This window comes from Ascaphus truei, chromosome 15 (assembly GCF_040206685.1).
Source record: "Ascaphus truei isolate aAscTru1 chromosome 15, aAscTru1.hap1, whole genome shotgun sequence".
Taxonomy (NCBI): Eukaryota; Metazoa; Chordata; class Amphibia; order Anura; family Ascaphidae; genus Ascaphus; species Ascaphus truei.
In genome coordinates, this window is record NC_134497.1 from 42,076,575 (window position 1) to 42,148,663 (window position 72,089).

Here is a 72,089-nt window from a genome sequence, read left to right on the forward strand (position 1 = left end):
ACTGATTATAGTGAAATTAAATAAGCCTTTTATTGCGCCTGTTTCCTTAACATCAGGAAAGCATCCAAACAAGGGGTAAACAAAGCTTCTATTCACTTGGGAGCATTTCTAGTGAAATACTATGCAGTTCACAACTCCCTTAGATAAGCATGTCTCCCAGCCCCAAATATATAGCATGAGATGAACAGATATAAAAAGTCTTGTATATGAAAGTCTTATCTGTTTGTAGTGGTTTGGAGGGGAAATCTTCTCTGTCCCTGGTTCAGCTCCCTTTTCCTCAGGGTGTGTCAGCATTCAGGTTTAGAAGTTTCCCCTGTGTGTTGAAAGCAGCTCTGCTGTTTTCTTCTGGCAGGGCTCAAGACTGTTTGTCTCCAAGTTCAGCTCAGGTGTGAGCTAAGGAGTCTCACTTCCTGTCTCAAAAGACAGGCTTTTCTAAGCCATCTAATCAGGCAGGTGGTGTTTGTTAATTGACTACCAGCAGTTAACCACCACACTGCTGGATAAGAGGTACATTACCTGAATAGGGATAACTCCCCTGTTACATACCTCCCCTGTTTGTGGGAAGCTCAGGCTTGCCACGGCCAAAGCCCATCCTTCCACTCTCATTCTAGATATCTCTGTGACTTGAATGAGAGTGGATGGAGGAAGAGAACTCTCAGTCATGCTGGGATTGCAGCCCTTTCTCCAGTTTATTCGTGTCTCCTCCTGAAGGTGTTTGAGATCAGCACTCCTCAGTCGCTCGAGGGGGACTTTTTCTAAGTATAGTCTTTTTGCTACGTGCGCGGTCATGAGATTTCCCTCATGTCGCGTGCTCGTCTTATTGTAGGCATACTGTACGGCAGCAGTTGCAGAGCGTTTAAAAACAGCCCTTTGAGTTTTCCGCTCTTGAAGCCGTCTTTCATCCCTTTTCCCACTCAATGGGGTTGCTAGTTCAGCCTCTTTGGGGTTAAGTTGCAATTCCACACCCACTTCCAGAGAATGTCCCATCTTTTCAGCTTCATCAGCTAAGGATTCTGCTGGTTTTGATTCAGCACGTGTACCTTCTTTTGTTGCCTGTTGGGTGGCTGAAGGTTTGCTAGTGCTTGTTTAGGTGGTTCAAATTTTGCAACCTTGTCTTTCAGATGAGTGGTATTCCCAGCTCTCACTGTACCCCTGTCTTCATGGGTTTTTGAGACTGTGGGATACTGACGCTTAGTCAGGGTCAATACTTGTCCTTGTAGGACTGTAATCTCATCCGCGAGAGATCCCTGTTTTTTGAGTGCGTCTTGCAAGTCTCTTCTCAGGGAATTTATCTGCATGCTTTGCTTTCTCTGAGCTTGCTTCCACATTTTTATTGCATTGTGAAGCACTATGAATTTCTTTGCTCGGGCCACAGTTACTTGTTTTAGTTCTGGACCTTCTTGTGCTCCCTTTTGTGCCGGGTCACCTGGGTTCTAAGCTTGGCCTCTAGCGATGCTTTGGTGATGCTCAGGGTAGCCTTCAGTTTCTCATGCTGCTTTGCAGGGACATACTGGGTCATCAGACGTTCCTGCAGCACTTGAATTTCTTTAACAGCCTGCAGATTTTCTTCCTGCAGAGTTCGCTGCTTCTCCTCTGCCTTCTCAAGGTGCGTATGCAGACCTTGCAGTTGGTTCTGCAGTCGGTGCTCTGCTTCAAACTTCTCACCTTCCAAAAGTCTATTTATTTCCTTAAGCTCGTGTAGCTTTTCATTCTTTTCCTTGACTTCGTCTGTCAACTGAAAATTTTCTTCTTTCAGTTTTAAGTTTTCTCTTTTTAATCTTGAATTTTCTCCTTTTTCAGTCTCTGTACTATTCAGGGCCTCTTTGCAGTCCTCCTTCCATTTACGCACATCTGCTTTGAGAATGACAGTCTCCTGGCGTGAGACTTCCTTCTCTAGGTTGAGGGTCTGAAGCTCCTTCTGAGAGACTTGGAGATCTGTATCAAGATTGACAATAGTTTCTTTAGATATGTCCAGCTCCTCAGTGAGACTGTGTAGTTCCTTTCTGGAAACTTCCAGATCTGTGCGGCAGCTGTTGGTCTCATGATGTGAGGCATCCAGTGCTCTGCGGAGTGTCTGAACCTCTTTCTGAGATACGTCCACCTCTGTCCGGACATTGTTGACCTCCTGTTGTGAGGCATTCAGCTCTACACGAAGAGTGTGAACCTCTTGCTTAAAGACTGTCATCTGCTTTAGTGTCTCCTCATACTTCCGCTTCAGCTTATTCATCATATTATCAGATTGGCTTTGCTTTTCATCCATGCCGGAAATAGTAGCGTTTGCAGTATCTAGCTCAGTCTTGAGATTGTCCAATTCTGTTCCAGATTCAGAGTACATTGCGAGCACCGTCTTCTGTAACTCAGCATTATCTTCTCTCTCAAGTTTCAATTGTTCTCGAAGTAGATCACAGTCACGCCTGGCAATTTTCAGGGCGTTTTCAGGGCTGGTCAAGGGATCGTCATTCACTGGTTCCTTCTCCGCTTCCCTGGGATGACTGGTTGAGGGTTCCTCACTGTTGGCACCGGACAGACACTTCTTTGGGGTACACAACTCCTGCCTTGGGCCATCTGGATATTTGGTTATCCGCGGGACGAATTCTCCATTTTCTCTAGGCTGCAGGACATCTCGGTCCCCCTTTTTCTCCACAGGATCTGCGGACGTGTCTGTTCCTTCCACGGTACATGAAGAACCGCTTTTCTATTTCTTTTTTTGCCTTTTTGTTTTGGATAACACCGTCCCTTCAGGGATACTGGGGTCTCCATCTTCATTTGAAATTTTAGCAGCGTCACTGGATCCACCCGGCTTTTCTATCAACTGTAATAGCTGACGGAAATATTCGGTGATCCACTGCTCCCGCTCTGTCTCCTGCTGATCATATTCGTCATCAAAGGGAGCGGTGTTTTCGGTTCGTGCCGAGTTCAGGCACCCCCACCATTCTTGGGGTGTTTTGTGGGTGTGACTCGGTTCGGGTTCCCCGTAAGAGATGTATTCCTCTTTATTGGACTGGAAGGGCCACTCTTCTGTGGGGTAGGGTTCATTACAGGAATGCTGCATCTTGTCCTCCATTTTTAGGCTATCAGGTGTAATTTTCTTCCTGACCTCAGGAGGCGCTATTGCAGCTGTTGCCACTGTATTTGCTACAAACCCCAATCGTGGTAGTCCTACAGGTGGGCATATTTTGCTTGTAGAGGTCATAGCTCTCACAGGCATCTCTGTAGACTTTTTCTTTCTTGGGTAAGTTTTACAATATCAGCAGTGCTGTGCATGCATTTTCTCTCATCAGGTATACAAAATGTGCAGTTGCTAGTTAAAAACGTCTATTTGCTTTACACCATTAACTTGCTAGGTGTAATCTCTCATTAGGTATGCTGAATGTGTAGTTGCTAGGTAAAAACTTCTGTTTGCTTTACACCATTTACTTGCTAGGTGCAATCTCTCTGCTTCAGCCAAATAATGTGATTTTCTGCTTGAGTTCAGTCTCAACTTTGGGTATTATGACATTCACTCTTCACACTTTGGGATACCTTTTACACAGTTCAGCAATTCCTTTTTTCTAGTAGGCAATTTTACCCTCTGCATTTGTTTACTGAAAATTCCCCTGCTTCAGCACAGTCTTGCATCAATTTTCCCATTTTTTTGCATATACTCCATTCACAACTGGTAGTCCTATGCGGTGTGGCAGCCTTTACTTGCAGAATCAGTACCGCTCATGGGTCACGATTTGTATTCACTGTTTCAGCTAAGCATTTGAAAACAAAAAACGCCTATCCCTTTAAGGGCTAACTCACTTCTTGAACCCTGACTATGGCTGGAAGGCAAACCCCCTATTTCAATGACCATATTACACTTTATTGTGATAGGCAAATAAGGTTTTACCTGCTTTAGCAGTCTCTCTCTCTCTCTCCTCTTGGGATTGGGGAAAAGAGTCCATCTGTGGTTTTGTAAGTTTCAGTGCAGTAGTGTGTATCACTTTAACTCTGATCTCTGCTGCATGAGATTTTTTTTTTTTTTTTTTTTTTTTTTTTTTTAAGTTGCTCAGACTGTTTGTAGGCAAAAAGCATAAAAAAATTTCACAGAAAAAATCTCCGGTCCTTTCTAACTTCAAAGACCACCTCTCGTCCCACTTCGGACACCATATGTAGGCGGACGCTCACACAGGTATGCAAGGGAGACGGATTATAGTGAAATTAAATAAGCCTTTTATTGCGCCTGTTTCCTTAACATCAGGAAACCATCCAAACACGGGGTAAACAAAGCTTCTATTCACTTGGGAGCATTTCTAGTGAAATACTATGCAGTTCACAACTCCCTTAGATAAACATGTCTCCCAGCCCCAAACATATAGCATGAGATGAACAGATATAAAAAGTCTTGTATATGAAAGTCTTATCTGTTTGTAGTGGTTTGCAGGGAAAATCTTCTCTGTCCCTGGTTCAGCTCCCTTTTCCTCAGGGTGCATCAGCATTCAGGTTTAGAAGTTTCTGCTGTGTGTTGAAAGCAGCTCTGCTGTTTTCTTCTGGCAGGGCTCAAGACTGTTTGTCTCCAAGTTCAGCTCAGGTGTGAGCTAAGGAGTCTCACTTCCTGTCTCAAAAGACAGTCTTTTCTAAGCTATCTAATCAGGCAGGTGGTGTTTGTTAATTGACTACCAGCAGTTAACCACCACACTGCTGGATTAGAGGTACATTACCTGAACAGGGATAACTCCCCTGTTACAATGAGGCTTAGATATAATAAAGTAGATTTATTCCTTAGATAGGTGAACACAACAAGATAGTACAATTAACAAACAAGAAGGTAACACTTACTTAGGGGTTGGAATGAAGAAGTATCAAATAACAATTCTCCAGCAATCAAGTATCAATCAAGATGTAACAAGAAGACAAAGACTGTAGGGTTGCCAACAATTTATATATCTTTTCAACCCTATTCTTATCATTGAGTGCAGACTATTGGAGAACAATTATCTGAACCCAATCTCTAACGTGTGAACATTGTTAACCCATGCCCCCCAGCTAGATGGCACATGCGTACTGGGACCCTGAGGGTCTGATTTCTGTAGCCCCACACCCAAATCAGGGGTGCCGGGCAGTCTGCCAGTTGGGGTATCTGGCAGGATATTCTTTGTTTGTAGGTGTGAGTTATACCACCTACAAACCACTCAAGTCCTATACTTCTCCGCCCTCATGTAAACAGTTAGAGAGGATGAGCCTTTGATCAAGGATCTGTTTCTTAGACATTAGGTCGCCCCCCTGACCATTTGCATTCCTCAGTGGGCAGGAATCTTCGCGGGCTTTTGTCCCCTCTTTGATACACAACATAGTTTTAAATATACAGACATTTTAAAATAACCGGTTCTGTTGGGTCCAGCGGGTCCAAACGACCCAGGCCTTCATGCCGGACGTGGGTCACCATAGTGGCCAAGTTTCAGCCTGCTGCGACCCACAGAACCGGATATATGCAAATACAAGTTAAACCGTTTATTTCTTTATTACATATTTCTCCGCTGTAAAATAAATCTCAGTTTTTCACTTCTTTCCCATTGAAATCAACGGGCCCTGCCGCCATAGACTTTCAATGGGGAAACTCCGCCATTGGCGCCTATGGGAGTCTGCCACAATAGACTTACAATGGGGCACCGCCGCCGTTGAAACCTATGGGACTTCTCCGCCATAGCCGGTCAATGGGAAATGCCGCCATTGATGTTTATGGGAAAAACTCACGGACCTTTATGGTGGTCCATACTCCGTCGGGTTGGTCGAAGAGGGTCGGGAATGGATCTGCAGTCATGCTGGAACAGTGACTGCAGGCACCCCAAACCCCGGCCCTCCAGAACCGGAGATATGGGCTTATGGTTTTCAGCTTTTTGGACTTAGCCGTTTTCTCGTGCTGCTTTTTCCGCCGCCATTGAAACATATGGCGTGACCCGTCCAACCTGCACAACCCTTTCTGGGGGTTCTGGATTCTTGGACCCGGGGATGGTCAAGTGAGGGGAGGCCTAGTAGCTAGAGGCAAAAATAATTTTATTCCTGGGTGCCCTAGAACCTTAGATTCCCACGCCACTTGTCGTTGAACTTGGCCTAATAGTGATCAAACTCTTTTTCAGACAAAGTATCCGCTTTGCGGTTTTGCGGTTTGGACCGCTGCCAACCTATTCCTGGAGATCGCCGTCGAGGAATCTCCATTGAAGTTAATGGGCCCATTGACTTACAATGGGAAACCGCCGCTCCTCCTCTCGGACGCCACGTGCTGGTCTTCGAGGGAAACAGGTCCAAAACTGCTAGATTCGCCATTGAAATGAATGGAGCTCTAATGGCAGCCTATGGGACTCTGCAAAATGGTGCCTGAAAAGGCGGGAAAATTAAACAAAGGGCTATAATCACTTTCTACCTATTAGCCCTTGTCCTCTCGGATGGATCCCAGTGTGTGACAGACACTTACATGGTGGAAATACATTACAACAGGGGAACATACATTTTCATGTTACAGCAAGGTAAAAACCACATTCCTGGACCGCAGTCCAGTTAACCCCTTGCCTCCTTGGTGAGGTCAGGGGGTGACCATATGGGGTGCAACCCCTTTAATACCGGGCCAACCCCCTCTCCCTCTACACCACACATCTCAGCACTTAACTATTGCTGCCATGCCGCTGCCACTATTTATATTTGCTCTGACCTCGCTTCTTTTCAAAATACGCATTTCTTTCTACCAGCCCCATGTCTCCAACTCTATTCATATATCTCCATCTCTCCTTCTTTCAACACTTCTCAGTTCACATGAACTCCTTTCTTACCTGCACACTCTGACACTACACAGCTATTCCCACTGCACTAAAACACACCCCTACAAATCCTCCTCACACATTCTCTTTCTTTCCATGCTTCTCCTCCTTGCTTCTGGGGATATCTCTCGCAATCCTGAACCCTGCCTTATTTCTATTTGCTCTCACACTCGCCTGCCAAATGCAACTTCTACTCCTTCTGGTGTCAACCACTCCAACCTCATACCCTTCCCCTGCCACCCTCCCTCCTCTCTCCCTTTCTCCTGTGCCCTTTGGAATGCTCGCTCCCTGTCTAACAAGTTCCTCTCTGTGCATGACTTTTTTCTCTCTCACTCCCTCCTTCTCTTTGCTATAACTGAGACCTGGCTCACTCAGTCCGACTCTGCTCTGGAAGCTGCCCTCTCCTATGGTGGCCTTTTTTTCACCCACACTCCGCACCCTTATGGCAGGGGTGGAGGCGTGGGGCTACTCCTCGCCTCTCTCTGCCATTACCATACCCTTCCTATTCCTCCCTCTTGCTTTTCCTTCCTTTGAGGCTCACACTGTCCAAATCTTCTCTCCTCTTTCTGTCCATGTGGTGGTAATCTATCACCATTTACCTCTACTCATCCCCCTTCTGCCTTTCTCTCTCACTTTGATTCCTGGGTCTCTTTCTGGTCTTCTCCTTGGGGACTTCAACTGCCAAATTGATGACCCCTCTCTCCCTTGGGCTTCCCGCTATCTCTCTCTAACTTCTTCTTTTGACCTTCTACAGTGGACTGCAGCCAGCACCAACAAGGATGGCTACTATCGAGACATGGTTTTCACAAAAATATTTTCTCTCTCCGATTTCTCCAATTCCCCTTTCCTTTCTCTGACCATCACCTCATCTCATTTTCTCTCTCTCTCGTTTCTCCCCTTCTCCATCTACCCTTCACTTCGGTAGAAACCACCGCTCTATTAACCTACCAGCCTTGGATTCCACTTTATGCTCCTCCCTCTCCTATCTCAGTTCTGCACCAGACCCTGACAACCTGGTCAGGAACTGCAACTCTGCCTTATCCTACTCTCTTGCTCTACATGCCCCGCTTTCTTTCTGCCATCCTCGTCCTTCTAACCCGACCCTTGCTAAATTCTCACATGCGCGTGCTACGCTCATCCACTCGTTCCTCTGAATGCCTGATACTCCAATAAATAAATTTTGTACCATTGGATCCTCTCCCTGCTCCAGTTTGACTGTGCTCTAAATTTTTTGCTTCTATCTGGATATCGTCAGCAGCAGCACGTCTACCCAGACCAAGGAGGCGATTGTGAGTAATACCACCATAACAATATGCCTTATTTGATTTCCCAATGAAACTGAGAGTAGGTGGTTATTCCACTTACCCCCAGTTTTCAGGGAGTACTATTCATCTGATTGCTACAGAGGCGACACACTTTATATAAACACGGCTAGTTCCGCAAGCCGGGAGATTTCCCGGCTTGCTAGCCAAATCCCCTCAGCGTGCCGCGCGTCACCGATGCGCGGTCACGCTTCATCGGGTGCCTGCGCCCTCTGCGCGCATGCCCAGGGCTCCCCGAGGGAGTCCTGGTGTGCCGCGATGTAGAGGACGGCGGTGGGGGGTTCCGGGGGACCCGGCGGACCCGGAGAGGGGAAGCCCCGATCGGGGGACCGCTCCTCCGAGGCTTCGGCGCGCGCACGGGACACCCCGGCGCGCCCGGTTACTGTCGCGGCCGAGACCGGGTAAATGTTTAAATAAACTCGGCCGCAACAGTATATGGATACACTCACTGGCTTATGATGAATATTGATGCACCTACCTATGGTTAAGGATTTATTACAATACTGTGATCAGCCTAGTACTTGAGCACTCTGGCTACACTTCTTACCTGCATTCTTCTATATATCTTTTGTATCACAATCTTAGTACAAAGATTATTTAATTATACGATTCAAGTTCATATATCTTTTTCTCCTTCTTTCTCCATTTTCTGTGAAGGTGAGAGTTCATTATATGGAGTATTAATACCATGCAACTCTCTAAAATAATGATTAAAGATTGAGTAAAGGTATTATTTTTCAGATATTTGTAATACTGTATCGTTTATCAACATGGTCCACTGATTATAATCATTTAATTATATAATTTGATACAGTACCGTTATGTTTTTGGGAAATTTTGCTTGGTTTATTGATTATCTTATGAAATATTTTTAGGGATATAATTTTTTTTAGTTACTTTTGTGTATGTATATAGTTTTTTTCAAACTGATTTTCATATTGTTGTTTTTTAATATTATCTTTGATATATAGTTGATATATAGTTCACTATCTGGTTAGATGTCTTTATATGACATCATACTATATATATGTAACCCATATATCCCCCCCCAATCGCAGATTCTACTGTGTGGGTGCAGGAACATCTATTGTCACTCGGTGTGGTGCATACCTGTTGGCTCACAGGAGGGCTGAGCTTCTGCCACGGGGAAACCTGGGGCAATTACACTAGGGATAATACTTACAATAACGAATGATGCAGCGCCTCCACCTGCGATGGCTCCCACCAGTGGGGGAGTGGTTCCTCGCAGGACAATCTCAATAAACACATACACAGTGATTATCTAACGAACACTTTACTAACATGGAATACCATACACATGCATAACATAACCTGTGTCCCTCTCTAGAGGAGACACCTACCGCGTCACGCAGGATGCTTCCCCAACACTAAGTGAGCCCACCCAGTGTCCAGAGAACCCCACCCAATGTCCCGCACTCTTGCAGAGAATCAATGGGTGACTGCGCAGTCACAGTTTAATCTAAGGGCCCGGTGGTGCACATATGATTTTATAATACCTGCCGAGCACTCCGATGCTCGGGTCAGCAATACTTCGCAAAGGATCAGTCGGGCGATGCCTCCTTCTGATCCTCCTTGCACGTGGACCGCTAGAGCGGTCCCACTCCAGAACAGTCTCTGTGGACCCCAACGTGGGTCCAACCGCTTCACGGATCAGCACTCTTTACTGTGTCCCTATCTTCCTAAGGGGCACGCGCTACACTATAGGCCGTCCCTATAGTGCAGCAACCTGTGGTGGCTTGGGAAACTCCTATGGGCCTAAGGGGGTCAAGGACCTGTCCCACTCCCCTAACTACCCACGTCCCTACAGCCTCACTAATGCTGACAGCCAACGTGCTGTCAACTAGGTGCCTGCCTGCCAGACCTCACAGCACTGACCGCTGTGACTCTGACAAGGCAGCACTCCAAACTAAGGGCAGCGTCCCAACCTTGGGCCTCCCTCAGCAATTATCCCACTACCTTGGGGGAATTGGAGCCTATCTGGGGTATGGGTACCTATAGGCCCGCAGGAGCTGTACTCGCTCCCCCCGCCCTGCCTTCCCTCACAGATTCCCTGCTCCAACTATAACTCCTGAATGACAGGGTCTCTCTCTCTAGAGTAGTCCCTGACAGCACTCTCTCTCTATCTCAGAGTCCTAAGCTACCTCAGTCCCAGGGGGTGCTGGCCTAGTACAGCGAGTCCAGAACTCCTGTACCCTACCTCCTTCCTTGGGCTGCTCCGGTCTCTCCCTCTCTGTCTCTCTCCCGTTTCTCTCTGACCCCTGTCTGCTGTAAGCCCGCCAAATGTATCTCTTTCTCCTGGGCTCCCTAAGCCCTATTGGCTCCCTGGTGTCACGTGGGGCGCGCAAAGGCTCTTGGGACATGTAGTCCCAGCTCAGAGCCTTCCCTGGTAGGCTAGGGGTTCGCGGGCTTTTCCCTACCTCTCCTGCGCCTGCGCAAGCTTTCCCGGACTCTCTGTACTTCCTCTCGGCTGCCCCTACTCTCGCGCGACCTTGCCCTGTCTCTGGGGCTCTCCCTGCGCCTACGCGTCCCTGCCCATGCGCAACACGGTATTCAATGGCGGCGCCCTGCCTTACCAGCCGCCGGGACCTTAGGGACGCGATCGCGGCCTTAGCAACGGCCCGATCGCGTCCCCGGCAACCGGCCGCAGGCAGGAGAAGCCACGCTGCTCCCTGCTCCAGCCCCCACCCTTGGAAGCAGCCGTCGGGTTGTTCGGCACCCGCGCTCAAGCTGCTCCAGGGGAGGGGGGTCTCCAGGAGCCACGGGAGCTCCAGGCTATATTCTCCCCCTGGTGGAACTCCAACGGCCTCGCTTGGATAACAGATGTAATCAATCGACATTACATAACGAAATTGCAGTACACAGAATACACAACACATGTCGACCTTACACTTCAGGTTACATTGCACTTCACACCCATAACCCGAAGCGTGCTGAGACCATTTGTGGGGTGCCCCTAACAGATCATGTGGGGGTACCTCACTTTTGCGTCCGTGAGCCTCCCCCAGAAAAATTCCTTGGAGAGCACACTCTAGAGTGACAGTTACTGGCTCTTTGCTACTTCCTCCCCCTGGTGGAAGGAGTAGCACAACGTCCTTTAAACAGGCCTTTACCCGGTCATCCGTGGTTTGGATGCGGTAGACCAGGAGGCCAGGACCTTTCCCGCGGTCCACTACCTGGTGGATGGAGCGTTCCTCTTTGGGCTCCAAGGAGAAATTTTTTACTACACAGTCCTTGTCCCTATGGACCGGTGAGGCTTCCACTGGGAAGCGAAAACTGAACAACGTCTCTGTCATCAAAGTCTCGGGAGCGTTGGATCCCAGTCCTGGGACCATTTGAGTTGGAGCGCACGAGCTCATACTCTGCTCAGGAGCTGTGACTCTGGCCCTTTTCACGGCCACCTCTATCGGAGCCTGTGGGGAGCAAGGGGGTTCACTACCACTCTGCTGGCTGGCGATGGGCTTCTCTTTGTCTGGAATGATCAGCGGAAGATACTGGTCCACTCTCACCACTGGACAGCTACCTTCTGATGAGGACACCTCCGCCAGGACGCGATGCAGAGGGGAGCCCTTCGCCCGGGCGACCAGACTTAAGGAGCCCTCGTGCTCCGCGGTCACCTGGAGGCTCACCCCCGACACCCCTGAGGCAGTCAACTCATCCACGTCGTCAATCGGTACTGGTCCCCATTCTAGGACCAACGGTACCATCGGAATAAGCCGGACAGGCCATTGTAGGGCACACGGGCCCACAGCGGGGTCCGCAACATCGGGATACACTTCCTCTAGGGCACACGGGCCCACAGCAGGCTCTGTATCCGCCGAGATAGTGTGTTTATGGGGTTCACTAGAGTGGTCCGCCGGCAGGCGCATCACCACGGGTGATTGGTCACTGGACTCACTAGAGGAAGATGGGGGTATAGACACCTTACCCTGTGATTCCTCTGTATCCTCGCTGGGGTGGTTCGCCGGTAGGCGCATCGCCACCGATGGGACTTCAACCTCGTCCCGCTCAGGAACCGGCCAAGTTTCTACAACTTCATGCTTCTCTATTTCCTCCACTAGCCTTCTGCAGGAAAGGGGGTCACCCCGCATCCAGGAGGACCGCAGCCTGACCACAACAGGATGGTCAGATATTGCTCCTCTCAGGAATTGGTCACAACAGTACACCTCCACATCGGTGGCCTTAATACAATCCCTTTTTTTCATCTCCTGTAAGACTATCGCAATCCGCATGAGGAACTCAGATAGCTCCTCTCCGTCTTTCTGACAAAGACCGTAGTAACGCTTCATTAATTGTCCCTTGTCCTCTTCTGGTTCTGCAGGCTGCGGCAACTCGGGGCGAAGGAATTGGTCCCCGGGTCCATTCACAACCTGGAAAATCACAATCGGAACACGGGCATTTAAAACAAGGCTTCCCTTCCACTTCTATCGATACACCTCCGGTTGGTAAAGCATGGGGGTGCAATTCAACGCCCTTATGGACTGCTGTGGGGTGGGGGGGGGCAAACGGGCTGCTGCTGCTGCTGCTGCTGGGGGGTGGGAGGGCAAACGGGCTGCTGCTGCTGCTGTGGAGTATGGGGGCAAATGGACTGCTGTGGGGTGGGGGGGGGGCAAATGGACTGCTGTGGGGTGGGGGGGCAAACGGGCTGCTGCTGGGGGGTGGGGGGGAAAACGGACTGCTGCTGCTGTGGGGTAGGTGGTGGGGGGGGGGGCAAATGGACTGCTGTGGGGTGGGGGGGAAAACAGGCTGTTGCTGTGGGGTGGGCAAATGGGCTGCTGCTGCTGTGGGGTGGGGGGACAAATGGACTGCTGTGGGGTGGGGGGGCAAACGGGCTGCTGCTGCTCTGCGGTGGCAAACGGACTGCTGTGGGGTGGGGGGACAAACCGGCTGCTGCTGCTGCTGCTGCTGCTGCTGGGGGTGAGGGGGACAAATGGGCTGCTGTAGGGTGGGGGGCAAACGGACCCATCGGGGGAACAAGAGGGGGGTGGGTTGTTTGTACTGTTTATTTTTTATACAGTTTTGCATTGCACTTTAAAATAAAATTTATATTCTGTTTAAGAACATTGTACTGTTTTGTTGTTCAATGTATATGTTCTTTTTATATAGAAACTTCAGGGACATAGGATGTGGCCACATGGCTGACACTGACAACAACACACACAAACAAGCAGAGTGACTGAATTGCACTCAATCTTCAGTACGCCACACACACTCACACACACATAAAAAACAGGACACAATATGTTTGTGATAAAGATGAGCATAGCTGCTTCTTGGTCTTTCTTGACAATGGCATTTTATATATATATATATATATATATATATATATATATATATATATATATATATATATATATATATATACACAATGAATATTAATGCCACAACTAGGCTAGCTGCCTGGCTCTTTGCCTCTTTGCCTCACTTTCTTTGTGCCTCGCTGGTTCCTCGTGGTCACTGCACAATGACATCTGTCAGGAATGCCTCCCGCCCCGCCTCCGCCCACAAGCCCCGCCTACTAGAGCACACGCTCTGTCTGATGAGCAAGAACATGAAAAGCAGCTGCTTAGAGGTGAGCATCAGCGCTGGAGAGCACTGTCACTCTCCACTATAAACACAGCCTAACAGTAATACTGCAGACAGCCTATTTACCGCAAAATGCAACTTGTCATATCGTTCAAAATTAAAACTAGTAACATTCTTGTTTTTTTCAGATTGAATCTTGCAAAGCTACGAATCAACAGAAAAGATACCAAAGATTTGGTAAGTGTGTTATATACAGGCATACCCCGCTTTAAGTACACTCACATTAAGTGCACTTGCGAGTACATATCGCCCAATAGGCAAACGGCAGCTCACGCATGCGCCTGTCATAACGTCCTGAACAGCAATACCGGCTCCCTACCTGTACTGAAGCTGTGCGCACGCGGGGAGACTATAGAGCCTGTTACAAATGCGTTATTTGCATCAGTTATGCATGTATATGACAATTGCAGTACAGTACATGCATCGATAAGTGGGAAAAGGTAGTGCTTCACTTTAAGTACATTTTCGCTATACATACATGCTGCGGTCCCATTGCGTACGTTAATGCGGGGTATGCCTGTACAGAAATCTTTAGTATAAGCAATGATTTATCAATGGTAATGGATATTAAAGGGTTCCTATAATGAGATCCATAGAACTATAGAAATTCTGTATAAGCAAAACCTTCATTAAGGACCCGTGGTGTCAGGGTTCCCAATAGATATATCCACTTGGCTTCAGATTTCAAGAAAGCATTAGCTAAATCCCCTTTCCTTATTCCAAGGGATATTTGATCAAGTCACTGGAAAGTTAGGCATGATGAGTTACCTCTATGTACTGATTGTATGTGTCTAGCAATGGGGGTATCATGATGGTTCTTGATGGTACTGACATGTTCGAGGAACTTCCTTCTGAACTGTCTAGATGGTTATCCAACATATTTAAACCCACATTTACATGTTGCTAGATAGATTATTCCTGCTGACTTCCAGTTTGTAAACTTCCTAATTTGGAAAGATTTAGAATTGTCCCAATTCTAATTTTTTTAGAGGAATTGATATAAGTGCATGCCTTGCAGGTGCCTGAAACACTTGCGCTACCCATGAGCGAGATAGGACCCCGGTACTGAGGTGGGGAAGAATAGAACCATGCACCCACAGCAGCGGAAGTGTGCCTGGCAGGTGGAATGTCAATGTAGCTGGGTCTGGGTTGGAGAGAGCTGGTTAGTCCAAATACTTGCCAAGGTCTTGGGATGGAGAGGTCAGAATAGTAAAAGTCTGTTAAGCCATGGTCTGGGGTTGGAGATGTCAGAATTGTAGAAGTCCATATAGCCATGGTCTGGGTTGGACAGGTACACATAGTCGAGGGTAAGCCAGGGTCGAAGTCCAGAGGGGGTTCCGTAGTCGAGCTGGGTCGGAACACGTAGAATCCAAAAACTGCAAGAGAGACTGAGACAGGAGCAACGCACAACAGACGCAGGAGCACAAGGCTACAACTAGTTATGCTCAGCAAAGATTAGAAGTGAGAGCAGGGTATATAACAGGAACAGGAACCAATAGTCAAGAAGGCGGAGCTGAGGCACGGAGTCTAGGATAGGCTGAAGGAGACAAGTGGGCATGATGAGATCTTGCCACCCAGCTGAGGAGTGGTGCATGGCATTACGTGAGCGCGCTGCACGCGTTAGAAGTGTGGTGCATCCGAGGGGGCGGAGCTAAGCTCCGTGGCCACATTAGAAGAACTGCGAGTGTGGGCGTGCTCTGTAAACAGAGCGGAGGGGGGGGGAGGGTGCGCACGCCCTGGTGCCAGAGCGGAGGTCCGTGCTGAGACAGGTAAGGAGGGAACACATCGCAAAGGACATGTTCCCCGATTCCTTACAGTAACCCCCCCCCCTTGAGGATCAAACTCAGGACGATTCCCATAAGGCTTGTGCAGGAACCTGGCGAGGAACTACCTCAACAAGCCGGGAGCGTGAATTTGATGAAGAGGTATCCATGAGCGTTCCTCCGGTCCAAAGTCTTTCCAGTGTACGAGAAATTGGACAACTCCTCCGGAGTATCTGGAATCGATTATGGATTGAATTTCGAATTCTTCTTGATCCAGTACGATGACAGGTGGAGGCTTCGGTGAGAAGTCAGGAAACTGAGAACTTTGAAAAACAGGTTTTAATAATGAGACGTGGAAGACTGCCGCTATTCTCATAGAATGAGGTAGTTGCAGGCGGTAAACCACGGGATTGACCTGTTCGAGAATGGTAAATGGACCCAGGAATCTTGGAGCCAGTTTCAGTGTAGGTGTCTTAAATCTTATGTTCTTGGATGAACGCCACACTTTGTCTCCTGGCCTAAACTTGGGTGCCTTACGGTGATGGCGATCCGTCTGTGTCTTTGTCTGAGTACTGCTTCCTGTAGAGTTTTTGGGATCTTTTTCCAAGAGTTTTGGGGTGAGTTTACTCTGGAATCTGCTGCTGGGACTCCAGAAAGATTGGAAGAAATAGGGAGACGAGCAGAATGGAACCCGGAAATTGTAAAAAAAAAAAAAAAAAGAGGCGATTCTTGGATGGACTCATTTTTGAGAGAGTTATGGGCGAATTCGGCCCATGGGAGCAGCTCCACCCATTTATCCTGTGCGTCAGATATAAAGCATCGCAGATATTGCTCTTATGACTGGTTTGTTCTTTTGGTTTGTCTGTTGGTTTGGGGATGATACCCAGAGGGAAAAAGAAGAGTGATATCTAAACTTTGAGGGAAGGCACGCCAAAATTTCGAGACGAACTGTGACCCCTGGACGGACACAATAGAGAGTGGAACTCCGTGAATACTAAATATTTCTTTGATATAAATGTCTGCTAAGGTGCAAAATTAGGAAGACCCTTGAGGGGAATGAAATGGACCTGTTTGGAAAACCTATCAACAGTAACGAGAATAATATTCATCCCACTAGAGACAGGAAGCTCGACAATAAAGTCCATTGAGAGGTGGGTCCACGGTTGTTCCAGTACGGGTGAGGGGTGAAGCAGACCAGACGGCTTATTGCGGGCAGACTTATTTCGAGCACAGATGGAACATGAGTTGATGAATTCTTTAATATCCTTAAACATATTAGGCCACCAAAAGGTGCATCTGATCAGACCGGAAGTTCTTTTTGTACCAGGGTGAACTGCAGACTTAGAGGAGTGACCCTACTCAAGGATTTTCTGCTGAAATTGAGGTGCAGCATACAAATAGCCCTCCGGCACCTCCATAACCTCGGGAATGAGCGTCTGAGTCTCCAGGATCTTGTGTAGTACATCGAAAGAGTTAGCCGAGATGACATATTTGGCAGGTAAGATGGTCTCAGGAATGTCTTCAGACTTGTCTTCACTGAAGAATTGACGGGATAAGGCGTCGGCCTTTTGATTCTTGGTACCAGGAATGTAGGAGAGGATATAGTTGAATCTGGAAAAAAATAATGCCCAGCGAGCCTGGCGGGAACCAAGGCGACGGACACCCTTGATTTATAAGAGATATTTATGGTCTGTGAAGATCAAAATCAGATTTTCAGTGCCCTCCAGGAGGTGTCTCCACTCTTGCAGAGCAAGCTTGATGGACAAGAGTTCTTTGTTGCCCACATCGTAGTTCTGCTCCGCGGGAATTTTTTTTGAGAAAAACCCACAGGGGTGTAGCTTATACTGGGGAGACGGTCTCTGTGAGAGTACGGCTCCTGCTCCAACATCCGAGGCATCTACTTCCAAAGTGAAAGGAAGTTTATGGTCTGGATGACGTCAAATGGGAGCAGAGACGAATGCTTTTTAAAGAGTTTCAAAGGCCTGGCATGCTTCAGGAGACCAGGAAGAAATGTCCACATCTTTCTTCATCAGGGCGGTGATGGGAGCCACAGTAGCTGAAAAATTACGGATACATTTATGATAATAATTGGCGAAGCCAAGGAACCGCTGAATCACCTTGAGAGAAGTGGGTTGGGGCCAATCTACCACTGCTTTGAGTTTATCCGGATCCATGGAGAAGCCCTTGTCAGATAAAATGTAGTCCAAGAAAGAAGTGGAGTTTGGTGGAAAATACATTTCTCCATCTTGGCATAGAGATGATTCTCGTGTAGACGGGAGAGAACTAGTTTGGTGTGCTGGATATGTACAGATAGAGATTTAGAAAAAATAAGAATATCATCGAGGTAGACAATTACAAAAATGTTGAGGACATCCCGAAAAATATAATTCACGAATTCTTGAAAGACAGCTGGGGCATTACAGAGCCCAAAAGGCATGACCAAATATTCGTAATGGCCGTCTCGCGTATTGAAGGCCGTCTTCCATTCGTCCCCTTGTCGTATGCGTATGACATTGTAGGCCCCACGGAGATCGAAGAACCTTGTAGATGATCAAACAATTGTGAAATGAGCAGCAAGGGATAACGATTCTTCAAGGTTATTTTGTTCAGACCCCTATAGTCTATGCATAGGCGGAGTGAACCATTTTTCTTCTTAACAAAAAAGAACCCAACCCGAGCTGGAGAGGATGAAGCCCTAACGAACCCTCTCTTTTAGTTCTCCTGAATATGCTCGGACATATCCTTAGTTTCGGGAAGAGACAAAGGATAAGATCTACCTTTAGGAAGGATGGCACTGGGTAGAAGATCGATGGGACAATCATAAGGACGGTGAGGGGGAAGGATCTCGGAACAGACTTTATAAAAGACATCTATGAAATCTGCATATACTTCAAGAAGCGTAGGTTTGGCAGGAGTCCTGGTCTCTACACTACCGATAAATTGTACAGGAGTAACTTCAGAGGCAACACCCCATTGTATAGGTTTCTTGTCTGTCCAGTCTATAAGCGGGTTGTGTTGTTGGAGCTAAGGGAGGCCCAGAATTACCTGTACAGAGGGTGAGTGGATAACATCCAGTGAAATCTCTTTCTTGTGACCGTCTACAGTGGAGAGAGTAAGAGTAGGAGTTTCTAATGAATTGAAGGCTGGCTGGAGAGGATGTCCATCGATAGCTTCTAGACCCACCGGTACCGACTTCTTGACCAGAGGAATCTTATCTTTGATAGTGAAATCTTGGTCCACAAAATTTCTCCCAGACCGATGAAGGCAGAGGCAGGAGTTAGAAAGCCAGGACCCTCAAGGAAGATAGACTGCATGACCCTGGTAGGTAGACCTCTCTTAATAGGAGGGGAAGAAGAAATGGTACAAAATGAGACCCCCTCATACCTCATTGGGTGTTGGCATTTCCCAGCTTTGTGGGAAAGTGAAGCACCAGGTGACCCGACTGTGGCGATAGGGGGTTAATCAGGCCACTAATAAAGGCATTATACCCGGCTGATTAACCCTAAATCACATTGGGACTGAAAGGGTTAACTGTATGTGCACCACACTGATATGTTTTTCCCTACACCCTCTTTATTGTCCCATTTTGCAGCTCAATCCCTAGCTGCAATAATAGGAGTATATGTGAACTGTGCCAATTGGTTTTTCGACACAAGAGGGAGCCACGAGTGCTAAACCAAGCGCTGATTGAAGAAGCGTGGCTATGTATGGGTGGCTGCTTTGAAACATAGATATCACTTTCTAAGCCCTCAACCTCGTAACCGCAAGGTTAATTGATCAAGGGGTTTGCGGTCTAGCTGAAGTGGTTTCCTGTAAAATGTATCAGTTACCTTGTTAGCTTCTTAACATGAAAGGGGGAAAGAAAATTGACATGAGAAGTGGGTTAAACCGCAAACCACATCATAGCCCATTCAATTAAGTAAGCTAACTCGCGTTAGGAGTGAGCTAGCACTATAATTTTTGGAGTGCAGCTAGGAATAAAGAAACCATTCACACACATATAAAGTTTATAGTAGTAGCACAAGCAGAACATACTTTATTAATAAACTGTATTATTCTGTTGGTTTTAAATGCAAAGACAGGAGGTTTTTTCTGTCAGCCCGGGAATAAATCCTTTGACATGAAAGTATGTTAAGGATGAATGAACTGAGGGATTTTCTGCAAACTACTGGCAAGTCGGGGAAAGGTGGGAGAAATGTTCCCACGGGCGGAATTGGTTATACATGTACAGTATAGGACCCTCAACCCTAAAAAAAATGCCTGCTGACCAGGCCCTAGCAATTCACCTGATTTAACAACGATTGAACGGAGTTCCAGCATCAGCGGTTCCGGAGTGTGAGGGGTTAATAATATCATAACCAAGGGTCATCCCCTTCTTCTTCCTAGCCAGGAATTGCTACACGGATCCTTTTGCGCACCCACTGGCATGCGTTCAAGGGTGCCCAGAGACTTTGTTTCGTTCCAAGGACAATTGATTTAGTTCCCCCATCCCAGTAAGTGTTTTATTAAGTGTATATTGTAAAGATTTGTGTGTTTGTCTGAAAATAAATAAATTACAATTTATTTTACTCAACTTGTGTGCTCAGTGCAGAATCCTGCTATTAATTTGTGCATAAGTCTTGCTCTCCCATGACACTGACAGTCCGCAGTAGAGACATAATCCTCCAGTCCTCCGACCGTTGTTTCTCTGAAGAGGAGAGCTGGTGACTTCCTAACTGCATAGGTTCTGGAGCCTCAAGAGCTGGGGGAATGGAAGGAGACAGATTGGAGATAGGGGCAACTGGCCTGAAAGAACGTGAGTGATGGCGTTCAAGCCTCCTTTCCTGAAGGCGTTGATCCACCCTGATACATACGGCAATAAGATCCTCAAGCACCGTGGATCTTTCCTGAGCGGCCAATTCATTCTTCAATGTCTCAGAGAGACCATACCAGAAGGCTGCTGATAAAGCCTCATCATTTCAGCCTGTTTCCGCAGCAATGGTCCTTAATTCAAGAGCATATTTTGCAACCGATCTGTGACCCTGTGAAATGTGAAACAATGAAGAAGCAGCAGTAATCTTACGGCCAGGGATGTCGAAGACCTGCTGAAATTCTTTCTTGAAACGTGGGAAGTCTTGGATAAGCTCAGGTCTCTGCTCCCAGATGGGTGATGCCCACGCCAAGGCACCTCAGGTTAATAGAACGATAATATACTCCACCTTAGATCTATCAGAAGAGAAGCGTAAAGGGGTTAACTCGAACTGTATTCCACATTGGTTGAGAAAACCTCGGCCTCCATGGGGATCTCCCACATAGTGATTGGGAGTGGGGACATGTGGCTCGAGAGAGAGAGAGAGGCTTCGGGGGAAGTAACAGACAAGGTATCAGGCCTAACAATTCTGGATTGAGATTGGTTTAGAGAAACCGTTGCCAGGCTTTGAGTCAGGGAAGCAATCTGATTATCCAAGTATTGGAAATGCTCAGAGATAGAAGACATTCATGGTCATAACATCATAACATGGTCTCATTTGAAATAAATTATCAAAAAACAGATTACTTGGGTTCAACAAAGACTTTAAACTTTAGAAAGGCAGATTTTAATAAACTGAGGTCTAATCTAGTAGTAATACAATGGGATGATGTTTTTGCAGGGAAAAATGTAGAAGATAAATGGGCAGTCTTTAAAAGATTGTTAGAAAAGCACACGTATCAGTGTATACCCTGGGGTAATAAGTATAAAAGAAATAAGTCAAAATCAATGTGGCTAAATAAACAGGTAGGGGAGGAAATGGACAACAAGAGGAAGGTGTTTAGATTCTTTAAGTCAGAAGGGACAGAAACATTGTATCAGAATTATAAGGAATGTAACAAAAATTGCAAAAGGGCAATCAAATTAGCAAAAATGGATAATGAAAAAAGGATTGCAATAGAAAGTAAGGTCAACCCTAAAACGTTCTTTAAGTACCTTAATAACAAAAAAATGAGAAAAGAAAATATACGGTAGGACCCTTTCAGTGTGAGATGGGCAGGCAGATTATTGGAGATAAGGAAAAAGCTGAGGTATTAAACAAATTCTTTGCCTCTGTGTTTACCAGGGAAGAATCAAGTTCAATAGTAGTGCCGTAGGAGGAAGCCACAACCTCCATATTAATGAACAATTTGTTAACTGAGGAAGAAGTTCATAAGCGACTTGAAAAAATTAAAGTAAATAAGGCACCTGGCCCCGATGGCATACATCAAAGAGTTCTCAAGGAGTTAAGCTCAGTAATAGCAAAACCCTTATATTTAATATTCAAGGACTCCATTTCCACAGGCTCAGTACCACAAGATTGGCGTAAAGCAGATGTGGTGCCTATATTTAAAAAGGGAGCTAGATCACAACCGGGAAATTACAGACCTGTAAGCCTGACTTCAATAGTAGGGAAACTACTTGAAGGTTTAATACGGGATAATATTCAGGAATACCTAATGGAAAACAAAATTATTAGTAATAGTCAGCATGGATTTATGAAGGATAGATCTTGCCAAACTAACCTTATTTGTTTCTTTGAGGAGGTAAGTAGGAATTTAGACCAGGGTAATGCACTTGATGTGGTCTACTTAGATTTTGCAAAGGCTTTTGATACGGTTTCACACGAGGTTGGTGTACAAAATAAAGAAAGTTGGACTCAGTAATAATATATGCACCTGGTTAAAGGACAGACAACAAAGGGTTGTCATACATGGAACTTTTACAGGTTGGGCTAAAGTCGTGAGTGGAGTACCTCAGGGATCGGTACTGGGACCCGTGCTTTTTAACTTGTTTATTAATGACCTTGAGGTTGGGATCGAGAGCAAAGTCTCCATCTTTGCTGATGATACTAAATTGTGTAAGGTAATAGAATCAGAGCAGGATGTAATTTCTCTTCAGAAGGACTTGGAGAGACTGGAAACGTGGGCAGGTAAATGGCAGATGAGGTTTAATACAGATAAATGTAAGGTTATGCATTTGGGATACAACAATAAAAAGGCGACTTACAAATTAAATGGAGATATATTGGGGGAATCCTTGATGGAGAAAGATTTAGGAGTGCTTGTAGACAGCAGGCTTAGCAATAGTGCCCAATGTCATGTAGTAGCTGCAAAGGCAAACAAGATCTTATCTTGCATCAAACGGGCAATGGATGGAAGGGAAGTAAATATAATTATGCCCCTTTACAAACCATTAGTAAGACCACACCTTGAATATGGAGTACAATTTTGGGCATCAATCCTAAGAAAATACATTATGGAACTAGAGAGAGTGCAGAGAAGAGCCACAAAATTAATAAAGGGAATAGACATTCTAACTTATGAGGAGAGGCTAGCTAAATTAGATTTTATTACATTAAAAAAGAGGCGTCTAAGAGGGGATATGATAACTATATACAAATATATTCAGGGACAATACAAGGAGCTTTCAAAAGAACTATTCATCCCACGGGTAGAACAAATGTCTCGGGGCCATCCCTTAAGGTTTGAGGAAAGGACATTTCACCAGCAACAAAGGACAGGGTTCTTTACCATAAGGGCAGTTAACATGTGGAATTCATTACCCATGGAGACTGTGATGGCAGATACAATAGATTTGTTAAAAAAAAAAGGTTGGACATCTTTTTAGATTGGAGAGGTATACAGGGATATACCAAATAAGTATACATGGGAAGGATGTTAATCCAGGGATTAATCCAATTGCCAATTCTTGGAGTCAGGAAGGAATTAATTTTTCCCCTTAATGGGGTTTATTTGTTTGCCTTCCTCTGGATCAATAATTAAGTATAGATATAGGATAAAGTATCTGTTGTCTAAATTTAGCATAGGTTGAACTTGATGGACGTACGTCTTTTTTCAACCTCATCTACTATGTAACTATGTAACATTGTTTGGTCCACCTCAGGGGGGTCCATGTTTGTTGGGCTGAGCATACTGTAATGCTTGCAATACCCACGAGCAATACAGGACCCCGGTACTGAGGTGGGGAAGTATAAAACCACGCACCCACAGCAGCGGAAGCGTGCCTGGCAGGCGGACTGTCAACGTAGCCGGGTCTGGGTTGGAGAGAGCGGGTTAGTAAAGATACTTGCCAAGGTCTTGGTATGGAGAGGTCAGAATAGTAAAAGTCCATTAAGCTGTGGTCTGGGGTTAGAGATGTCAGAATTGTAGAAGTCTGTATAGCCGTGGTCTGTTTTGGAGAGGTACACAGAGTCGAGGGTAACCTGGGTCGAAGTTCAGAGGGGGTTCCGTAGTCAAGCCGGGTCGGTACACATAGAATCCAAAAACTGCGAGACTGAGACAGGAGCAAGGCACAACAGACGCAAGAGCACAAGGCTACAGCTAGTTATCTTCAGCAAAGACTAGAAGTGAGAGCAGGGTATATAACAGGAACCAATAGCCAAGAAGGCGGAGCGGAAGCGCGGCATCTGCGGAGGCTAGGATAGGCTGCAGGAGACAAGTGGGCATTAGGAAATCTTGCCACGCAGCTGGGGAGCGGTGCACAGCGTCACATGAGCGCGCCGCTCGCAAGAAGCACGGCGCATCTGAGGGGGCGGAGCTAGGCTCCGTGGCCACATTAGAAGAGCTGTGCGTGCTCTGTAAACAAGAGCGGGGGTGCGCGCATGCGCTGGTGCAAGAACGGAGGTCCGTGCGGAGACAGGTAAGGAGGGAACACGTCGCAAAGGACCTGTTCCCCAATTCCTTACAGTGCCACAGCGAAACGTTCCCACAGTTTTAGATTTTAGCTATGTTTCTATTTATTGGCCCCAAAAATGGCTATGTACCAAAGTATCAGCCAAATTTTGAGGGGAACTATAGGTTATTAACGGTGTAGGTTGGAGTACTTTCTTTAAGTCTTGATACTCTAATAGGATATGCCAATGTGTCGAAAGTGAAGCGCTATGTACATTAATGGCGCTATGTAAATAAAGACATACATACAAGTGCCTTTTTAATTTCACGCCACTGTTTATTATATGTCCCGATTATCCAAAATCGGATTTATCTCGGTCCTCTGGCTAGTTCTTCCATAAAGCAAGATATTACGTGCTGTTTTCTTAGCTCTTTTGTATGCTTTATCTACACAACTTCTAGTGTACCCTCTATTTAAAAACCTACGATGCATAATTGATGATTGTTCCTCAAAATTTGCTGGACACATTGGCATATCCTATTAGAGGATCAAGAAAGTACTCCAACCTACACCTTCAATAAGGTCTAGGTCACCCTAGACATACAGTACGTAAACGCGGCTGCTTTAATGTCTCTCACTGGGGACGTTAGTCTTTGTCCTCCACCTCAGTATTCACAGGACATTCGGTCGCGGCTGTTTCGCCACGACTCACACAACCGCTGGCCACTTTGCCACTAAGGTAAGTGCCTAAACCCCCTAAAGTAAGTCCCCTAAATCCTAAGCCCCCTCTTACCCTAAAACCCCACACCTTAAGCCCTTAACCTAAAAAAACCCTACCTCAAGTCCTTACACTAAACCCCCAAAATTAACCCTCTACCCAAAACAGGAAAAAAACATACATTAGAAGCGGCTGGTGGCGGAGAGTCCGTCGGTGGCCTAATGCCGGTGGCAATTTGGTCACGGCGAAACTATTCCAATTCACAGCTAAGTGAGACTACAGACCGCTTCAGCATAATGGGGAATGCATATTTTATTAGAACCAACAGCATGGAAATATAAAACATTATTAAGAACAACATTTTTCTTGACAAAAAACTGCAATAAGAATGATACAAATAACCAGCATTAAAAAAGTTATAACTTTATCCTTTAAAAATGCTCGTTTTATGCACCATAAACTTAAGTCACTTTTCATTGTGATTTAGTGTAACACAGATACATGTGTGCATTTTTATGTGAGCGTCTTAGTCGCTGGTTATCCCTAAACATGCCTGGCTTTAGAGAAAGGTCTCTCCCCTGTGTGTTTCCTCTTGTGTTTGTTCAGGTGGGAAAACTGACTAAATCCCTTCCCACATTCCTCACATACATGCGGTCTCTCCCCTGTGTGTGTCCTCTTGTGTGTATTCAGGTTGGATAACCGACTAAATCGCTTCCCACATTCCCCACATACATGCGGTCTCTCTCCTGTGTGTGTCCTCTTGTGTGTGTTCAGGCTGGATAACTGACTAAATCCCTTCCCACATTTCCCACATTCATGCGGTCTCTCCCCTGTGTGTGTCCTCTTGTGTGTATTCAGGTTGGATAAGTCACTAAATCCCTTCCCACATTCCCTACATACATGCGGCCTTTCCCCTGTGTGTGTCCTCTTGTGTGCCTTAAGGCTGGATAAGCCTCTAAATCCCTTCCCACATTCCCCACATACATGCGGTCTTTCCCCTGTGTGTGTCCTCTTGTGTGTGTACAGGTGGGATAAGTCACTAAAACCCTTCCCACATTCCCCACATACATATGGTCTCTCCCCTGTGTGTGTCCTCTTGTGTGTGATCAGGCTAGATGACACACTAAATCCCTTACCACATTCCCCACATACATGCGATCTCTCCCCTGTGTGTATTCTCGTGTGTGTGTTCAGGTGTGATAATCGACTAAATCCCTTCCCACATTCCCCACATACGTGCGGTCTCTCTCCTGTGTGTGTCCTTTTGTGTGTGTCCAGGTGGGATAACTGACTAAATCCCTTACCACATTCCCCACATACATGCCATCTCTCCCCTGTGTGTGTCCTCTTGTGAGTGTTCAGGCTGGATAAGCCTCTAAATCCCTTCCCACATTCCCCACATACATGCGGTCTCTCCCCTGTGTGTGTCCTCTTGTGTGTGTTCAGGTGGGATAACTGACTAAATCCTTTCCCACATTCCCTACATTCATGCGGTCTCTCCCCTGTGTGTGTCCTCTTGTGTGTGTTCAGGTTGGATAAGTCACTAAATCCCTTCCCACATTCCCCACATACATGTGGTCTCTCCCCTGTGTGTGTCCTCTTGTGTGTGTTCAGGTGGGATAAGTCACTAAATCCCTTCCCACATTCCCCACATACATGTGGTCTCTCCCCTGTGTGTGTCCTCGTGTGTGTATCCAGGCTGGATGAAACACTAAATCCCTTCCCACAATCCCCACATACATACGGTCTCTCCCCTGTGTGTGTCCTTTTGTGTGTGTTCAGGTTGGATAACCGACTAAATCCCTTCCCACATTCCCCACATACATGCGGTCTCTCCCCTGTGTGTGTCCTCGTGTGTGTGTCCAGGCTGGATAACCAGCTAAATCCCTTCCCACATTCCCCACATACATGCGGTCTCTCCCCTGTGTGTGTCCTCTTGTGTGTGTTCAGGTGGGATAACTGACTAAATCCCCTCCCACATTCCCCACATACATGCGGTCTCTCCCCTGTGTGTGTCCTCTTGTGTTTGTTCAGGCTGGATAAGTTACTAAATCCTTTCCCACATTCCTGACATATATGTGGTCTCTCCCCAGTCTGTGTCCTCTTCTGTAGGTTCTGGTCTGATAACCAAGTCAGACTCTTCCCATTTTCTCCAAGATCTTTTCCTGTGGCAGCTGCTAATATATATCTTTTGGAATGAGAAGCAGTTACAATGTTTATTAATTGCCTTGACTGGTTGAAAGATACATTTTCTGTAATATTTATTGGAATGTTCCAAGATTGTTCTGTCCTCATCTTTTCCATTTTATCATTTGGGTGTTTGAACTTCCGATGTTTGAGGCGATAATCCTGACTGCTAAAAGCAACCTTGCAGTGTCGGCATGGGTGGATTATTGATGCTTGTCTTTGTACTAGACGAGACAAAAAAAGTCACTGTTACACAAACTGTCTAACAACAGGTCATGAAGGAGAGGTAAGTTGGCATATCACAAAAAGTTCAGGATGAAACTAAACTGTAGAAGTACATTGTAAAAATGAAGGGTTTAGCAAGCATGTGCAGCATTAACGCAGGGAGAGAAGATGTAGTGGATCATAATATTTAACAATTTAAAAGGAAATCTCACTAGCTGCAAAACACCAATTAAAGTGGCAGAAATCTTTTCTAATCCGTTGATAGATAGATAGATAGTAAGTCAATAGTTTCAGTTGCGAAGGTATAATTAAAAAATGTTTGTACAATGAATAGAATACTTGTCTCATGTTCCCGTTACTGCACCATGTACCAGGTCGCTACAGTAATACAGTAGTTATAGGATGACCCAACTTTCTGCTAGATCACCTTTGTTATATCAGGAACCAAATGCCCAATTATTGTATTTGAGATCACAGATGTTATTCAGACTTAATTAAGCCATACCAATATCATCCAGTGAATTTCAGAACTGTGTTAATTTTTTAATACAATTGTTTAAAGGTTTTTTTTTTATGGAACAAGGAGTCTGTACTTGTGTTACCGATTCTCCCCATACAAACATTGCATTTTATTAAACACATTGATACAGTTGATTTTATAGATAGATAGATAGATAAATAGATAGATAGATAGATAGATCTCTCTTTCTCTATCTATCTATATATATATACACATACAACCCTGAGGAAGGTTCCGTTTGCAGGAACCCGAAAAGTTGTTTTTTGTGTGTTTCATTACACCACTTTGAAGATTCAACACGAGTGTGCTGTCTCTCCTTACTGGATCATCATCTGGTAATATTCATCTTTATTATCTTCAATGAGACTAGCATCTGGAGTTTTCATTATACATGCGTGTGCTGGCTGCTGTGACAAATTATATATACATACACACACACACACACATATATATATATATATATATATATATATATATATATATATATATATATATATATATATATATATATATATATATATATATATATACATACAGTGTTCGACAAATCACCCAAAAATCTACTCGCCCAACCAAAAAATCTACTCGCCACCTAGTCCCGCCCCCAACTCCGCCCCTAGTCCCGCCCCCAACCCCGCTTTAAAATAAAATATATAAATAAAATACATTTAATAAATACCTAGTCAGAACAACATTCGTTTTTGACATAAATGTATTTATTGTATTACATTATAATACAAATAGTCGCGTGTGTGTGTCTCTCAATGTCGGATCTAGAAATAAAAGCCAGATGTGAATGACTACATTCCTGAACCCCTTAACCAGTGTCTGGACGTCGGCGCTTCACAGAGAGAGAGACAGACAGACAGACAGACAGACAGACACACACACACACACACACACACACACACAGAGAGCGGCACACCCACACACACAGAGAGAGAGAGACACACACACACACAGAGAGCGGCACACCCACACACACACAGAGAGAGAGACACACACACACACACAGAGAAAGAGAGAGAATGAGAGACACACACACAGAGAATGAGAGACAAAGAGAGAGTGCGACAGAGAGCGCGAAGAAGAGAGCGCGAAGAAGAGAGCGCGACAGAGAGAGCGAAGAAGAGAGTGCGACAGAAAGAGCGAAGAAGAGAGTGCGACAGAGAGAGCGAAGAAGAGAGTGCGACAGAGAGAGCGAAGAAGAGAGTGCGACAGAGAGAGCGAAGAAGAGAGTGCGACAGAGAGAGCCAAGAAGAGAGTGCGACAGAGAGAGCGAAGAAGAAAGTGCGACAGAGAAAGGGAAGAAGAGTGTGAGACAGAGAGAGGGAAGAAGAGAGTGCGACAGAGAGAGGGTGACAGAGAGAGGGAGAGGGCGACAGAGAGAGGGAGAGGGCGACAGAGAGAGGGAGAGGGCGACAGAGAGAGGGAGAGGGCGACAGAGAGAGGGAGAGGGCGACAGAGAGAGGGAGAGGGCGACAGAGAGAGGGAGAGGGCGACAGAGAGAGGGCGACACAGGGAGAGGGTGACACAGGGAGAGGGTGACACAGGGAGAGGGTGACACAGGGAGAGGGTGACACAGGGAGAGGGTGACACAGGGAGAGGGAAGATGACAGGGAGCGGGAGAGGGTGACACTGGGAGAGGGAGAGGGTAACACAGGGAGACACAGGGAGAGGGTGACACAGGGAGAGGGTGACAGAGGGAGAGGGTGACACAGGGAGAGGGTGACACAGGGAGAGGGTGACACAGGGAGAGGGGGAGGGTGACACAGGGAGAGGGTGGGTGACACAGAGAGAGGGTGACAGAGGGAGAGGGTGGGGGGGTGGGTGACACAGGGAGAGTGTGGGTGACACAGGGAGAGTGTGGGTGACACAGGGAGAGTGTGGGTGACACAGGGAGAGGGAGAGGGTGACATGGAGAGGGAGAGGGTGACACAGGGAGAGGGAGAGGGTGATACAGGGAGAGGGTGATACAGGGAGAGGGTGACACAGGGAGAGGGTATGTGTGACACAGAGAGGGAGAGGGTGACACGGAGAGGGTGACACAGGGAGAGGGGGAGGGTGACACAGGGAGAGGGGGAGGGTGACAGGGAGAGGGTGGGTGACAGAGAGAGGGAGGGTGACACAGGGAGAGGGAGAGAGGGTGACACATGGAGAGGGAGAGAGTGTGACAAAGGGGAGGGTGACACAGGGGGAGGGTGACACAGGGAGAGGGTGACACAGGGAGAGGGTGACACAGGGAGAGGGGGAGGGTGACACAGGGAGAGGGGGAGGGTGACACAGGGAGAGGGGGAGGGTGACACAGGGAGAGGGGGAGGGTGACACAGGGAGAGGGGGAGGGTGACACAGGGAGAGGGGGAGGGTGACACAGGGAGAGGGAGGGTGACACAGGGAGAGGGAGGGTGACACAGGGAGAGGGAGGGTGACACAGGGAGAGGGAGGGTGACACAGGGAGAGGGAGGGTGACACAGGGAGAGGGTGACAGAGGGAGAGGGTGGGTGACACAGGGAGAGGGAGGGTGACACAGGGAGAGGGAGGGTGACACAGGGAGAGGGAGGGTGACACAGGGAGAGGGTGATAGAGGGAGAGGGTGGGTGACACAGGGAGAGGGTGACAGAGGGAGATGGTGGGTGACACAGGGAGAGGGAGGGTGACACGGGGAGAGGGTGACACAGGGAGAGGGAGGGTGACACAGGGTGACACAGGGAGAGGGAGGGTGACACAGGGAGAGGGAGGGTGACACAGGGAGAGGGAGGGTGACACAGGGAGAGGGTGACACAGGGAGAGAGTGACACAGGGAGAGAGTGACAGAGGGAGAGGGTGACAGAGGGAGAGGGTGGGTGACGAGTGACAGAGGGAGCGGGTGACCGAGGGAGAGGGTGGGTGACAGAGGGAGAGGGTGAATGACCAGAGGGAGAGGGTGACAGAGGAGAGGGTGACCCCAGGGCGAGGGAGAGGGTGACATAGGGAGAGGGAGCGGGTGACACAGGGAGAGGGAGAGGGTGACACAGGGACGAGGGAGAGGGTGACCACGGAGCGGGTGACACCGGGAGAGGGAGGTGACACAGGGCGAGGGGGTGACAAGGGAGAGGGTGACAGAGGGAGAGGGTGGGAGACACAGGGAGAGGGAGGGTGACCCAGGGAGAGGGAGGGTGACACCCGGGAGAGGGAGGGTGACACAGGGAGAGGGTGACTAGCAGGGAGAGGGTGGGTGACACAGGGAGAGGGTGACAGAGGGAGAGGGTGGGTGACCAGGGAGAGGGAGGGTGACACGGGGAGAGGGTGACACAGGGAGGGTGACAAGGGTGACACAGGGCGAGGGAGGGTGACACAGGGAGAGGGAGGGTGACACAGGGAGAGGGTGAATGATAGAGGGAGAGGATGAATGACAGAGGGAGAGGGTGACAGAGGGAGGGTGACACAGGGAGAGGGAGAGGGTGACATAGGGAGAGGGAGAGGGTGACACAGGGAGAGGGAGAGGGTGACACGGAGAGGGGTGACACAGGGAGAGGGTGACAGGGAGAGGGTGACACAGGGAGAGGGGGAGGGTGACAGGGAGAGGGTGGGTGACACAGAGAGGGAGGGTGACACAGGGAGGGAAGAGGGTGACACAGGAGAGGAAGAGGGTGACACGGGGGAGGGTGACACATGGGGAGAGTGACACAGGGAGAGGGTGCACAGGGAGAGGGTGCACAAGGGAGAGGGTGACACAGGGAGAGGGTGACAGGAAGGGTGACAGAGGGAGAGGGGGCAGAAGAGCACAGCGGGAGAGGGGGAGGGTGCACAGAGGGAGAGGGTGACCAGAGGGAGAGGGAGGGTGCACACGGGAGAGGGAGGGGGACACAGGGAGAGGGAGGGTGACACAGGGCAGACGGGAGGGTGACACAGGGAGAGGGAGGGTGACAGGGACGAGGGAGGGTGACAGGGAGAGGGAGGGTGACACAGGGAGAGGGAGGGTGACACGGGGAGAGGGAGGGTTGACACGGGGAGAGGGAGGGTGACACGGGGAGAGGGACGGGTGACAGGGGAGAGGGAGGGTGACCAGGGGAGAGGGAGGGTGACACGGGGAGAGGGAGGGTGACACGGGGACGAGGGAGGGTGACACGGGGAGAGGGAGGGTGACACAGGGAGAGGGTAGGGTGACACAGGGAGAGGGTGGGTGACACAGGGAGAGGGTGACAGAGGGAGAGGGTGACACAGGGAGAGGGACGAGGGTGACACAGGGCGAGGGAGAGGGTGGACACAGGTAGAGCGGAGAGGGTGCCACAGGGAGAGGGTGACACAGGGAGAGGGTGACACAGGGAGAGGGTGACACAGGGCGAGGGAGACACAGGGAGAGGGAGAGGGTGACACAGGGAGAGCGGGAGAAGGTGACACAGGGAGAGGGACGGAGAGGGTGACACCGGGAGAGGAAGAGGGTGACACGAGGGAGAGGGTGACACGGGAGAGGGTGACACAGGGAGAGGGGGAGGGTGACAGGGAGAGGTGGGTGACAGAGAGAGGGAGGGTGACACAGGGAGAGGGTGAACAGGGAGAGGGAGAGCGGGTGACACGGGGGAGGGTGACACAGGGACGAGGGTGACAGGAATAGGGTGACCGGGGAGAGGGTGGGTGACACAGGGAGAGGGTGGGTGACACAGGGAGAGGGTGACCAGAGGGCGCTGGTGGGTGACACAGGGCGAGGGAGGGTGATACAGGGAGAGGGTGACACAGGGAGAGGGAGGGTGACACCGGGAGAGGGAGGGTGACCCAGGGCGAGGGAGGGTGACACGGGGAGAGGGAGGGTGACACGGGGAGAGGGAGGGTGACACACGGGAGAGGGTGGGTGACACGGGAGAGGGTGGGTGACCAGGGCGAGGGTGGGTGACACAGGGAGAGGGTGACAGAGGGAGAGGGTGGGTGACACAGGGAGAGGGTGACAGAGGGAGATGGTGAGTGACACAGGGAGAGGGAGGGAGACACAGGGTGAGGGTGACACTGGGAGAGGGAGAGAGGGTGACACACCTCACCAGCACACACCGTCTGTCACTCACACACACAACACTCACCGTAAGGCAGGGGGTCCACAAGGCAGCGGGGGCCTCATACAGAGGGGGCGCGACGCGCAGTATTCACTGATAGAATGTAGAAGGACGGTTAGGGGATTTCCCTGCTTAGAGCAGGTAGAGGCTCCGGTTAGGATTTCCCCTGCTTAGAGCAGGAGAGGCTCCGGTTAGGGTTTAGGGGATTTCCCCTGCTTAGAGCAGGGAGAGGTTCCGGTTAGGGGATTTCCCCTGCTTAGAGCAGGGAGAGGCTCCGGTTAGGGGATTTCCCCTACCAACAGCTGCCATCAGAGCAGGAGAAGAGACTGTCCGTAGAGGCGGCACACCGACAACGCGTGGGGTGAGGAGGGAGAGGGTCACGGGGCCGGGAGAGTTGGGGTGAGGGGAGAGTTGGGGTGAGGGAGGGGGGGTGGGGCGGATGGCCTGTGCGAGGGGGGGGCGGATGGCCGGTGCGAGGGGTGGGGGCGGATGGCCCGATGGGAGGGGTGACAGATGGCCCTGCAGTGGCCTGAGGCAGACAGGCATGGAAGGGGCTGGCTGCCGGAAGGGGGAGGAGTGGAAGCATTGCTGAGAGGCAGGGAGGGCACTGCTCAGAGAGCCGGAGGCGGGGTAATCTCTCCAGCAACATGAACCCGCCTCGGCCTTTTTTTTTTTCTCCAGCGCGAGCGGGGGAAAACAGCAGCACGAGCGCGGGGAAATTTTAAAAACACACCGTGTGCTGCTTGGGCCAATATTTACTCGCTCGGGGGTTAAATCCACACGCCCCGGGCGTGTAAATGTATATAATTGTCGAACACTGTGTATATATATATATATATATATATATATATATATACAGAAAATATCCTTTAAAGGAGCACACAGGTGTACCAAATGAATAATAAAGTTTATTGTATAAATAAAAACAGGGAGGAAGAAAATAAAATGGAGAGTGACAATATACTGCATTGGGACAATGGGACTGCATTGGCATGATATAGTGAGGCATCTTAAAGTGAGTTTTTAAGTGAGAATATATAGTTAGACCATAGTTTGACTAGAGGTGACTGGGGACTGCATCCTTCTGCAAACTCTTCTACAATTGGCAACAAACGGTGAGCTATTCTGACCACACTATGATCCCTGCTGTTTAGTCTGCACACACACACACACTTGGCTCAAAACAGCTCCATGCAGCATTACCTACCTCTGGCATAATGAACCTGCTTTTTACCTCCACTTTGTTCTTTCTCGTGGCCTCATTGAAATGTTACTCTCTCTATCCACTACACACTCCCCCCTCCTGGCCCACGCCCAACATCACCATACACCCCGGATTACTCAAAAGCCTCGCACTATCTACTGAATGTTGTGGAGAACCCTGAAAACCAGCACTCCAACCACCGCACACTCAATTGGCAAAAATCATAAGTTACAACTTGCAAACAACTACTCAAATTTCTACTCATACTATTACTCTCTTTAGCAGGTGATATTGAATCTAACCAGGCCCTCCCACTTCAACTCTGTCCCATACCCCTGAGAATACCCCTTTCAAATTCCAAAAAGGGCTATCTCTCGCCCATATAAATATCTGTAGTCTGCTGCCCAAACTGGACGAACTAAGGGCATGGTGCTTTATGCATAAACCAAAAGCCATCGTTCTTACGGAAACATGGCTAACCCCTAAAACCCCTGATGCACTTATTGCCATTCAGGGATACTCCATTTTTAGGAGAGATAGGTCAAAGAGAGGAGGAGGGGTGTTATTTTATATTGCAGACACCTTACAATTTACACTGTTAAATTGCCCCCCAAGACCAACCTCTTTTGAAATCCTACTTGGCAGATATGCCTCCCCTTTTCTAAGCCCATCTTGCTTGCTGGCATCTACCGCCCCCCTAAAGCCCCTCTACAATCCCTAAGTGATATCATCCAGTTTCTTGGCTCCATTTCCTCTCTGAATTAAAAGAGTGAGCTGCTAGTTCTTGGGGATTTTAACTTCAATTGGCTTGACCCTAAAAACCACAAAATCCAGATACAAATCAAATCGCTTTACCTATCGCAACTAATTTCCTAACCCACACGGATAAACCTGAAATCGCACAACCATTCCTTGCTTGACTGGATTCTCTCCTCAAATCCCAGCAGAATCCATCCTCTGGCATCCTTCCTGACATTTTTAGTGACCATGCAATAGTGTACTGTGTAAGGAAAATTAAACCGCCCCAATCAAGCCCTAAAGTTCTCCTAACTAGAACATTTAGAAACTTTAACCCACAACAGTTACTGGCTGACTTTACCAACTGCCCTTGCACAGAATCGATTTAATTCCGACCCTGATTCTGCGCTTGACTATTTCCAATCCGAGTTCTTAAAACTCTGTGATACCCATGCTCCACTACGCAGAATAAGGATACGGGGTGCCCACCTTCCATGGGTTACACCTGACCTTATAGCACTCTACCAGTTCAGTAACTGGCACTACCAAGGATCTCAATCACTACAGATGCCTGCGGAACATGTGCACAAGGCAAACATGGCATGCAAAAGCACAATATTACTCTGACAATCTCCTCCGAATACATCAAACCCAGCTAACTTCTGGAAGGTTATCAACAACATATTCCAGCCTTTTAACCATCAACAGCCAAGTAATATCACTAAGGGGGATATTACTCTGACAAACCCCACCGACATTGCAAATGCATTCAATGACTACTTTGTGGGGTGTGCTACTAACGTATTAGCGAAACGCAACCCAAACCACAACCTGAATCTCATCCTGGGAGTACCCACATAGCCCCACCCCCTCCCTACACGCCCCACAATTTTCAATTTGGCCCAGTATCCGAAGAGGAGATTACACAAGCGCTCCTCAAATTAAAACTAAGCAGCCAATGTGGACCTGACTTACTACAATCTAGGTTCCTAAGACTTGGTGCCCCAGCAATTGCCAAACCAATTGCTTTCCATTGTAAACTCTATCTTGTCTGCTGGCCATATCCCTAAGACCTGGAAAACTGCTAGAGTTGTCCCAATCTTCAAAAGTGGGGACAAAAACACTGTCTCAAACTACAGGCCAATCTCCCTTCTCCCAACCTATCAAAGTCACGGAAAATGTGTCCACTCCCAACTAAGCGATTACTATACCAAGACAAATTTCCCTAGCCAATTCCAATCTGGCTTTCGCCCCAAACACTCTACTGTAACTATCCTGCTAAAAGTTTGCAATGAAATCCAGTGTGGAATGGAACGTGGTCAACTCACTGTGCAATGTTCCTAGATTTTGCAAAGGCTTTTGATACTGTTGATCATGCTATCCTGCTTAACAAACTCCAGAGCTCTGGAATAGGGAAGCATGCTTTAAACTGGTTTCAGTCTTACCTATCAGGTAGATCCCAACATGTGTCCATCTCAGGCTCTAACTCTAACCCCCTGGATATCACCTGTGGCGTCCCGCAAGGCTCTGCTCTGGGGCCCCTACTCTTCTCAGTGTTCATCAATGATCTTCCCACAGCTTGTAAGGAAGCCTCAATACACATGTATGCAGATGACACAATCTTATATGCACAAAGCCATAGCCTCTCCGACCTTGAACACGTACTTCAATCTGACTTTTTGGGACTCGAAAAATGGATTTCCCAAAACAAACTGTTTTTTTTAACACTGACAAGACTGTAACAATGGTATTTGGGACGAAGACTACATTTTTAAAGCTTCCAGTGACTGAGCTCCAGATTAGAACCAACACTAACACCACCCTAACTCCTGTTACTAGTTTTAAATACCTGGGCATGCACATTGATACACTGACATCCAAAACCTATGCCAAACTAGGGGTACTTTACAGGAACAAATCCTCCCTAAGTCTCCAGGTCAGAAAGCGTATCGCACAGCAGATGTTAATGCCAATTATTGACTATGGAGACATAGTATATGGCTCGGTACCTCAAACCCACCTTAGCAAACTTGACACCCTCTACAATTCAATTTGTAGTTTTGTTCTCCAATGCAACTATAACACACATCACTGCGAAATGCTCAAAGAACTAGATTGGTCATCACTAGAGTCTAGGCGCAAAGTTCACCTTTCCTGTCTTGCCTTCAAATTCTTTATGAGCAAGCTACCCAGCTGGGGGTGGCATTTGGGTGGGGAGTGGTCCACGCGGCCCATGGCGGTGTGCGGTGGTACTGCTGCTGTGGCTGTACTGATGGTGATTGTATCGGTGTGCTGATTTGGGAGGGTTTGTTGCTGATGTGGGGGTGCGGATGTGGGTGTGCCGATGGGGGAGGTGCGAAGGTGCCAATGTGTGGGTGCTGATGGTGTTGATGGGGGGTGGGAATGGTGGGGAGCCGAGAATGCCAGTGTGCTGGGGGGGCATGGAATACCGGTGTGCTGATGTGGTGGTGCTGGGGATAGTGTGTGTATGTGTATACATGTTTGTGTGTATACATTGTATGTGTGTGTGTATAAGTGTGTGTATGTATACATGTGTGTGTATGTCTACGTTTGTGTGTGTGTACATGTGTGTGTGTATACATGTGTGTGTGTATACATTGTGTGTGTGTATACATGTGTGTGTATACATGTGTGTGTGTATACATGATGTGTATGTATACGTGTGTGTGTGTATACGTGTGTGTGTGTGTGTGTACATGTGTGTGTGTATGACTCCATGTGTGTGTGTGAACGTGTACATGTGTGTGAGTATACGTGTACATGTGTGTGTGTGTACGTGTCTGCGTGTACGTGTGTGTGTCTACGTGCGTGTGTGTGTGTCTACGTGCGTGTGTGTCTACGTGCGTGTGTGTGTGTCTACGTGTGTGTGTGTCTACGTGTGTGTGTGTGTGTCTACGTGTGTGTGTGTGTCTACGTGTGTGTGTGTCTACGTGTGTGTACATGTGTGTGCCTACGTGTGTCTGCGTGTCTACGTGTTTACGTGTCTACGTGTGTGTGCGTGTCTACGTGTGTGTGCGTGTCTACGTGTGTGTGCGTGTCTACGTGTGTGTGCGTGTCTACGTGTGTGTGCGTGTCTACGTGTGTGTGCGTGTCTACGTGTGTGTGCGTGTCTACGTGTCTGCGTGTTTACGTGTGTCTGCGTGTGCCTGCGTGTCTGCGTGTCTACGTGTGCCTGCGTGTATACGTGTGCCTGCGTGTATACGTGTGTCTGCGTGTATACGTGTGTCTGCGTGTATACGTGTGTCTGCGTGTCTGCGTGTATACGTGTGTCAACGTGTGCCTGTGTGTATACGTGTGTGTACGTGTGTGTGTATACGTGTGTGTTTACATGTGTGTGTATACGTGTGTCTACGTGTGTGTGTGTGTATACGTGTGCCTACGTGTGTGTGTATACGTGTGTCTACATGTGTGTGTCTACGTGTGTGTGTACATGTGTGTGTATACGTGTGTGTACGTGTGTGTCTACATGTGTGTGTATACGTGTGTGTATGTGTGTGTGTGTGTATACGTGTGCCTACGTGTGTATACGTGTGCCTACGTGTGTGTGTACGTGTGTGTGTATACGTGTGTGTGTGTGTATATATACGTGTGTGTGTATACGTATGTCTGTGTGTATACGTGTGTCTGTGTGTATACGTGTGTCTGTGTGTATACGTGTGTCTGTGTGTATACGTGTGTCTGTGTGTATACGTGTGTCTGTGTGTATACGTGTGTCTCTGTGTATACGTGTGTGTGTGTATACGTGTGTGTGTGTGTGTGTGTATACGTGTGTGTGTGTGTATACGTGTGTGTGTGTGTATACGTGTGTGTGTGTGTATACGTGTGTGTGTGTATACGTGTGTGTGTGTGTATACGTGTGTCTGTGTGTATACGTGTGTCTGTGTGTATACGTGTGTCTGTGTGTATACGTGTGTCTGTGTGTATACGTGTGTCTGTGTGTATACGTGTGTCTGTGTGTATACGTGTGTCTGTGTGTATACGTGTGTCTGTGTGTATACGTGTGTCTGTGTGTATACGTGTGTCTGTGTGTATACGTGTGTCTGTGTGTACACGTGTGTCTGTGTGTACACGTGTGTCTGTGTGTACACGTGTGTCTGTGTGTATACGTGTGTCTGTATAGGTGTCTGTGTCTGTATAGGTGTCTGTGTGTCTACGTGTGTGTGTGTCTACGTGTGTGTGTGTCTACGTGTGTGTGTGTCTACGTGTACGTGTGTGTGTACGTGTACGTGTGTGTGTCAGTGTACGTGTGTGTGTCAGTGTACGTGTGTGTGTCAGTGTACGTGTGTGTGTCAGTGTACGTGTGTGTGTCTGTGTACGTGTGTGTGTGTCTGTGTACATGTGTGTGTGTGTGTGGAGGGTGGGGGCGAAGGTCAGGGAGGGTGGGGGCGAAGGTCAGGGAGGGTGGGGGCGAAGGTCAGGGAGGGTGGGGGCGAAGGGCAGGGAGGGTGGGGGCGAAGGGCAGGGAGGGTGGGGGCGAAGGGCAGGGAGGGTGGGGGTGAAGGGCAGGGCCGGAGGGGGCGAAGGGCAGGGCCGGAGGGGGAGGTGAAGGGCAGGGCCGGGGGGGGGGGGTGAAGGGCAGGGCGTTGGGGGGGGGGGGGGTGAAGGGCAGGGCCGGGGGGGGGTGAAGGGCAGGGCCGGGGGGGGGGGTGAAGGGCAGGGCCGGGGGGGGGGGTGAAGGGCAGGGCCGGGGGGGGGGGTGAAGGGCAGGGCCGGGGGGGGGGTGAAGGGCAGGGCCGGGGGGGGTGAAGGGCAGGGCCGGGGGGGGTGAAGGGCAGGGCCGGGGGGGGGTGAAGGGCAGGGCCGGGGGGGGGGGAGAAGGGCCGGGGGGGGGGTGAAGGGCAGGGCTGGGGTGAAGGGCAGGGCCGGGGGGGGGGGGTGAAGGGCAGGGCCAGGGGGGGTGAAGGGCAGGGCCGGGGGGGGGGGGGTGAAGGGCAGGGCCGGGGGGGTGAAGGGCAGGGCCGGGGGGGGGGGTGAAGGGTATGGCCGGGGGGGGGATGAAGGGCATGGCCAGGGGGGGGGATGAAGGGCATGGCCAGGGGGGGGGGGGGTGAAGGGCATGGCCAGGGGGGGGGGGGGTGAAGGGCAGGGTCGGGGGGTTAAGGGCCGGGGGGGGTTAAGGGTCGGGCCGGGTTAAGGGCTGGGGGGGAGGGGGGTTAAGGGCCGGGGGGGAGAAGGGGGGTTAAGGGCCGGGGGTGGAGGGGGGTTAAGGGCCGGGCCGGGGGGGGGGGGTTAAGGGCCGGGCCGGGAGGGTTAAGGGCCGGGCCGGGGGGGGGTTAAGGGCCGGGCCGGGGGGGTTAAGGGCCGGGGGGGGGGTTAAGGGCCGGGGGGGGGGGGTGAAGGGCCGGACCGGGGTGAAAGATCCCTTCCCCTGCGGTTACTTAGCTCGCACCGGGCCGCGCTCCTCCTCGGGTTCCTCGGCGGTCTCCGTTCCCCCCGGCGAGGCGGAGCTGAGACGCTCAGGTGAGGAGGTGATGTCTCCTCCGACTGAGAGAGCCGGAGCAGCGCGCCCGGGGATGGTGAGCTGGGGGCGCGGCCTCTAGGCCTGAAGGTGAGAGCGGCGAGAGCGTGCTCTGGGGGGGGGGGGGGGTCTGTGGGAGGGAGCACAGGGGGAGAGGGAGCACCGGGAGAGAGGGTGAGCACCGGGAGAGAGGGTGAGCACCGGGAGAGAGGGTGAACACCGGGAGAGAGGGTGATGTTGAGGTCCCACGGAGTGGTGATAGGGAGGGTTCCGTTGTTGCGGGCCAGCCGCCGGGAAGGGCGGGGGGGTCAAGGCCGGGCAGCCGTTAAGGAGGGTGGAGGGTGGAGAGAGAGAGTGTGTGTGTGTGTGTGTGTGTGTGTGTGTCCCTGTGTGTCCTTTGGCCCGTCACTCCGCCTCAGGCCAATGAGAGGTGTGCGGGGGCGGCCCAAGGGACCAATGAGATTTCCCCTAGGGACACCGAACATCCAGGCAGCAGGCAGCAGGCATACAGTGCTTTCACTAATATAGTATAAGATAACCTGCTCATTTATGTAACTGTATCTGTACCCATATATTATTTGTCTTAACTCTGTGCCCAGGACATATTTGAAAATGAGAGGTAACTCTCAATGTATTACTTCCTGGTAAAATATTTTATAAATAAAATAATACCTCACAACTGAAGGGAAAATGAACTGAGAGACAATGATGGGCTGTTAACAGTGTCTGATCAAAAAATACACCAGGACACAAATAACTAAAACAGAGACCACATGGGGATCTAATGAAAAGGGTGAAGACGAATAGATGGCGAACCAGGAAAGTGGAGTGGATAATTTGAATAGTATAAAGTACACGTGTATAGTTAATACCACATAATGCCTGAAAGCCAAGTACACAGAACATGAAACACATCAAAACATGCAACAAATCACATCAGGGAATAAGAAAAGCTATTAGCCGGTGGCAGAATAATATAAATAGCTAATCATGAAGAGACTATGAAGAGATGCAAAAACATAGACTGTATATAGAACCTGCAGTGCCTGTGCATGAATGAGAAAAAATCCAAAAAAGGATCACAGTGTCCAATACATCACCATATGAATAATATCTGGTAAATCCTGTGAGTAATCCTTGGTACCAGAGGTGAGGTAAAGGGGTCCCCCTGCCAAACTCCCACTCCTACGCGTTTCGACCCAACTGGTCTTCAACTGGGAGTGCTGGCATGGCAGGGGAACGCAGACTATATATACATGTATTAATTCATACCAATTGCACGCCAATAATCAGCTGTTACTACTTACTAATAGCAGGTGTAATCCCTACAAGATGGTGAACCGCCCGTGAATGCAAGAAACGGGCCGCGTAGCCATGATATGATGTCATCGCGTCACTTGCGTCATTACCATGGCAACGCGCCACCCATCACAGTTGTATGGTGCTGTTGCAAGAAACCTGCAGACTAAGGCCAGAAGCTAACTCCACACATAAGGGAGTTAATACCTAACAGATGGAAATAAATGCTTTATTTGACAAGACAACATTGGCATTACAATGCATCACTGGGGCTGTACTTAAGGGTATACCATCTATAACCACAGATGGCATTTAATCAAAAAGACCAATGTCAGCTAATATTGGAGTGATATTGTTATATTGATATTGTGATTCCTCTATATAGAAATAACCAACTAAGGTTATTAATATCGATATTCACATATTACATCACATAATAAAGCTTGACATCATATCAAAAAATGTGAAAAATGGGCTCCCAATGTGAACTGAACTTTAAGTTCACTGATCCACAGAGTCACTTAATTAGGAGAATAATGTCCTTCTCTCTGAAAATGTCCATTGTCAATTTATATCATCCAAAAATTCTGTTTTCTCCACATATAACAAACTGGATTGTCATAGATAGATATTACCGATGTCCAATAGTCTATTGTTGTGCTGGGAAATATTATCTAGATTGAGAAACTTCCTAAATCTTTTACACCAAATCTTGTGGTTCAGGGGTAGTGCCACTGCAAACAAATTGTAGGGAGGTGTTGGAACAATCGGGAAGGACATGAAAAAGAGGAGAAAAGGAGGGGAGAATTAGCAAGTCAGGGGTACAGAATTAAAGAAACATTGTGAAGCTCAAGTAATAATTGAGGCCAGCTGGCACCATGGTTCTCAACTGGACTATGCACCTGCATTCCCTTCTTAACAGCGCCCCCCTCTAGTTCACCACCACTGATGCGTTTATGTAACTGTAAAACGCCGAACGCAGAGAGAACAGCCGGGTCAGAACCATGGTGCTGTAAAAAATGCCTAGCCACTGATGTAATTTTTTTTAAAGTATCTAAGTACCGCTGTGCATTCTTGATATTGCGATTGTGTTCCAATACCTTGAAGCGTATCTCCCTTGTGGTCATGCCAATGTAGACAAGACCACAAGGACAGGATAGGTGATAAATCACCCCCTTACTTTTACAGTTGAGGAAGTTGAAGATCTTATAAGTACGTGTGCCTAGTGTATCTGTAAAGGTGCTCGTGTGGCGCTGGAATTTGCACGCTGAGCAACAACCACACTTAAACAACCCCGTCTTTCTGAAACCTGAAAGAAAAGTGGACCCGACCTGAGGAACATAGTGGCTATGGACCAAGCGATCTCGCAGATTGGGTGATCTGCGGCTCGTTAAGTTAACATGCTCACCCAGCGAAATTTTAAGATCCCGGTCCATCATAAGTATATCCCAATGTTTAGCCAGAATCCTCCTCAGGTCGGGCCACTGCTGATTAAATGTACTTACAAACCTAATTTTGTGTTGACCTTTATATTTAGGTACCAAAAGGTACTCTGTGCTGCTGCCAAGACTGTTGTCAAAACCCCTCGACACAACGTTTGCTGTATCCTCTCCTAATGAACCTTTCTCTCAGTTCTTGTGCTCTAATCTAAGAGGTATCATGAGAGGAGCTGTCTCCGTTGTGTCGTGGCGACTATTGTGGCTGGCGGTTTCAGTATCTACTACCAGTACACATCCAAGTGTATCGTTTTTGTTCGTTCCCGATCGTTTCTACGTGATCAGAAACGGACAGGCATCCTAAGGACACCTATAGAGGGCTCCGGTTCCTGCGCATGCGCGCTACACTCCCCACCACGCTAACACACGTGGAGGATAGGAGACACAACGGAGACAGCCCCAGCGCGCGGGACTGATCTCCCAGGACTGAGACTGCCCTTACATTTCCTATGTGATGCCCTACTCCTGTGATCAACGTCAGAATCGGGGATTATTAAAGAATTTTTATATGTAAGTTATTACTATTTTTATTTGTGATAATATATATTACATCTCTCATCTTGGTGCGCTTTTGTGTTTTTTTATCTTTTGCTGACATTGGTATCGCCGTCGGAGTCTTCCGGTGGAATCCACATTTGGAGGTGGGGGAGACACCTCAAAACACGAGAGCAGCAAAAGAACAGAGAGGGATCAACATTCCAGGTTTAAAGAGCCAGAGCGCGGACTGAACTTTTCATCACTGGTAATCTGAAGAAATGTTCTGCATAGATAAGTAAAACCTGGAAGCCATAAGGCCGGCACGATGGGGAATGCTGGAGTGCAGGGATTCTACATCACAGGACGCGAGGATGGTATTTTTGTCGACCGTGATGCAGTCCAATCTGGACAGCACATCCATCGTGTCCCTCAGGTAAGATGGTAAAGTGGTAACGGAGAGGCACAGGAATGAATCAATGAATTCAAGGCAGGCTCACACAACCCCCCCATGCCAGACACGATAGGTCTGCCCGGTGGGTGGTAGGGGCTTTTATGGATCTTAGGCGTGCATGCGGTACTCTGTGTGTTTGTACACACACACACACACACATATATATATATGTGTGTACATACAGAGAGAGAGTGGGTGACAGACAGGGAGTGAGTGGCAGAGAGAGAGAGTGGGTAACACAGAGAGTAAGAAGTATTTTCAAATACATCAAAGTGATTATCATTGATGAAGTGAGCATGATAGTAACTCAGCACCCGTCTCAAATTGATGCCAGGCTGAAGCAGATAACTGGAAATGTTGAAAACAACTTTGGTGGCCAAAGCCTCTTTCTCATTGGCGACTTACGTCAATTACCTCCAGTTCGAGCAACACCCATCTATAAACAAATTAAAAAACGTATTGCGGGACCCACTTTGTGACGTGGACTGAAATACTATGAACTAGATGAAGTTATGCGCCAGTCAAACATAACCTTCTCAACTGTGCTAACTAAAATTGGTAATGGCATAAAATTAGATGAATGCGAGCAAAAACTCATTGAATCCCGTTTCTACACCAAGGAAGACGCGGACCATCTATGTGCCAACGGAATACGTCTCTTTTTGCGTAATGATTCAGTCAACACCTACAACCAATCCATCCTGAGTGCCGCACCAGAAAAAACTATTTCAACGGCAATAGATATCTTTATTGGCTGTAGAAATGCAGAGCAAGAAGCGCACGTTCGACAAAAACTTTATAAAATGTCTGTTCTGGATATCGGTGGCTTACCCTATGAACTACCGCTTGTCATTGCAAAGCCATATCTCGTAACAACTAAGGCTTTGCCTATAGTGCCGCCGACGGCGACACGATGGGTGACGTCACCCATCGCCACCAGCGAAAGTTATGTTTCGCCGGTCGGCGGCATCGCGGGATTCCCGCAATTTGATTTGTTCAAGGGCCGTCATGTGACGGCCCTTGAAAAATCAAATTCTACCTGCGTCAAGTTTTCGCAACGTCGCTCCGTCGCTTATCGCGTGCACTACAAGCGCACGCGGCGACGGAAAAGCTTTTGTTTTTGGGCGACGTCGCATCGCCGGCACTATAAGCACAGCCTAATGTAGATGTCTCAGATGGCTTAGCAAATGGTGCCTTAGGATCATTAGCTCACATCCAATACAGCGATGATGGACAAATACAACGGGTATGGCTAACTTTTCTTACATCGCCCAAAGTGGGGAAAATAGCTCGCAAAAAAAAAGCTCATTACATGCAAGCCAACAACATCAACCCATCTGCTGTGCCAATAACAAGACGGACATCAAGTATAGCACTAAATAAAAATAGAACTATCACGGCTAAACGAAATCATTTTCCATTGATCCCGGCTTGTGCAATAACAATACATAAATCACAAGGTGGCACATTTAATTCCGTAGTCTACGAGTATGAAAAGGGACATGAGCAACAATTAGTATACGTTGCTTTATCGCGAGTCACTGACATCAATGGTCTGTACATTGTCGCAGCAAATGGTCAAAAGAAATTTTATCATGGACTTAGAAACGCTACGTCCACAATTGACCTACAAAATGAGTTTTCAAGACTAAAAAACAACAAACTACAGACCTTGCAAGAAACTTTGCTTAATGTACTCAAATGCAAAGGTTGTAGACAGCGGTGCAACTGCTGTTGGAAAAATATTTGACCAATACTGCAAAAGAACTAGGTGCAAAAATGTATCAAATGCACGTTAAAAAAACAGTAAGAGAACACTCTTACGCGTTTCGCATGGTCACCCGCTTGCTAAAGCGTGGGTGACCACGCGAAACGCGTAAGAGTGTTCTCTTACTGTTTTTTAACGTGCCTTCAATACATTTTTGCACCTAGTTCTTTTGCAGTATTGGTCATATATTTTTCCAACAGCAGTTGCACCAAACAGTACAGAATATCATCAAATTCATTCAGTTCATTCTACTACCGTACTCTATTGAAGGTGATGGATTGTTCAACAAACATTATGACAAACTACCCATCATATTAACTGGTGATTTCAACATCAACTTTCTATCTCAAGAAGCTCTACCACGTATTACATTACTACAAGAAAAATTAAATTTAACTCTCAACACCAATCCAGCCATAGCAACTACAACATCCGGATCCACTATTGATGCAGTTTTTCAATGACATTTAGATAATTTACAATCGAAAATATATGTATCTTACTTCAGTTATCATAAGTTGATTATTTCATGTATTAAAAATGATAGTATGGATTTTTAAAAGCAAAAAATATAACTATACAATTGTAACATCTAAAAATGATTCAATTTTATTACAAATATCTATAACAACATCTAATATTATTGTTACTTTATATGTTGATGCCAACACACAAAGAAGTTTCACTTACTATGCGCGTGCACAGCACACACAGCTTTTTTTAAATTGAATTCAATTCTTGCACAATTATTGAAAATGTAGTCCTGCAATATGATTGTAGATACAATTTGTGGACAGCTAGGGAGAGGGCGGGGCTCTAGAGCCAGAGCCTATCAGTTTGTTCTCATTGTACAGACACACATGTACTGTGATAGTACTCTTCGTGGACAATATAATATTAACACTAGCAAACCCTTTAACATCACTCCCCAATCTTCAATATCTTTTGACAGAGTTCGGCAGGATATCGGGATATAAAATTAATAATGATAAATCTGAGGCCCTAAATCTGACGTTACCAACCGAAGAAATTAAATTGTTACAACTAAATTTCAACTGCAGATGGTGCCTGTGACAGGGTGAAGTCAGCCACTAACAGTTATGCCTGGGAGACATACCTCTGGGTGCTTCATCCAGCACTCAGAGGGTTAAACCAGGAGGAATGGTTGAGTAATCAGTAGGGAGCCAACACACCCGACAACCAGCATCAGATATAAAGAAATCATTGCTGGAAATCAGGTGACTGTCTCAGAGCTATCCAGGCTGAGAGTGATAACAAGCATGGAGGTGCAGTGAAAGAGGTGTGTGTGGTAGAGGGGTCTGTGACCCATCATGGAGGCAGGCTCTGATGGAGTGAGAGGAGTAAGGCAGCTGAGAAGTGCAGCAAAAGGAAAGAAAAGTTTGTCTGTAGACACAGATGAAAATGAAGACAGTGTTAAGTAAAATGAAGAAACAGAAGAAAAATATAGCAGAGAGCAGAGCTACAAAAATGGAAGAGACCATGAGCAGTGAGCCAGAGGAAGGCACCTGTATGTCCTCAGATGAGGCACCCGAGAGCCCCAAGCACAGGGGCGGAGTAGCAGTTTGTAGAGAAGCCAAAAGCTCTACCTGAGAGGGGAGAGGAAAGATGATACAGCAGTTAACCCCTTCAGTGTCTGCAAGATCCAATACTACTCCCCAGGGAGTAGCAGCTGCAGCACAGGGTGGGTCTCCCAAACGCAGCCCCCTGAGACCAGCAGAGCAGAAATGGAGTCTGACCAAGGAGAGATGCAAGAAACAGCAGCTCACAGTGTGTGTGTGTGTGTGTGTGTGTGTGTGTGTGTGTGTGTGTGTGTGTGTGTGTGTGTGTGTGTGTGTGTGTGTGTGTGTGTGATTAGTGAGACCTCACCGTCAGAGAGCAATCTGTGTGATACAAACAATGTAGAAGTGGCCGTATCAGAGAGCAGCCAGAGTCCAGAAAACACTGCAGAGCTGGCAGTATCAGAGGGGAGCCAGAGTGCTACAAACACAGCAGAAGTGGCACTCAAGAAAGCGCAACCTGTGCAGTGCGGGGGAGGGAGGAATGAGAGGAGCTGCAGCTGTTACCTGTGCAGCCTCAGGAGAAAACATTAGAGGAACCACCAGCCACGGACGGTGCAGCACATAGGCCACCACCAGCCACGGACGGTGCAGCACAGAGGCCACCACCAGCCACGGACGGTGCAGCACAGAGGCCACCACCAGCCACGGACGGTGCAGCACAGAGGCCACCACCAGTCACAGACGGTGCAGCACAGAGGCCACCACCAGTCACAGACGGTGCAGCACAGAGGCCACCACCAGCCACAGACAGTGCAGCACAGAGGAGCATCCCAGGAGAAGCTGGAGAGAGAGAGCAGAAGGCAGACAGAGCACGGGGTCCACATGGAGAGGTGCCGGTCCAGGGTCCAGCAGTTACCCCCAGTTTCCAACCCCCCAGCCAAATGGATAAATGTGATGAGACTGCGATATAAAAAGTACCGGGGATATCCCTGATAAATGATTTATTGGTAAATTCCATCTGAAGGAATCTATGGGGTTTCAGGCCTCAGACATTTTTGCCTTCATACACACCCCAGGTAACAGGGAGTATGATGTAAGCTTCAAAAGGGGTGATTTGTTAGAAGCTTTCTGGCATAGATTTGAGGACTTGAAATTCACACTTCTGTAGAAAAAGACTTTGTTGCCATTCCTGTGAGTCGTCCTGCAACTAAACTAGTGACTGTAATTTTTTGCAACAAGGCTGTTGCTAAACAGGACATTATATATTGGTTACAGAGACTATGTACTTTACTTTCTGATCTGGAAAAAATAGAAGACGAGATCTGGGAAGGAGGGTGGGTCTGGACTGGGGGTTGGAGGTGTAAAGTTAAGCTGTGGGAAAGATATGGTATGTCTCACCACCTCCCAAATTCCCTCTTCAAATGTGGGTCCAACAGGCATTTAAGTGAAAGTTGTGACAAGATTAGGTGCAGCCAGTGTGGGGTTCTGGGGCATAACCGTTCTGTCTGTCCTAATATTGTACTGTGTAACTTGTGTGGGGGACAGGGTCATTCTTTTAGGGAGTGTCCTGAGGCGGCGCATAATAATGCTCCCCAGGACAGTGAGAAAGCCCTAGTAGAGGAGACCCAGATAAATGAGTTTGGTGCCATGGAGATATCCTCGGAGGAGCCAGTAGCGGCAGGACGGGAGCAGGGGCCAGCAGCGGCAGGAGGGGAGCAGGGGTCAGCAGAGGCAAGAGGGGAGCAGGAGTCAGCAGGGGTAGGAGGAGAGCAGGAGCCAAAAGGGGAGGGATGGGAGTATGTAGCTTCAGCAAAGAAAAAGGCCAAAGGCAGAGGCCCCACTGGGGAGTTACAGTCATCAGAGATACCCACCTCAAATACCTTTGATGCATTGGCTTGGGGGGACGTTATGGATGCAATGGAGGAAGGTGGAACAGAAGCCCTCAAAAGTGAGAGGGAGGAGGGAATAGCAGATACTGTAAAAAAAGAAAGATGTGACCGCCCACTGACCCCGCACAGCCTATAAGGTTTTGCACTGTGAACGTTAACAGTGTTAGAACTGCAACTTCCTGTGGTATTACTTTTAGGAAATTGAAAAAATGGGATTATAATATTTATTTTCTACAGGAAACTAGACTGAATTCAGCATCTGGCATCTTTAATTCTAAAAGAGATTGGAGAGAAGACTTCCTTTTGGTCTATTGGGCCTGATTCTCATGATGGTGTTGGGTTTTTAAGATTGCACATTTTCAGTGCATAAAATTAGTTGAAATTTCACCAGGTCGGTGTCTATTAATTGATATTTTTATTGACAAAGCACAATATAGGTTAATTAATGTTTATGGACCCCCCCAAAAAAGTATGAGGAAACTCTTACTTGAACAAATAAAGCCGTATTTATTTACAAGTAAAACAGTGATGTTAGCTGAAGATTTCAATTGTGTAACATGTAATCAGGATAGGTCAGGGGGAAAAGGAAAAATAACATATGTTTTTTTTTAAATCAAATGTGTAGAGATGCAAACCTTAAGGATGCATATAAGGTTATGTTTCCAGACAAGCCTGGGTATACCTATAGTAAGGGGGAATACAGCAGTTATTTGGATAGAATTTATGTAACCAGTGCTGTTGAAATTGGTACAATTAGTTTAAAGTCAGCAGCATTTACTGACCACCTCTTGGTAGAGGCCACTATTAATCTTAAAGAAGCCATACGTATTGGTAGAGGAGTTTGGAAATTAAACTCTAAACTGTTAGAGCAGGAATCCTTAAGGCAACGATTTGAAACCTTTCTGATAAATAGGATTTCTACGCAGTTTTTGTTTTCAAACTATGCAGAATGGTGGGAAAATGTTAAATCAGATATAAAAATGTTCTTCAAAAAAGAAGCTAGGGTTGGTGTCACGTACGACCCCCAGCTAGCACGCGACCTGCATACAGGACAAGGGTTAATACTGACGCTCGCAAGCGTACCCACTCTTCACCCACTCAGGGGTCCCTCAAATGGGTTGTATCTCTCCTCAAGCCGTCCCAATATACCCCCGCCACGAACAGCACACAAGTGAGCACGTGACTTTAGATATGCAACCAGGGTTAATACCCAAAGGCTTCTCTAGCAACCCCCCTTTCTCCTCTGCAAGGAACCAGCGAGTTAGCATTAACCCCCTACTCAATTGCACATCATAAGCATCCACTGCCACCACCTGAGGTTATGCAGATATGATAAAAGATCTTAGACTAAAATATCCGCCAGGGCCTCAGGTCCCTGTTTATTATAGGAAAAGCTATGCACTTTAACACAAAATCAGTTGTAGTAACATGTGCCTGAATTTAGCAAGTTATTCTCTCCAGCGTGCACAAAGTTCATTCAGAGCCCAAAGCATTACTTATTAAATGGTTTAATATATATAAAAATACAGTGCTTGAATTACAGAAAAGGTATTACAAAATAAACATACAATTACAATATAATGCAGAGCAGCTTCTTAAAATAAAAGGGGTAAAACAGAAAATCCTATACAGTACATTACCACATGCTATGGATTTTCCCAGAGAGGCACTGGTTCAGAAGATGAGGTCTGCTATGCTTTCCAAGCATGCCCCTAGTCAGATCTGCCCAGTAACAATCTCCCCCAGACTTAGATACAATACTTTCTTAAAGCACCGTCATAAGCCCACCCCTTTCTACAGAATACTTTGAAGCTGCTCTTCTTTGATTAAAACAATTGACACCTTGAGTGGGCTATCCAGGATGGACCCCCGCCCCAAGTAAGTTCCTTTGAAATTCAGAGCAGACAGAAACAGTCCTGACCAGATTCAAACCCAGCATTTGGTATTTTGTTAAACAAGTGTAGCTCGTTGACCCCTCAAGCACCAAAGGGATTAAAAATACCCAATATCTCATGACATTATCATGACAGTTGGTATATCAAATCCACAGCAGAAGTATATTCAGTTGAGAAATAAACTGACAAAACTGAATTCAGAACTACAACTGGGGAGAGAAGGCTTGGGAAAGGAGATAGCAGAAATAAGGAAGAAAATGCTGGAGTTTCAGTACAAGAGGTGTAAAACTCTACAGGAGGAACGCAGTTTTGGGAACCAGTTTTCCACTTCTCCAGACCCCTTTGAGGCATATAAGGGGAGGAGAGAGAGGAAAATAATTCCAGGTCTGTTAAATGAGGAGGGCGTAGTGATGCAGACAAATAGGGAGATATTAGATCTAATCTCAAGATTCTACAGTGATTTATATACATCAGAGGACCCTGCACTGAGTGAGATAGGGCAGTTTCTAAATCATTTAAGACTACCAACCCTTGATAAGGAAGAGACAGAGGCCCTTATAAAACCCATCAGTAACTCTGAGGTAGCTGATGCCATAGCATCTTTGCAATTAAAGAAAACTCCTGGATCAGACGGTCTAACTGCTGAGTTTTATAAATGTTTCAAGGATGTTTTAGCGCCGCTCCTAGCTCAGCTTTACAATTCCATTTTGTTTTCCCAAGAACTAGGAAACTCCCAGCAGGAATCCTTATTAGTATTATTATATTAAAAGGGTAATAAGTATGATTAAAAAAATTAGAGACCCATAGCATTATTAAATGTTGACAAGATTTTAGCGAAGATTCTGATTATTAGGTTAAGTAGCGTGTCAGGTACGCTGATTAGTGAACGACAGGGCTGTGCAGTGAAAGGGAGAAAGATATTGAATAACCTGTTACTGGTAAGAGAAATCTTTGAGTACAGCAGGACAGGCTCTATGAAGGGATATGTACTAAGTATAGATCAAAGCAAAGCCTTTGATAGAGTTAATCATACTTTTCAATTTTCTGTCCTAAAAAGGTATGGGATCCCCAATACATTTATAATGTGGCTTAAGACTTTGTATAATGGAGTATCAGGAATCCCAATAGTGAATGGGTGTCAAGGAGAGCGGTTTAATATAAAATCTGGCGTTCGGCAAGGATGTCCTCTAAGTTCCCTGTTATATATTTTTGCAATAGATCCTTTTCTTAGACTTTTGGAGGGCAATATAAACATAAGACTTTTTGTTACCAGTCTCTTCTCAGGAAAAAATAAAATGTCTTGCCTATGCAGATGATGTTACAATATTTGTAACCAGTTCTGAAGAAGTGCAAAGAAGTGAGAACTTTAATTGATAAATACGTAATTGTGTCAAATTCAAGGATAAATCATGAGAAATGTGTCTCCTGTTGCGTAGGGTCTCCTGACCCTGATTTCCAGTTAGCTGGTGGATTTCCTGAACCGCAAAATGACATTAAGATTTTGGGCATCACATTTGGGAAAGAGGACATGAGTGAGCAAAACTGGCAGCCGAAACTGGATATCTGTAACTGGAAAGTCCAAAGGTGGAAGTGGTGGAAAATGAGCTTTGAAAATAGAGTACGGGTCATAAAGACCTTTTTCTTACCACTTTTTGTTTATGTCAATGTGGTATTCCCACCAACAGATAGAATAATGTCACAGGTTAATGTTGAAAAAGAGACTGCTAAGTCTCCCACAGAGCTCAAACCACTATTAACCAACCTATGTGTATCTGATATCCATAAACATTGAAAAAAGTCCAAATAGCTACAATAATGTAAACCTGCAAACTGATTGTTCAATGTATCTTGATGGTAATCACAGATGGCACTGTGTCCCTATAATCAAGTGAACGGCAGCAAGGTGAATTCTCCCATATATATGCAGTACAATGGCATTAATAAGGATATTGGTAGTACTCCCAGTCTGTGATTATTCAGGACTCTTCTGCAGCGTGCATCTCCACTGATTTTGCATAGACAAGGTCGTTCCTGTAAATCCACGTGGGTAAGGAACCGGAAGAGCACAGCAAACGAAAGCGGGGACCAGACAATAAAGCTGCTATAAAAAATGAGGTTTATTTGTGTAATACACACAACAGTATAGGCAGGAGGTGAAGTATCCCTCTTACGCGTTTCGCGCTCTAGTAGCGCTTTATCAAAGAGACTCTTTGATGAAGCGCTGCAAGAGCGCGAAACGCGTAAGAGGGATACTTCACCTCCTCCTGCCTATACTGTTGTGTGTAGGAGTAACCATGGCCGAGGCCTTAGAAAGAAAGAACTTTCTGAGGAGGAAACATTGCAAATGATGGTTGCTCAGATCAGAGGGCAGAAACAGAGGGGAAAAAGCAGAATAGAACAGAAACAGTGGGGAAAAAACTGTGGAGAAATGTAAATATTTTAAATAATTGCACTGAATGTGTTTTATTTTTTTCTCCCTCCCGATGTAAATATGTAATGTTTTGACAGTCTGTTTTTGTATTGTATATGTTGCATGTATTTCAACAAATAAAAATGTCTCAGAGCTATCCTACACAAGCTGCTATGCAGATGGATTCACAGCTACATCTCTAAACCACAGTAAGAACTGTTCATATTGTTTTCTGACTGTTTGATATAAGTTAACGGTTTGGTTAGGGATTAGCCAGCCAGTCTGATAGGCTTCCTCTCCGTGAAGAAAGTGATCAGCCAGGCAGTATATAAGCCTTTATTGATTCATGGCAAACATAGATAAAAAAGGGGAGAAGGAGTCCCCCCTCAGCGCTCTAACGCGTTTCACCCCCGTGGGGCTCCACCCTTTCAAGATTGTTTCTGTTACAGCCTGATAGGCTTGCAGTGTTAGTAAGTTCTCCCAATGTGCAGCAGGATTTATTTTGCTGCTATATTTTGTGTTGCGAGGGACGGTGTGCCCAAATGTTACGTTCTACTGTGGAGAAATAAAAGCCACAGTGCCCCTCCCATATTAAATACCTAGGAGCCCATATTGCTAGGTATTGCAGCTCCCTCTATCAATGCAATTACTCTCCCTTATTTGATAGGATCAAGAAGGATCTATTGAATTAGGACAAATTAAGATGAATATTCTACCTAGATTACTATATTATCTCCAGACTCTTCCAATCCAGATTCCTGCATCGGAAATGACAAACATGCAAAATAGAATATTCCAGTTTATCTGGCAAAATAAGAGACCTAGGACGGCGAGGTCACTCATGTTGACTCCAAAGGCGAAAGGGGGCTTGGGAGTTCCAGATATACTGAAATATTACCAGGCTGCTCAGCTTAAACAAGTAGTAGTCTGGAATGCTGACCCAAAATTGTATTGTTGGTTGGCCATTGAGTCCCACTATTCAAAAATACTCTCTCTACCAATGTCACTCTGGGCCCCTGATAAACGAGAGTCGGGCATGGGAATTGCTGATCTGGGAGCGATGAGGTGTACATGGAACGTCTGGAACAAAACGAAAGAAAAATTCAAGTTTGCCTCACATATTTCCCAACTCGCCCCCCTTGTCAATAACCCTAATTTCCCCCCAGCTTATAATTCAAAACGATTCGACCAATTTAAAAATCAAACATATCAACACAATTGCAGACTTTTAAGTAAAGGAAGGCTTCTCAGTTTCCAAAATCTCCGCAGCAAATTCGAAGCCCCAGACCTCCCCCTATTTAAACATCTCCAAATCAGACATTTTATACACACAGTATCTCGGAATTTTCTCTTCCCTGAATTTGCGAACTTTGAGATGATCTGTAGGAGGGGAATCAAGCAGAAGGGTCTGATCTCGAAAATGTATTTAGGTTTCGAGGCATCGGGTAACGCTCCAGACCACAGTTACATGCTTAGGTGGGCTGCGGATTTACATCTGGAAATTGACCATGATGACTGGAAAGACATTTAGGAATTCGCAGCAAAAATCTCCATATGTACTACGATAAAAGAAAACATCTATAAGATTTTATATTATTGGTACCTCACCCCAAGCATGTTGAATCAAATTTATCCGGAGGCCTCTGAGTGGTTGAGACAGAAGGGGGACATGATCCATATTTGGTGGACATGCCCTGTTATCAAAAATTTCTGGATTACCATTCAAAATATGATTAGATATATAACAGAGTTATCGACCCCTATAGACACTTTGGTCGATTTATTAGCCAAACCTGTGGAGGATACTAAACCCCACTTGAAATGTTTAATCTCTTTTATTCTGACTGCGGCCAGATGTGCGATTGTGGCAGCTTGGAAGAAGCAGGCTCCCTCATGCAGACAGTGGAAAACAGATTAAAACGAGATAATGACAATGGAGAGGTTGACAGACTTTCGGAGATGTTACACTGACAAATTTTATAACATTTGGGATCCTTGGCCCGAGAGATGAATTAGGCTGCGTCCACGCTGCCGCTGAGCGCGCTTGGAGAGTTTACTTCAGTGAATGTGTACGGCCACGCTCACACAGCCCACGCTCGTGCACGGGCAGGTACGCTCTCCCAAGCTCGGCTCTTGGGGAGACAAAGAAAATTGACTTTGAAGCGCACTCAATGCACACAGAACACATCTCCACACATACTACACACAGAGCCCCGATCCATGCCACCCCCGCAAAATTATGCACACCTGCGCGCATGCTTGGAGAGTTAGTGACATCACCGCTAACAAGATTGAGCGGCTCATCGACAGCGTGGCCGCAACCTTAAAATAAAAAATGTCCTTATCAATTAGTGTAGGGTGACTGGGTTGGGCTTGGAAAAGTACTAATTGTATTGTATGTCTTTATTTATATAGCGCCATTAATGTACAAAGCGCTTCACAGTAGTAATAGATGTGGTAATCAAATAGATAACAGAGCATGGGAATAAGTGCTTTAGACATAAAAGTAACATTAAGGAAGAGGAGACCCTGCCCCGAGGAGCTTACAGTCTAATTGGTAGGTAGGGAGAACGTACAGAGACAGTAGGAGGGAGTTCTGGTAAGTGCGTCTGCAGGGGGCCAAGCTTTATGTCTCATGTGTTCAGAATATCCACAGTGCTATTCATATGCTTCTTTAAGCAAGTGTGTCTTAAGGTGGGTCTTAAAGGTGGATAGAGAGGGTGCTAGTCGGGTACTGAGGGGAAGGGCATTCCAGAGGTGCAGGGCAGTCAGTGAAAAAGGTTTAAGGCGGGAGAGGGCTTTAGATACAAAGGGGGTAGAAAGAAGACATCCTTGAGAAGAACGCAAGAGTCGGGATGGTGCACAACGAGAAATTAGGGCTGAGATGTAAGGAGGGGCAGAAGAGTGTAAAGCTTTAAAAGTGAGGAGAAGCATGGAGTGAGAGATGCGTAATATGATCGGAGGCCAGGAGAGGGATTTCATGAGGGGAGATGCTGAGACAGATCTCGGAACGAGTTGAGTGATTCTGGCAGCAGCATTTAGGATAGATTTCTGATCTCTGATCTGGTGGGCTCTTCTGGAAGATGGGATAGATGGTGGCCTCCCCCCTTATTATATTTCATTACTGTCAAAAATATTGTTGTTATATATTTGGGAACTCCCGGACATATTGTATCTATAAATTTGGCCTAACCAAACTGTCTTTGGGCATCCATACATATAGAATATGGCCAATGGCAAAATCCCGAATCTGTATGGTTTACCACTGAAATTTTGTTTATTTTCTGTATGTAAATATTGTTTTCTGTCTTTGAATTTGTTCTATTTTATGTCATGCTGAAAAATGTAATAAATATCTATGTGAAAAAAAAGCCTGAGCTGGTGTGTGTGTGTGTGTGTGTGTGTGTGTGTGTGTGTGTGTGTATATATATATATATATATATATATAAATACACATACACGTGTGTCATGACAACGCGGCATCAGTAGCTACAGGGGAGAAGAAAGAAAACACACCTCTCTCTGATCTCTCCTCTTCTCTCTCTGCTGGTCTCAGGTTCACTTTCCCGGAAGTAGAGACACTGACTACATCCAGGTCACAGCTCTGTGTCCTACTGCGCATGCTCACACTAAGGGGCTCATGGGAGTTGTAGTTTTTAGACTTCAAAACGGATCACGTGTCACATGCTGTGTAGATTAGAAACAAGACAGTAACATTTCCCAGGCACTGTGCTAGGGGAAGATAGTTTCTGCTGCATGTAGCTGTGAATACTCCTCTTGGTCCTTAATATATCTCAGTAAAGCTGCTTCAGTTCCTCCCTTTTGGCCAATGTTGCTATGAAGGAGATAACCTGGATATGACATAACGTGCGTGTGTGTGGTATTTTCCAAGCTAACAACTGCCCCCCCCCCCCACTCCCTCAACAAAGCCCCCCACCCTGCTTCCTTACACAGAGCCCCCCCTGCTCCCTCACACAGAGCCCCCCTGCTCCCTCACACAGAGCCCCCCCCTGCTCCCTCACCAAAGCCCCCCCTGCTCCCTCACACAGAGCCCCCCTGCTCCCTCACACAGAGCCCCCCCCCTGCTCCCTCACCAAAGCCCCCCCCTGCTCCCTCACACAGAGCCCCCACCGCACCCCACACAGAGCCCCCCCTGCTCCCTCACACAGAGCCCCCCCCTGCTCCCTCACACAGAGCCCCCCTGATCCCTCACACAGAGCCCCCCCTGCTCCCTCACACAGAGCCCCCACCGCACCCCACACAGAGCCCCCCCTGCTCCCTCACACAGAGCTCCCCCCTCTCCCTCACACAGAGCTCCCCCCTCCTGCTCCCTCACACACAGCCCCCCCGCTCCCTCACACAGAGCTCCCCCCCCCCGCTCGCTCACACACAGCCCTCCCCGCTCCCTCACACAGAGCTCCCCCCCTGCTCCCTCACACAGAGCTCCCCCCCTGCTCCCTCACACAGAGCCCCCCCAATCCCTCACACAGAGCCCCCCCAATCCCTCACACAGAGCCCCCCCGCTCCCTCACACAGAGCCCCCCCGCTCCCTCACACAGAGCCCCCCCGCTCCCTCACACAGCCCCCCCTGCTCCCTCACACAGAGCCCCCACCGCACCCCACACAGAGCCCCCCCTGCTCCCTCACACAGAGCCCCCCCGCTCCCTCACACAGAGCCCCCCCGCTCCCTCACACAGCCCCCCCTGCTCCCTCACACAGAGCCCCCCCTGCTCCCTCACACAGAGCCCCCCCCCGCTCCCTCACACAACCCCCCGCTCCTTCACACAGCCCCCCCGCTCCCTCACACAGAGCCCCCCCGCTCCTTCACACAGAGCCCCCCCTGCTCCCTCACACAGAGCCCCCCCCTGCTCCCTCACACAGAGCCCCCCGCTCCCTCACACAGAGCCCCCCCCCCTGCTCCCTCACACAAAGCCCCCCCTCTCCCTCACACAGAGCCCCCCCCGCTCCCTCACACAGAGCCCCCTGCCTGCTCCCTCACACAGAGCCCCCCTGCTCCCTCACACAGAGCCCCCTCCTGCTCCCTCACACTGAGCCTCCCCCCTCCCTCACACAGCCCCCCCGCTCCCTCACACAGAGCCCTCCCGCTCCCTCACACAGAGCTCCCCCCGCTCCCTCACACAGAGCTCCCCCCTCACTCCCTCACACAGAGCTCCCCCCCCCGCTCCCTCACACAGAGCTCCCCCCCGCTCCCTCACACACAGCCCCCCCGCTCCCTCACACAGAGCTCCCCCCCGCTCCCTCACACAGAGCTCCCCCCTCGCTCCCTCACACAGAGCTCCCCCCCCGCTCCCTCACACAGAGCCCCCCCGCTCCCTCACACAGAGCCCCCCCGCTCCCTCACACAGAGCCCCCCCGCTCCCTCACACAGAGCCCCCCCAGCTCCCTCACACAGAGCCCCCCCTGCTCCCTCACACAGAGCCCCCCCGCTCCCTCACACAGAGCTCCCCCCCCCGCTCCCTCACAACACAGAGCTCCCCCCGCTCCCTCACACACAGCTCCCCCCCCGCTCCCTCACACACAGAGCTCCCCCCCGCTCCCTCACACACAGAGCTCCCCTGCTCCCTCACACAAAGCTCCCCCACTGCTCCCTCACAAAGAGCCCCGCCCCACTCCCTCACACACAGCTCCCCCCGCTCCCTCACACAGATCTACCCCTCCTCGCTCCCTCACACAGAGCTCCCCCCCGTTCCCTAAAACAGAGCCCCCCCGCTCCCTCACACAGAGCTCCCCCCCCCGCTCCCTCACACAGAGGTCCCCCCGCTCCCTCACACAGAGCCGCCTCCCTGCTCCCTCACACAGAGCCCCCACGCTCCCTCACACAGAGCCCCCCCACTCCCTTACACAGAGCTCCCCCCCCATTCCCTCACACAGAGCCCCCCCGCTCCCTCACACAGAGCCCCCCCGCTCCCTCACACAGAGCTCCCCCCCTGCTCCCTCACACACAGCTCCCCCCTGCTCCCTCACACACAGCTCCCCCCCCGCTCCCTCACACAGAGCCCCCCCCCGCTCCCTCACACAGAGCTCCCCCCCTCTCCCTCACACAGAGCTCCCCCCTCCTGCTCCCTCACACACAGCCCTCCCGCTCCCTCACACAGAGCTCCCCCCCGCTCCCTCACACAGAGCTCCCCCCCGCTCGCTCACACACAGCCTTCCCCGCTCCCTCACACAGAGCCCCCCCCCCCTGCTCCCTCACACAGAGCCCCCCCAATCCCTCACACAGAGCCCCCCCAATCCCTCACACAGAGCCCCCCTGCTCCCTCACACAGAGCTCCCCCCCGCTCCCTCACCAGAGCCCCCCCGCTCCCTCACACAGAGCCCCCCCGCTCCCTCACACAGCCCCCCCTGCTCCCTCACACAGAGCCCCCCCCGCTCCCTCACACAGAGCCCCCCCCGCTCCCTCACACAGAGCCCCCCTCGCTCCCTCAAACAGAGCCCCCTCCGCTCCCTCACACAGAGCTCCCCCCCGCTTCCTCACAACACAGAGCTCCCCCCCGCTCCCTCACACACAGCCCCCATGCTCCCTCACACACAGCTCCCCCCCTGCTCCCTCAAACACAGCTCCCCCCCTGCTCCCTCACACAGAGCTCCCCCCCGCTCGCTCACACAGAGCCCCCCCGCTCCCTAACACACTGCTCCCCCCCCAGCTCCCTCACTCAGCCCCCCGCTCCCTCACACAGAGCCCCCACCCGCTCTCTTACACAGAGCCCCCCCTGCTCCCTCACACAGAGAAACCCGCTCCCTCACACAGAGCCCCCCCCGCTCCCTCAAACAGAGCCCGCTCCGCTCCCTCACACAGAGCTCCCCCCCGCTTCCTCACAACACAGAGCTCCCCCCCGCTCCCTCACAACACAGAGCTCCCCCCCGCTCCCTCACACACAGCCCCCCCTGCTCCTTCACACACAGCTCCCCCCCTGCTCCCTCACACACAGCTCCCCCCCTGCTTTCTCACACAGAGCCCCCCCCCCCGCTCCCTAACACACAGCTCCCCCCCCAGCTCCCTCACTCAGCCCCCCGCTCCCTCACACAGAGCCCCCACCCGCTCCCTTACACAGAGCCCCCCCCTGCTCCCTCACACAGAGCCCCCCCACTCCCTCACACAGAGCCCCCCGCTCCCTCACACAGAGCCCCCCCTGCTCCCTCACACAGAGCCCCCCCGCTCCCTCACACAGAGCCCCTCCGCTCCCTCACACAGAGCCCCTCCCCGCTCCCTCACAACACAGAGCCCCCCCGCTCCCTCACACAGAGAGCTCTCCCCCCCGCTCCCTCACACAGAGCCCCCCGCTCCCTCACACAGCCCCCCTGCTCCCTCACACAGAGCCCCCCCGCTCCCTCACACAGCCCCCCACTCCCTCACACAGAGCCCCCCCCTCCCGCTCCCTCACACAGAGCTCCCCCCCGCTCCCTCACACAGAGCCCCCCCTCCCACTCCCTCACACACAGCTCCCCCCTGCTTCCTCACACACAGCTCCCCCCGCTCACTCACAAAGAGCTCCCCCCCGCTCCCTCACACAGAGCCCCCCCCCGCTCCCTCACACAGAGCTCCCCCCCTCTCCCTCACACAGAGCTCCCCCCCGCTCCCTCACACAGAGCTCCCCGCTCCTGCTCCCTGACACACAGCCCCCCCGCTCCCTCACACAGAGCTCCCCCCCCGCTCCCTCACACAGAGCTCCCCCCCCGCTCCCTCACACACAGCCCTCCCCGCTCCCTCACACAGAGCTCCCCCCCTGCTCCCTCACACAGAGCCTCCCAAATCCCTCACACAGAGCCCCCCCCAATCCCTGACACAGAGCCCCCCCCACTCCCTCACACAGAGCTCCCCCCCGTTCCCTCACACAGAGCTCCCCCCGCTCCCTCACACAGAGCTCCCCCCGTTCCCTCACACAGCACCCCCGCTCCCTCACACAGAGCCCCCCCGCTCCCTCACACTGAGCCCCCCCCGCTCCCTCACACTGAGCCCCCCCCCTGCTCCCTCACACAGAGCTCCCCCCCGCTCCCTCACACAGAGCTCCCCCCCTGCTCCCTCACACACAGCCCCCCCCCCCGCTCCCTCACTGTAAGGAATCCGCTCCTCGGTTTACTGGTTGCCTTACCTTGCAGACTTGTGCAGTCCTGGAGTACCTCTCCTGATATTTACTGCAGCCTGGATTCATTCACCAAAGCAATACTGCCACACGCCCCTTCTGCCATTGGTTCTCTGACCTTTAAGTACTGCTTTCCCACAATGCTCCCTGCTGAGCATAGTCCTTCCAGGATGTCTCTGTGTTCTGCCATAAGCCTTGTCTTGTCTGTCTCCTTGGTTCCTGAGACCGGCTGCTAGTGTCACGCAGCGGTCTGTTCCTGTGCTGAAGCGGAGTACTCTCCTTGTGGTCTTCAGCTCCCTGGTTCCTGTGACCGGCTGCTAGTCTCATGCAGCGGTCAGTTCCTGTTTCCTGTGCTGAAGCTGAGTACTCTCCTTGTTACTTCAGCTCCCTGGTTCCTGTGACCGGCTGCTAGTCTCATGCAGCGGTCAGTTCCTGTTTCCTGTGCTGAAGCTGAGTACTCTCCTTGTTACTTCAGCTCCCTGGTTCCTGTGACCGGCTGCTAGTCTCATGCAGCGGTCAGTTCCTGTTTCCTGTGCTGAAGCTGAGTACTCTCCTTGTTACTTCAGCTCCCTGGTTCCTGTGACCGGCTGCTATATTCACGCAGCGGTCTGTTCCTGTCACCTGTGCTGAAGCGGAGGTTTCCCCTGTGTTTCTTCAGCTTCCTGGTTCCTGGGGCCTACTCTTTCCCTAATCTAGAGAGGCCGTGTCCTGGTTCCTGCGCTGAGACGGAGGATTTCCCAGCCCGCTCAGGACTCCTGCGCTGAAGCACTGGTTTACCAGTGCAGCTAGGCGGTGTGCTACTCTGGTCTGTCTACCACCTCCTGTGACCAGTACCATGGGCCATGGTCGCCGCATGCGCAGAGGCCACTCCCGCGCTCCTAAGCTGAAGCGGGGCTCTCCTGACTACCTGTTGCCGAACTCCTGCTTGAACAACGTTTACCCTGATGTCTCCAGTCCTGACCCTGGCGTGTCCACCGACGATGCTGTCTTCTCCTATCCTGATCCTGCTACGTATGACTACGAACTGCGCAATCCGGATCAGCCTGCGCGGTCTCAGGTCGGTGCTTTTACAACCCCACCTCAGCCACGCGGTCCGACCCAGGTTTGTGGCGAGCACAGCCGTGACAGTATGCTCGGCCCCACAAACTCGGACCGCCCTGTGGTGAGGGTTGGTATGTTTCTGTCTGAAATCCTGTCCCGGCCTGTAGACCAGTCCCAGTTTGAAAACCAGTATCTGTGCGAAATACTACCCCTGATTGAAGATCAGATTATGTATGAAGGTTTAACCCCATTGCAAAGACAATGCCGTAACGATCTCATTAGTAATGCTTTAGTGCCTCAAGGACTTAAAACTGTCTCTGGCCGCTTGTGTTTGTTCCCCTTTAACCTGGGATAATGTGAATCCTATCAAACTTGCCAACGCCCGAAATGCACTCTTTGCCTTGGCCTTATCATTGGACATTCCCGTAGTACAACTGGACCCTCTCCTCATGGTGGTTCATGCTCAAGACATACTCCGTGTACTTTCCCTGACTTTGGACATTTGCATAAAAGAACAGGACCCTCTCCTCACCAGCTACGCTGCCGCTTGGCAGTCCACCTGTGTTGCCAGTCCTGTCGCTAAACCTGGGGACGTATCTCCCTCTCCAGGAAATGACCAAACTAACCCACTTTCACTGCCCCCTAACGTAGAAGCTGCCACAGTCCCTAGCCCTGATTGTACCCCCGGGTACTCTGACACCAATGATACGTCTACGTTAACCCCTGCTGATCAGTCCTGTGAGATTCCCCTGGAGTATACGTATATTTCTCTAGCCAACACTAAGGCTCTAGTATCCGAGAACAAGTCCGTTTTTCCCTCTATTCCTAACTCTGAATCTCCCTTTTCAGCCCTTGAAGTTTTTCCTACTTTAACCCTTGCTAGGCAGTTCTGCATGCCTTCCCTGTCAGAGAACGAACCCCACCTACCTCTACGTACTCAGTTTGAATTTCTAAGTTCTGTTCCCAGGGTCATTCCTGTATTAACCCCTGTGGGGCAGCTCTCTGAGTCCCCTTTGGTAACCCCCTGTCCTCCACCAGCCATGGTCACGTCCCTAGCTCCAGAGGAGAAATCCCTTGTCTCACCTATTACAGAGGAAAAACTCTCTATGTTCTACTCTCAGGTACTATCTGCATTAACCCCTGTAAATTCTTGCTGCCTCCAAGCTAATGCCTTCGTTCTAGCTTCAGAGATTGTGTCCCCAAGTCCTACAGCAGAGGTTGCATTGAATGACTTCCCCAAGGTTGCTGAATCATTAGTTAGTTTTTGCTATAAAACCCCTGCTTCAGCTCAAGTTTCAGCTACTGTGCCCCCTGAGACTTCGGCTAAAGTTCTGATTCCAGTTAAATGTCTTCAGTTACTAAGTTTTTCCCTAAGCTTGGTCGCAGAGATCCCATTCCCGGGTACTTCGCTCAACCAGTCTGTCACCCAGAGAGCGACGATCCCTGCTTCAGCACATAGTCCCCACGTCGTGGAATCTGCGGTCATTTCTGGTTTCCCAGACACTCCTTACCAAATACCCACTTCAGAGACCAGTACAGTTATGATTACCCCCCGTGTACTGTCTGTGTTCTCCCCTTCTCAAAGCTTAGGGTTAAAACCGTACAGTGGTCAGTATGGCACTCCTGGGGTTCATGTTGTGTTCCCAGGAATGTTTGCTGACACACTGTTTTCACTCAAAAGCGACGCTTTTTCATATGTGCTAGCTAGGAGCCTGCACACAGTTTCCCCTCTCTCTGAAATTTGCCTTGCTGTTAGTTCCCCTGATTTCTCTGCCTATGCAAACCCTCCAGGGATCATCATATCTGTTACGCCCTTAGTACAGTCTGAGACCACCCTGTCTATATTTTTAGTCCTGGTGTTTAAATCTGAGCTATTTAGTTTTCCTGCCCTTGCTAAACCTCAGTCCCTCAGCACTGCGTCTAAATATGCCCCAGCAACCGTTGGGTTACTCGGGGAAAAAATTAAAGCTCCTGTCTTAAAGGGTATTTTTTCACACATGTCCAGCAAACCTAGAACCTCAGTGTTTGATTCTAAGTCACTTATCACTATATCTGATTTTTTCACTAGTCAAACCCAGACACCCTCACCACTGGCTAGGAATCCCGTTTTCAGAATTTTTGCACTAGAAAACACACCTATTCATGTTTTTGTCATGTCAAGTACCCCTGTTGTTAGGGCCTTTGCAGTTTCGGATAAGACTCCTTGTGCTCCTAAGGTGTCTGCCATTAAGAGTTTTCATAGTTCCTACTTGCTGCTTGTTGTCTCTCAGGTCCCTGTCACTGAAGTACAGATTTTAGCTTCTGATGTTAGCCTCCCTCCCGCCGCTACCCTTGTTCTGCCTTTTTCTCAAGCTCCTGATATTAAAGCCCCAAGGCCTATTCCTAATCCCCAGACAATACTATCTCCCACTGAGGGTTCCCCAGTATTTGGGAGCTTCACTGCTGAGTGCTTCTCTGCCTCTGTGAAACCATGGTTTTCCCCCTCGGAACCTTCTGTTGCCCCTGTTATTTCCTTTGAGTTTGTACGTATCCCAAGATTTCGGTCTCTATGCCTGGTTTACTGCTTGCCCTGTCACCTTCCATACCAATACTGAGAAATGCTCCTACCCTCCCAATACCCTCGCTGACCACTACCTGGGAGACCTCTGGAGGAGAAGTCCCTCTCAAATTTCTACATGCAGAGGTCAGCCAAGACTTTCTTTGTCCCGAAGGTCGTCCTGGTATATTCAATCAACTATCAAGGCTGCTTATCCTAAATTCTGGTCCCATTACTATAAACTGGGTTCCTAGTGGGGGTTCTTCTGCCGTTTCTGCTCCGGAACCCACCGGTTCTTCACAGCCTTGGATTCCCAAGCCATTTCGCGGGGCGAGCCATGTACCAATGATGTCTCTACCACCACTCTCATATCCTAGAACAGTACTCACCAAGGAACTGCTCGTTTACGGATCCCCTTTCCGCCTAAAAAACTTTAGGAACAACTCGATGTCCCCGAGACCCATGGATGGCCCTGTCTGGCCGCGGTTCTCTCCGGGGGGTGGGGGTACACAGAGGAGTGACCACGAGTCTCTGGACCATGACTCTAACACCAATTCTAGACGGTTCAGGAACAACTCCTGGTCCCCCAACTCTATGAGTGGTCTTGTTCGCCCGGAGGTCTCACGTGAAGGGGGGGGGGTACTGTAAGGAATCCGCTCCTCGGTTTACTGGTTGCCTTACCTTGCAGACTTGTGCAGTCCTGGAGTACCTCTCCTGATATTTACTGCAGCCTGGATTCATTCACCAAAGCAATACTGCCACACGCCCCTTCTGCCATTGGTTCTCTGACCTTTAAGTACTGCTTTCCCACAATGCTCCCTGCTGAGCATAGTCCTTCCAGGATGTCTCTGTGTTCTGCCATAAGCCTTGTCTTGTCTGTCTCCTTGGTTCCTGAGACCGGCTACTAGTGTCACGCAGCGGTCTGTTCCTGTGCTGAAGCGGAGTACTCTCCTTGTGGTCTTCAGCTCCCTGGTTCCTGTGACCGGCTGCTAGTCTCATGCAGCGGTCAGTTCCTGTTTCCTGTGCTGAAGCTGAGTACTCTCCTTGTTACTTCAGCTCCCTGGTTCCTGTGACCGGCTGCTAGTCTCATGCAGCGGTCAGTTCCTGTTTCCTGTGCTGAAGCTGAATACACTCCTTGTTACTTCAGCTCCCTGGTTCCTGTGACCGGCTGCTAGTCTCATGCAGCGGTCAGTTCCTGTTTCCTGTGCTGAAGCTGAGTACTCTCCTTGTTACTTCAGCTCCCTGGTTCCTGTGACCGGCTGCTATATTCACGCAGCGGTCTGTTCCTGTCGCCTGTGCTGAAGCGGAGGTTTCCCCTGTGTTTCTTCAGCTTCCTGGTTCCTGGGGCCTACTCTTTCCCTAATCTAGAGAGGCTGTGTCCTGGTTCCTGCGCTGAGACGGAGGATTTCCCAGCCCGTTCAGGACTCTTGCGCTGAAGCACTGGTTTACCAGTGCAGCTAGGCGGTGTGCTACTCTGGTCTGTCTACCACTTCCTGTGACCAGTACCATGGGCCATGGTCACCGCACGCGCAGAGGCCACTCCCGCGCTCCTAAGCTGAAGCGGGGCTCTCCTGACTACCTGTTGCCGAACTCCTGCTTGAACAACGTTTACCCTGATGTCTCCAGTAATGACCCTGGCGTGTCCACCGACGATGCTGTCTTCTCCTATCCTGATCCTGCTACGTATGACTACGAACTGCGCAATCCGGATCAGCCTGCGCGGTCTCAGGTCGGTGCTTTTACAACCCCACCTCAGCCACACAGCTCCTTCCCCGCTCCCTCACACAGAGCCACCCCCGCTCCCTCACACAGCCCCCCCGCTCCCTCACACAGAACCCCCCGCTCCCTCACACAGAGCCACCCCGCTCCCTCACACACAGCTCCCCCCCCCCGCTCCCTCACACAGAGCTCCCCCCCCCCGCTCCCTCACACAGAGCTCCCCCCCCCTGCTCCCTCACACAGAGCTCCCCCCGCTCCCTCACACAGAGGTCCCCAACCCATGGATGAGCCCGAGCCCATGCAGCTCGGAAGTCATCGGCTATCCGCGTCTGAGAGACAGCGCCGACGAGAAGGTGGACTGTGCCATTACTGCGGACACCCCGGTCATCATGCTGGTAAGTTGCCCTCTGCGTCTGGGAAACGCCAGGACCCAATAAGGTATGAGAGGGTCTCATTGGGTGTAATCTCTTTTCCTCTTTCTTCTCCAAAAGAACTTCCCACTCGTATAATGCTGCCTATATCTCTATCCTAGAATAACTCCCTGATCCCCGCCTCCGCATTTATAGATTCTGGATCTCAAGGAAACTTTATTGACCAGAGTTTTGCCTATAGGAATGGGATTCCCTTCCGATCTAAGGCTGTTCCAGTTGGTCTGTAGGCCATAGACGGGCGTCCACTCCAACCAGCTTTTATTTCTCTGGAGACTTGTTCTTTATCCCTCTCCACGGAGGACGGTCACCAAGAGAAGATTATCTTGGACGTGATCCATACTCCATCGGTAGATGTGATTCTGGGACTTCCCTGGTTGCAACTACACAACCCACAATTGGATTGGGTTAATAAAGAACCCATACGATGGAGCCCCCAGTGCCTCAAGACCTGTCTTCCCCCCAAACAGATGTTAGCCGGAGTGGATTTACCCGCAGAGTATAAAACTTCCCTTCCAACGGTCTACTGGGACTTGGCGGATGTTTTTGATAAGGTACTGTAACAGGGGACTCCGTGGTGTGGAGAAGCTGCAGAAAGACCGCCTCAAGAGCAGAAAACTCTAAGGGCTAGTCCTAACTGCTCTACAACTGTTGCCATACACTTTGTCTACAAAAAGAGGAGTGCCCGACGCAACAGAAATCTTAAGACCGCGCACGCAATAAAAAGACTTTACGAGGAAAAAGTCCTCCTCGAGCGACTGAGGAGTGCTGATCTCAAGCACCTTCGGGAGGAGACAAATATAAACTGGAGAAAGGGCTCCAATCCCAGCGGGACTGTTGCAGCGTAGATGCCACTACACACACGGGTTCTTTGAATAAGGTTTATTTATTTTAGCCTTAAAACACACAGCACACCAAAAACAAATAGCTTCTTATCAGCAAACAAAAGAAAAAAAGGCTTATCTTCAGCATGTAAACAAAACAGGTTTTCTTCAGTGTGCAAGACACAACAGTTCATCAAAATGTACTTTGCAAACAGACCTTAAATCAAGCTGTTCTCTCTCCAGAGTTTTCGGGGTATTTCCCAGGCTTCAGACAGGATACAAGAAGACAGACCTTGATTCAGTAATCTCTCCACTAACTCACTCCTGTCTGCTGACCAGCCCTCCATGTGTGCACATCCTGGGGGTTTTTAACACACCTTAATTAGGCAGCTTGGAGTCAACTAATTGCCATGAAAAGTTAACCTAGTCACTGCTGCATTGCAGGCTAAACATATGTCTGCCAGGCATATAGCTGGTGGCTTTTATTTACCCTGTCACAGGGGCTTCTCTTCCTTCATCCACTCTCATTCAAGTCACAGAAAGATCTCGAATGAGAGTGGAAGGATGGGCTTTGGCCGTGGTAAGCCCGAGCTTCCCACAAACAGGGGAGGTATGTAACAGGGGACTTATCCCTGTTCAGTAATGTGCCTTTAATCTAGCAGTGTGGTGGTTAACTTCTGGTAGTTAATTACTAAACATCACCTGCCTGATTTAGATTGCTTACAAAAGCCTGTCTGTTCAGACAGGAAGGGACTCCTTTGCTCACTTGTGAGCTGAACTTTGGAGACAGAGCAGTGTTCTTGAGTCTCCCAGGAGAGACTGACCAAGAGAACACCCATCTCTTGAGCTGACCGGTCTTGAGCTCTGCCCAGCATAGCTGATTGCAAGACACTAAATAAGACTTCTAAACCTGGACGCTGATATTTTCTGTGCACGCACGGGTGCGGTTCCAGGAGAGCAGAGAAGCTTATTCTACAGCTGATAACAGATAAGACTTTCATTATTAAGAGACTGCTTATATCTGCTTATTTTCATGCTATATGTTTTGGGGCTGAGAGAAATGCTTGACTAAGGGAGATGTGAATTAATTGCATAGTGTTTTCACAAGAAATACTCCCAAGTGAATGGAAGCTTTGTTCAACCCCCTTGTTTGGATGTTTTCCTGATAAAAAGGAAAAGGCACAATAAAGCCTTATTATAATTTCACCTTATAAAAGCCTCCTAATTGTGTATCTCTGTGAATGTTCCGTCTACATATGGTGTCCGAAGTGGGACAAGAGGTGTCTTTGTAGTTAAAAAGGACCGGAGATTTTTTATGTGAAATTTTTTTGTTATGCTTTTTGCCTACAAACAGTCTGAGCAACTTAAAAAAAAAAAAAAAAAAAACCTCATGCAGCAGAGATCAGAGTTAAAGGGACACACCACTGAAACTTACACTGCTTTGAAACTTACAAAACCACAGATGGACTCTTTGCCCCAATCCCAAGAGGAGAGAGACTGCTGAAACAGCTAATCCTTTTTTGTCTATCACAAAGTGTAATATGGTCATTGAAATAGGGGTTTTGCCTTCCAGCCATAGTCATGGTTCAAGAAGTGAGTCAGCCCTTAAAAGGGATAGGTGTTTGTTGTTTTCAAAAGTTTTGCTGAAGCAGTGAATACAGATGGTGACCCACGAGTGGTACTGATTTTGCAAATAAAGGTTGCCACACCGCATAGGGCTACCAGCTGTGAATGGAGTATATGCAGAAAAGTGTGAAAATTGATACAAGACTGTGCTGAAGCAGGGGAATTTTTAGCAAACAAATGCTGAGTGTAAAATTGCCCTATAGGGGAAAAAGTGATTTCTGAACTGTGTAAAAGGTTTTACAAAACCAATTGCTGAATGTTGAGTCACCCTGCCAGGAATGAAAGAAATAGTCCACTGCAAAGAATGTTTTTTTTCTGCAAGTAAAAAAGTCTGCCTATATATATCTTGGGAGCAAAAACAGACACCCAAAGTGTGAAGTGTGAATGCCATAATACCCAAAGATGAGACTGAAAATTACTGAACTCAGAAAGAAAACCAAATTCTGTTGCTGAAGCGGAGGGATTGCACCTAGCAAGTAAATGGTGTAGAGCAAATAGACTTTTACCTAGCAACTGCACATCTTGTACACCTGATAAGAGAAAATGCATGCACAGTACTGCTGATATTGGGGAAAAAAAATTTTTACCCAAGAAAGAAAAGTCTACAGAGATGCCTGTGAGAGCTACGACCTCTACAAGCAAAATATGCCCACCTGTAGGACTACCACAATTACAGTGGCAACAGCTGCAATAGTGCCTCCTGAGGTCAGGAAGAAAATTACACCTGATAGCCTAAAAATGGAGGACAAGATGCAGCGTTCCTGTAATGAACCCTACCCCACGGAAGAGTGGCCCTTCCAGTCCAATAAGGAGGAAGACATCCCTTATAGAGAACCCGAACCGAGTCACATCCACAAAACACCCCAAGAAGGGTGGGGGTGTCTGAATTCGGCACGAACCGAAAAGACCGCTCCCTTTGACGAATATGATCAGCAGGAGAAAGCGCGGGAGCAGTGGATCACCGAATATTTCCGTCAGCTATTACAGTTGCAAGAAAAGCCGGGTGGATCCAGTGACGCTGCTAAAATTTCAAATGAAGATGGAGACCCCAGTATCCCTGAAGGGACAGTGTCATCCAAACCAAAAAGGCGAAAAAAGAAAGCGGTTCTTCATGTACCGTGGAAGGAACAGACATGTCCGCAGATCCTGTGGAGAAAAAGGGGGTCCGAGATGCCCTGCAGCCTAGAGAAAAGGGAGAATTCGTCCCGCGGACAACCGAATATCCAGAGGGCCCAAGGCAGAAGTCGTGTACACCAAAGAAGTGTCTGTCCGGTGCCAACAGTGAGGAACCCTCAACCAGTCATCCCAGGGAAGCGGAGCCGGAACCAGTGAGTGACGATCCCTTGACCAGCCCAGAAGACGCCCTGAAAATTGCCAGGCGTGACTATGATCTACTTCGAGAACAATTGAAACTTGAGAGAGTAGATAATGCTGAGTTACAGAAAAATAACGTGAAGCTACAGGAAAATGTGCTCGCAATGTACTCTTTAGCCAGGACAGAATTGGACGATCTCAAGACTGAGCTAGATACTGCAAATGCTATTATTTCCGCCATGGACGAAAAGCAGAGCCAATCTGATAAAATGGTGGCTACGCTAAAGCGGAAGTATGAGGAAGCACTGAAGCAGATGACAGTCTTCCAGCAAGAGATTCACACTCTTCGCATAGAGCTGAATGCCTCACAACAGGAGGTCAACAGTGTCCGGATAGAGGTGAACGTATCTCAGAAAGAGGTTAAGACACTCCGCAGAGCACTGGATGCCTCACATCATGAGACCAACAGCTGCCGCACAGACCTGGAAGTTTCCAGAAAGGAACTACACAGTCTCACTGAGAAGCTGGACATTGCTAAAAAAAATTACTGTCAATCTTGATACAGATCTCAAAGTCTCTCAGAAGGAGCTTCAGACCCTCAACCTAGAGAAGGAAGTCTCATGCCAGGAGACTGTCATTCTCAAAGCAGATGTGCGTAAATGGAAGGACTGCAAAGAAGCACTGAAGAATACAGAGACTGAAAAAGGAGAAAATTCAAGATTAAAAAGAGAAAACTTAAAACTGAAAGAAGAAAATTTTCAGTTGATAGAAGTCAAGGAAAAGTTTGAAGCAGAGCAACCAACTGCAAGGTCTACGTACGCACCTTGAGAAGGCAGAGGAGAAGCAGCGAACTCTGCAGGATGACAATCTGCAGGCTGTTAAAGAAATTCAAGTGCTGCAGGAACGTCTGATGACCCAGTACGTCCCCACAGAGCAGTATGAGGAGCTAAAGGCCACGCTGCATGTCTTCAGAGCATCGTTGGAAGCGGAGCTTCGATACCAGGTGACTCTGTATGAGAGGGAGCGTGAGAAGGCTCAGAAACTGGAGCAAGAGTTGGAGAGACAGAGAGACTGTTCCATTCCCTTGAGTCAGTACACCAAGGAGAAAACA

General features: G+C 48.7%; 1 protein-coding gene across 2 annotated transcripts; it reads right to left on the minus strand.

Moving 5' to 3' along the window:
• Positions 1 to 24,964: 24,964 nt before the first annotated feature.
• Positions 24,965 to 56,959, minus strand: LOC142466868 (uncharacterized). 2 transcript variants are annotated; one of them, XM_075572407.1, is made up of 2 exons: positions 54,329 to 55,501; positions 24,965 to 27,217 (listed from the first exon to the last, which is right to left on the minus strand). In XM_075572407.1, exons 1-2 carry the CDS (start codon positions 54,459 to 54,461, stop codon positions 25,350 to 25,352), a joined length of 2,001 nt encoding a protein of 666 aa, XP_075428522.1. In that variant the 5' UTR covers positions 54,462 to 55,501; the 3' UTR covers positions 24,965 to 25,349. The 2 variants fall into 2 exon arrangements, with proteins under 2 accessions (XP_075428522.1, XP_075428523.1); XM_075572408.1 differs by lacking the exon at positions 54,329 to 55,501 and adding an exon at positions 56,905 to 56,959 and having other exon boundaries at positions 24,966 to 27,217.
• Positions 56,960 to 72,089: the final 15,130 nt, after the last annotated feature.

Bases quoted from the DNA above. Each gene is read 5' to 3' on its own strand.
- LOC142466868 (XM_075572407.1), bottom strand. From the start codon at position 54,461: ATGTACACCTCATCGCTCCCAGATCAGCAATTCCCATGCCCGACTCTC. The intron at 27,218-54,328 runs GTCAGCATTCCA...TGTCTCGTCTAG, and splicing joins AACCAACAATACAATTTTGG to TACAAAGACAAGCATCAATA.